General features: G+C 32.6%; 1 protein-coding gene, 1 long non-coding RNA gene and 1 pseudogene across 6 annotated transcripts in view; 1 reads left to right on the top strand and 2 right to left on the bottom strand.

Annotated features, from left to right (window-relative positions):
• Positions 1–7888: 7888 nt before the first annotated feature.
• Positions 7889–22235, top strand: LOC143228692 (uncharacterized). The gene is made up of 2 exons (XR_013015419.1): positions 7889–8083; positions 20696–22235. It is a non-coding gene; the product is annotated as an uncharacterized LOC143228692 (long non-coding RNA).
• Positions 22129–41863, bottom strand: LOC143228691 (uncharacterized). 4 transcript variants are annotated; one of them, XR_013015418.1, is made up of 7 exons: positions 40907–41466; positions 39575–39757; positions 32089–32209; positions 30741–30992; positions 28927–29065; positions 27900–27977; positions 22129–23352 (listed from the first exon to the last, which is right to left on the bottom strand). XR_013015418.1 is itself a non-coding variant. In XM_076459957.1 (7 exons), the coding sequence occupies exons 3-7, from the start codon at positions 39694–39696 to the stop codon at positions 23311–23313; spliced, it is 615 nt and encodes a 204-aa protein (XP_076316072.1). In that variant the 5' UTR covers positions 39697–39757; positions 40907–41225; positions 41478–41863; the 3' UTR covers positions 22129–23310. The 4 variants fall into 4 exon arrangements, 3 of the variants coding, with proteins under 3 accessions (XP_076316072.1, XP_076316073.1, XP_076316071.1); XM_076459957.1 differs by lacking the exon at positions 28927–29065 and adding an exon at positions 41478–41863 and having other exon boundaries at positions 40907–41225; XM_076459958.1 differs by lacking the exon at positions 28927–29065 and adding an exon at positions 41569–41863 and having other exon boundaries at positions 40907–41225.
• A 20212-nt stretch (positions 41864–62075) lies between these two features.
• Positions 62076–66028, bottom strand: part of LOC143227933 (anaphase-promoting complex subunit 10-like) — an 8918-nt pseudogene continuing 4965 nt past the window's right edge. The window contains exons 4-5 of the transcript XR_013015134.1: positions 64580–64742; positions 62076–62456 (exon numbers count right to left, since the gene is read on the bottom strand). The product of XR_013015134.1 is annotated as an anaphase-promoting complex subunit 10-like (transcript). The remainder of the gene's footprint in view (positions 62457–64579; positions 64743–66028) is intronic.

Here is a 66028-nt window from a genome sequence, read left to right as displayed (position 1 = left end):
TGTTGCCGACAACTATTTTACAAAGTGATCTGAAGTTTATTCAACAGTCATTCTGCAAGCCCAGATCAAGACTTGCAACTGGTTCAGGATAACCAAGACTTTCTCTGCAGAAAAGAACAAGAGAACAAATTTTGTGATTCTTGTAGTAGGAAAGATTGAGCAGTTTTAAAAATATTCACTTCTTAAAATTAATAACTTAAAAGTTATAAAATATTTAATTTATTAACGATATTTTAATGCCAAGTTTAGTCTTTACATTGATAATAAAGTAGTTTAATTAAATATTGTCTTTTAAAGAGATGCAATCTGAGTAACCCAAAACAAGATTATTTGCTGGTCAAAATGACATTGTCTAAATCTAACAGCCAACTAATACTTGAAAAGGTAAGGGTTATAAAGTGATAAGTTTGACTGGACAAAAAAAATGAGTTAAGTGTTAAATTGAGATGTGGCATCATGGATCTAAGTACTTCATTTAAACTAAGATTATACTGAATGACTGGCTATATATCAACTGAAAGCAAATTTATGGCTTAAAACTTCACTGATTTTTATATTTATAATATATTCTAGATTCTCTTCAAATTTACTGGATTTTTGATGCCAAACTTAAAAGGATGTAGGTAAAATAACTGGGAAAGCCTTTCAAAATCTTCTGCAAGTTCAGTCAACACCTCTTGTTTCACCTTGTTCCAGAACTTTGTTCTTGATACTTCCTACTGGTGTGTCACACTGAAACACACTGAAACTGTTGGATAAGGAAGCTACTAATGTTTGATAGTTATAACTCTCAGCTGGAAAGTTGTTTAAAAATTGGTTTGATAAGGAAGCTACTAATGTTTGATAGTTATAACTCTCAGCTGGAAAGTTGTTTAATATCATTAAAATTGGTTTGATAAGGAAGCTACTAATGTTTGATAGTTATAACTCTCAGCTGGAAAGTTGTTTAAAATTGGTTTGATAAGGAAGCTACTAATGTTTGATAGTTATAACCTCAGCTGGAAAGTTGTTTAATATCATTAAAATTGGTTTGGATAAGGAAGCTACTAATGTTTGATAGTTATAACTCTCAGCTGGAAAGTTGTTTAATATCATTAAAATTGGTTTGGATAAGGAAGCTACTAATGTTTGATAGTTATAACTCTCAGCTGGAAAAGTTGTTTAATATCATTAAAATTGGTTTGGATAAGGAAGCTACTAATGTTTGATAGTTATAACTCTCAGCTGGAAAGTTGTTTAAAATTGGTTTGGATAAGGAAGCTACTAATGTTTGATAGTTATAACTCTCAGCTGGAAAGTTGTTTAATATCATTAAAATTGGTTTGGATAAGGAAGCTACTAATGTTTGATAGTTATAACTCTCAGCTGGAAAGTTGTTTAAAATTGGTTTGGATAAGGAAGCTACTAATGTTTGATAGTTATAACTCTCAGCTGGAAAGTTGTTTCATATCATTAAAATTGGTTTGATAAGGAAGCTACTAATGTTTGATAGTTATAACTCTCAGCTGGAAAGTTGTTTAATATCATTAAAATTGGTTTGGATAAGGAAGCTACTAATGTTTGATAGTTATAACTCTCAGCTGGAAAGTTGTTTAATATCATTAAAATTGGTTTGGATAAGGAAGCTACTAATGTTTGATAGTTTATAACTCTCAGCTGGAAAGTTGGCTCAGCTGGAAATATCGACTTAAAATTGGTTTGGATAAGGAAGCTACTAATGTTTGATAGTTATAACTCTCAGCTGGAAAGTTGTTTAATATCATTAAAATTGGTTTGGATAAGGAAGCTACTAATGTTTGATAGTTATAACTCTCAGCTGGAAAGTTGTTTAATATCATTAAAATTGGTTTGGATAAGGAAGCTACTAATGTTTGATAGTTATAACTCTCAGCTGGAAAGTTGTTTAATATCATTAAAATTGGTTTGGATAAGGAAGCTACTAATGTTTGATAGTTATAACTCTCAGCTGGAAAGTTGTTTAATATCATTAAAATTGGTTTGGATAAGGAAGCTACTAATGTTTGATAGTTATAACTCTCAGCTGGAAAGTTGTTTAATATCATTAAAATTGGTTTGGATAAGGAAGCTACTAATGTTTATAGTTATAACTCTCAGCTGGAAAGTTGTTTAATATCATTAAAATTGGTTTGGATAAAAGCTACTAATGTTTGATAGTTATAACTCTCAGCTGGAAAGTTGTTTAAAATTGGTTTGGATAAGGAAGCTACTAATGTTTGATAGTTATAACTCTCAGCTGGAAAGTTGTTTAAAATTGGTTTGGATAAGGAAGCTACTAATGTTTGATAGTTATAACTCTCAGCTGGAAAGTTGTTTAATATCATTAAAATTGGTTTGGATAAGGAAGCTACTAATGTTTGATAGTTATAACTCTCAGCTGGAAAGTTGTTTAATATCATTAAAATTGGTTTGGATAAGGAAGCTACTAATGTTTGATAGTTATAACTCTCAGCTGGAAAGTTGTTTAATATCATTAAAATTGGTTTGGATAAGGAAGCTACTAATGTTTGATAGTTATAACTCTCAGCTGGAAAGTTGTTTTATCATTAAAATTGGTTTGGATAAGGAAGCTACTAATGTTTGATAGTTATAACTCTCAGCTGGAAAGTTGTTTAATAAAATTGGTTTGGATAAGGAAGCTACTAATGTTTGATAGTTATAACTCTCAGCTGGAAAGTTGTTTAATATAAAATTGGTTTGGATAAGGAAGCTACTAATGTTTGATAGTTATAACTCTCAGCTGGAAAGTTGTTTAATAAAATTGGTTTGGATAAGGAAGCTACTAATGTTTGATAGTTATAACTCTCAGCTGGAAAGTTGTTTAATATCATTAAAATTGGTTTGGATAAGGAAGCTACTAATGTTTGATAGTTATAACTCTCAGCTGGAAAGTTGTTTAAAATTGGTTTGGATAATTAAAATTGGTTTGGATAAGGAAGCTACTAATGTTTGATAGTTATAACTCTCAGCTGGAAAGTTGTTTAATAAAATTGGTTTGGATAAGGAAGCTACTAATGTTTGATAGTTATAACTCTCAGCTGGAAAGTTGTTTGATAGTTATAACTCTTTAAAATTGGTTTGGATAAGGAAGCTACTAATGTTTGATAGTTATAACTCTCAGCTGGAAAGTTGTTTAATAAAATTGGTTTGGATAAGGAAGCTACTAATGTTTGATAGTTATAACTCTCAGCTGGAAAGTTGTTTAATAAAATTGGTTTGGATAAGGAAGCTACTAATGTTTGATAGTTATAACTCTCAGCTGGAAAGTTGTTTAATATCATTAAAATTGGTTTGGATAAGGAAGCTACTAATGTTTGATAGTTATAACTCTCAGCTGGAAAGTTGTTTAATAAAATTGGTTTGGATAAGGAAGCTACTAATGTTTGATAGTTATAACTCTCAGCTGGAAAGTTGTTTAATAAAATTGGTTTGGATAAGGAAGCTACTAATGTTTGATAGTTATAACTCTCAGCTGGAAAGTTGTTTAATATCATTAAAATTGGTTTGGATAAGGAAGCTACTAATGTTTGATAGTTATAACTCTCAGCTGGAAAGTTGTTTAATATCATTAAAATTGGTTTGGATAAGGAAGCTACTAATGTTTGATAGTTATAACTCTCAGCTGGAAAGTTGTTTAATAAAATTGGTTTGGATAAGGAAGCTACTAATGTTTGATAGTTATAACTCTCAGCTGGAAAGTTGTCATTAAAATTGGTTTGGATAAGGAAGCTACTAATGTTTGATAGTTATAACTCTCAGCTGGAAAGTTGTTTAATATCATTAAAATTGGTTTGGATAAGGAAGCTACTAATGTTTGATAGTTATAACTCTCAGCTGGAAAGTTGTTTAAAATTGGTTTGGATAAGGAAGCTACTAATGTTTGATAGTTATAACTCTCAGCTGGAAAGTTGTTTAAAATTGGTTTGGATAAGGAAGCTACTAATGTTTGATAGTTATAACTCTCAGCTGGAAAGTTGTTTAATATCATTAAAATTGGTTTGGATAAGGAAGCTACTAATGTTTGATAGTTATAACTCTCAGCTGGAAAGTTGTTTAAAATTGGTTTGGATAAGGAAGCTACTAATGTTTGATAGTTATAACTCTCAGCTGGAAAGTTGTTTAATAAAATTGGTTTGGAGCTACTAATGTTTGATAGTTATAACTCTCAGCTGGAAAGTTGTTTATCATAAAATTGGTTTGGATAAGGAAGCTACTCATGTTTGATAGTTATAACTCTCAGTGGATATAAGGAAGCTACTAATGTTTGATAGTTATAACTCTCAGCTGGAAAGTTGTTTAATAAAATTGGTTTGGATAAGGAAGCTACTAATGTTTGATAGTTATAACTCTCAGCTGGAAAGTTGTTTAAAATTGGTTTGGATAAGGAAGCTACTAATGTTTGATAGTTATAACTCTCAGCTGGAAAGTTGTTTAATAAAATTGGTTTGGATAAGGAAGCTACTAATGTTTGATAGTTATAACTCTCAGCTGGAAAGTTGTTTAAAATTGGTTTGGATAAGGAAGCTACTAATGTTTGATAGTTATAACTCTCAGCTGGAAAGTTGTTTAAAATTGGTTTGGATAAGGAAGCTACTAATGTTTGATAGTTATAACTCTCAGCTGGAAAGTTGTTTAAAATTGGTTTGGATAAGGAAGCTACTAATGTTTGATAGTTATAACTCTCAGCTGGAAAGTTGTTTAATAAAATTGGTTTGGATAAGGAAGCTACTAATGTTTGATAGTTATAACTCTCAGCTGGAAAGTTGTTTAAAATTGGTTTGGATAAGGAAGCTACTAATGTTTGATAGTTATAACTCTCAGCTGGAAAGTTGTTTAAAATTGGTTTGGATAAGGAAGCTACTAATGTTTGATAGTTATAACTCTCAGCTGGAAAGTTGTTTAAAATTGGTTTGGATAAGGAAGCTACTAATGTTTGATAGTTATAACTCTCAGCTGGAAAGTTGTTTAAAATTGGTTTGGATAAGGAAGCTACTAATGTTTGATAGTTATAACTCTCAGCTGGAAAGTTGTTTAATAAAATTGGTTTGGATAAGGAAGCTACTAATGTTTGATAGTTATAACTCTCAGCTGGAAAGTTGTTTTAAAATTGGTTTGGATAAGGAAGCTACTAATGTTTGATAGTTATAACTCTCAGCTGGAAAGTTGTTTTAAAATTGGTTTGGATAAGGAAGCTACTAATGTTTGATAGTTATAACTCTCAGCTGGAAAGTTGTTTAAAATTGGTTTGGATAAGGAAGCTACTAATGTTTGATAGTTATAACTCTCAGCTGGAAAGTTGTTTAAAATTGGTTTGGATAAGGAAGCTACTAATGTTTGATAGTTATAACTCTCAGCTGGAAAGTTGTTTAAAATTGGTTTGGATAAGGAAGCTACTAATGTTTGATAGTTATAACTCTCAGCTGGAAAGTTGTTTAATAAAATTGGTTTGGATAAGGAAGCTACTAATGTTTGATAGTTATAACTCTCAGCTGGAAAGTTGTTTAATATCATTAAAATTGGTTTGGATAAGGAAGCTACTAATGTTTGATAGTTATAACTCTCAGCTGGAAAGTTGTTTAATAAAATTGGTTTGGATAAGGAAGCTACTAATGTTTGATAGTTATAACTCTCAGCTGGAAAGTTGTTTAATATCATTAAAATTGGTTTGGATAAGGAAGCTACTAATGTTTGATAGTTATAACTCTCAGCTGGAAAGTTGTTTTAAAATTGGTTTGGATAAGGAAGCTACTAATGTTTGATAGTTATAACTCTCAGCTGGAAAGTTGTTTAATATCATTAAAATTGGTTTGGATAAGGAAGCTACTAATGTTTGATAGTTATAACTCTCAGCTGGAAAGTTGTTTAATATCATTAAAATTGGTTTGGATAAGGAAGCTACTAATGTTTGATAGTTATAACTCTCAGCTGGAAAGTTGTTTAAAATTGGTTTGGATAAGGAAGCTACTAATGTTTGATAGTTATAACTCTCAGCTGGAAAGTTGTTTAAAATTGGTTTGGATAAGGAAGCTACTAATGTTTGATAGTTATAACTCTCAGCTGGAAAGTTGTTTAATAAAATTGGTTTGGATAAGGAAGCTACTAATGTTTGATAGTTATAACTCTCAGCTGGAAAGTTGTTTAATATCATTAAAATTGGTCCTTTCATATGAACAGCTCATTTTTCACTATTCCATCTGTTCACATTATTTTAAACTGAGTTTTATATACTTTTTATAGAACCTTTACATCACAGTCCATTTGGTTTCTCAACTGGGAAATGTTTTTATATTGGCCCATTGAATTCTGGGAATAATTCGACAATGACATGACTGGAGTAGTCCACGAAGGTTCTGCAGAAAACAAGGCAAAGAATTAGTGGTAATAAGCTCACTTATTCCACAGTTTGCAGTAGATAGTGTTTTAAGCTGGAATTATTGGGCAGATGCAGAAAGACGTGTTGCTGGTTTAATCAATTAACGATTCATTTTCCAAATGTTTTATTTTGTTTCTAATGTTCTAACACCATTTCTGCTTCCCTTTGAATTTCCCCATTAGCTTCATTAATATTGTCTTCAAACATATTTATTTTAACTTTTTTAATCCTTGAATTTCCATGTCTTACCTTTTCACCTTTCTATTTTCTATTTATTGTTCTTTTTTAAGCATTTAATTAATCATCTCTAGTAATGCTTCAATTCCACTTTTTACCTTGTAGTCAACATCTCAAAGCAATTGAAATGTAACTTGAAATGTTTGATGTTCTACTTTAATTTACCAAAATAATGCCGCTTCTTAAACTAGTTGTTGTAACCTTGATCTTTCATTAGGTGAGGTCTTTTTTTTTTTTTTTTTTAATAAGATCACGTCCAATTCAGTTAGTTCATTTTTCTTTAATATTTCGACAAACTGCCTTAATTTGTGTAGTGTTGCAACTTGTAAGCTTACATTTACAAATGACGCGTTACAATGGAAACAGCACATTAATTTTATAATTACTACTGTAAAACTAAACTTATTGCACAATTAAGCAGTTGGTAGATGAGGTATCTAAATATATGGAACAATCAATACAGATTCAAATATTTCACTAAAACTGAATTTCAAGTGAAAAATGTTAACTAAAAGCAAAACAAAACAAAAACATTTCCCTCAATGCTTCCGCGATTTTCGTTTTTATAATCTGTTTTACACACTCCATAATATTACCAGATTATTAACATCGAGTTTTGAACTTTCTGTCTTTTATAAGACGAATTTTATACGATTTTCGATCTTAACGTACTGCGCCCTCTAGCTAACACCTAACTTAAAGCATTGAAAGTATAGCTTATGGCAGTTTATTTATGGCCCAAAAAGAAGTTCGATGAACCTCTAAATCTTCACCTTAGCGACGCCTTTGTAAAAGTATAAAAGTTTGCTATAAAAAAAACTGAATGCAGTCAATCTAGCTGGCATGTTCATTTAAGATAACTATTTAAGCTTTTCCTCAGAAACACTGACTATATTTTAAAAAATCAGTTATTTTTCACTCCCAAAGATTTGCGAGAACACACAGTTTACTTCATTACAGAAGAAATCTGAGTGTGCAGTATAACAAATATAACACATCTAATTCACATGTTTTAAAAAAAGAATAAACGCGTGGCTGAATTTCTTTAAAAATTTAACAGACCAATATAACCCAAACAATAAAGTATCGAATGGCGTTTCGATGAAACTCTTGACGACGTATGCTCGTAATGCTGCCCTATAAAATTTTTTATATAAATTTAGATAGTATTATTCCGCTGATGTTTTTTTCCTAAAACCATTTACCCATTATCAAAATAGTGTAAATTTTATATTTATTTTCATTTGACGCTGTAATGTCTTAGTATATTTAATCAACAGTATCACCGAAGAATTATTTTATTTATTATTATTTGGTTAATTGTTTAAAGGCTATGCTGCATTAAAAAAAATATGAAATAACGTGATCATTTTTTGTTAATGTGACTTTTTTTTCAATTTTTGGATGTTGATGGACCAGTTTCTCGAAGTCGAATTGATGAACTGTGAAGTATTGGTAAAGTTAATACAGTTTTGTGTCTTTCTACAGTGTCAATCAAATCACTAGCTAAGCCTCATTTGACGGTAAAATACTGTACAGTTTTAGTTTCCTTACGTACTAGAGTACCGATTGAAGTTAACTGCATGAGAAAGGCTACTGGTGCTAATGATTCCGAAAAGAGAAAGTTTCTGTTATAGGGATAGGTTAAGATCTTTTCTTAAATTTTAAAAGAAGAATGAAATATGATCTAATAGTTTTGGAATTCTTAAATTGCAAGATTAACTTCGAAGGAATCGTTTAGTATATAAACTTACACAAACTTTTGATTTCTTTGCGCAATAGGCTTATTTTGAGGATCGTAGGATGACAGGATATAAATTTAAAATATTTATTTTTTAAGAGTATAACAGTAACAGCATTTCTCTAATCGCCAAGCATCTGAACATGGTCTGTTGACCTATCAAACATGAAAGAGAGAAAGTGTATGTCTAACATATATGATCTTTGGTCATCATGGAAATCAAGGGGTAAACATTTTTTTTGTAACCTGTGGATAACAAGGGAATATATGATTCTTCAAAACAGTACTTGCAATCCATCTGTAGAAACATTAAAACTTGTGTGTTAGTTTTTATGAAACCACGGATCTTCCACACCCCTAAACTGTTGTCACATGCTACCTTTCACTATTGTTGATGTCATTTACTTTGTTAGAAAGAAATTATTTTGGCTCAAGCAGGTTTTTTCCTAATCTTATGTCTTCACATTCAGTTATCGTTAGGATATATCACTTGGTAATCAAAGGACTTTATCTAAACTATCACCCAGATAATTGTGTAGAACTTAAATACTATCACACTGTAGATTTTATTTCCAAAGAGTCAATACAGATTTTAATAAGTTTGTGTTCTTGTGTTTGTCCCATAGGCTTTTCTCTAAACCATTTCCAATGAGTCATTATTCTATCAGTGAGAACTCTAAAACTCTACACAGTATTGTAAGCAAGAATTATCTAGTGGACTGTACAAAGTGAATTATACCTTGTAATCGTTGTATCTATAAACAGACTATTAAATTGTCTAGGGTTTACTAACAGTAACAGAACACGTTTCATGACTTGAGTGACTTATCCTTCACTTCTTTAGTTCGAACATGCTATTGAGTTGCTTCTTTCTGTATTAAATATGTAATCAAAGTCCCAGTAATGTATTGTGTTGCAAATGCTGTGACTAAAAGCCATTTACCAAACATCTATCTTATACAAGTTTATCATAGTCATTCTGTGACATTACATCATCAGTAGAGCTATAAATATCCAATATTTTAATTCCATCAGCAAGCCATATTAATTGTGGCCTTATCATTAATGTATGTAAAATAAAGAACAAAAGCTCACATAAGCTCTGACCCTTGAAGTGCTTCATTAATATCAACACCCCAGTTTCACTGGATTCTGTTAATTATTATTTTTGCTCAGCCACCTTACTAGACTGTACCAAAATATTTAGCGTGGTGCCTTATCTCAAGCTTTTTGAAAACTAAAGTAGACCACGTCTACATCTTTATCCAAGAGGATATAATGTGTACATGATTCAGGCCTGTCGATTCCAGTTTTTACATAAGATTTCTTATAATGTATACCATCCACAATTGTAATAACCTCTCTTTCTAATCTTCACAATAAATTTGAATTGTAGTATTTGTGGCAGAGTTAAAGAGTATAATGGAGTCAAGCATTCAATTCATTCTGGAATTTGAGGCTTTAATGTACCTGAGAAAGAATGTTATGCCCCCTGTCCTTTCGTAAAAGACACTGTGTATAATGTTTCGGATTGCTCCGTTATAATATATTCTGCTATAATATATTGTGTTAAAATATACTGTGTTATTATATATTGTGTTATAATATACTGTGTTATAATCAAGAATTATAATATTAAATTTCCCAAATAGTACGGTTTTCATTACAGTCATGTTTGTCCATGTGTATTGTTTCTACAAAGGATGTTGATTTTCATTAGTCATGTTTGTCCATGTGTATTGTTTCTATAAAGGATGTTGATTTTCATTACAGTCATGTTTGTCCATGTGTATTGTTTCTACAAAGGATGTTGATTTTCATTAGTCACGTTTGTCCATGTGTATTGTTTCTACAAAGGATGTTGATTTTCATTACAGTCATGTTTGTCCATGTGTATTGTTTCTATAAAGGATGTTGATTTTCATTACAGTCATGTTTGTCCATGTGTATTGTTTCTACAAAGGATGTTGATTTTCATTACAGTCATGTTTGTCCATGTGTATTGTTTCTACAAAGTATGTTGATTTTCATTACAGTCATGTTTGTCCATGTGTATTGTTTCTATAAAGGATGTTGATTTTCATTACAGTCATGTTTGTCGATGTGTATTGTTTCTACAAAGGATGTTGATTTTCATTAGTCATGTTTGTCCATGTGTATTGTTTCTACAAAGGATGTTGATTTTCATTACAGTCATGTTTGTCCATGTGTATTGTTTCTATAAAGGATGTTGATTTTCATTACAGTCATGTTTGTCGATGTGTATTGTTTCTACAAAGGATGTTGATTTTCATTAGTCATGTTTGTCCATGTGTATTGTTTCTACAAAGGATGTTGATTTTCATTACAGTCATGTTTGTCCATGTGTATTGTTTCTATAAAGGATGTTGATTTTCATTACAGTCATGTTTGTCCATGTGTATTGTTTCTACAAAGGATGTTGATTTTCATTACAGTCATGTTTGTCCATGTGTATTGTTTCTACAAAGTATGTTGATTTTCATTACAGTCATGTTTGTCCATGTGTATTGTTTCTATAAAGGATGTTGATTTTCATTACAGTCAAGTTTGTCGATGTGTATTGTTTCTACAAAGGATGTTGATTTTCATTAGTCATGTTTGTCCATGTGTATTGTTTCTACAAAGGATGTTGATTTTCATTACAGTCATGTTTGTCCATGTGTATTGTTTCTACAAAAGATGTTGATTTTCATTACAGTCATGTTTGTCCATGTGTATTGTTTCTACAAAGGATGTTGATTTTCATTACAGTCATGTTTGTCCATGTGTATTGTTTCTACAAAGGATGTTGATTTTCATTACAGTCATGTTTGTCCATGTGTATTGTTTCTACAAAGGATGTTGATTTTCATTAGTCACATTTGTCCATGTGTATTGTTTCTACAAAGGATGTTGATTTTCATTAGTCACGCTTTGTCCATGTGTATTGTTTCTACAAAGGATGTTGATTTTCATTAGTCACGTTTGTCCATGTGTATTGTTTCTACAAAGGATGTTGATTTTCATTAGTCACGTTTGTCCATGTGTATTGTTTCTACAAAGGATGTTGATTTTCATTAGTCACGTTTGTCCATGTGTATTGTTTCTACAAAGGATGTTGATTTTCATTACAGTCATGTTTGTCCATGTGTATTGTTTCTACAAAGGATGTTGATTTTCATTACAGTCATGTTTGTCCATGTGTATTGTTTCTATAAAGGATGTTGATTTTCATTACAGTCATGTTTGTCCATGTGTATTGTTTCTACAAAGGATGTTGATTTTCATTAGTCACGTTTGTCGATGTGTATTGTTTCTACAAAGGATGTTGATTTTCATTAGTCACGTTTGTCCATGTGTATTGTTTCTACAAAGGATGTTGATTTTCATTACAGTCATGTTTGTCCATGTGTATTGTTTCTACAAAGGATGTTGATTTTCATTAGTCATGTTTGTCGATGTGTATTGTTTCTACAAAGGATGTTGATTTTCATTAGTCATGTTTGTCCATGTGTATTGTTTTTACAAAGGATGTTGATTTTCATTAGTCACATTTGTCCATGTGTATTGTTTCTACAAAGGATGTTGATTTTCATTAGTCACGTTTGTCCATGTATATTGTTTCTACAAAGGATGTTGATTTTCATTACAGTCATGTTTGTCCATGTGTATTGTTTCTACAAAGGATGTTGATTTTCATTACAGTCATGTTTGTCCATGTGTATTGTTTCTACAAAGGATGTTGATTTTCATTACAGTCATGTTTGTCCATGTGTATTGTTTCTACAAAGGATGTTGATTTTCATTACAGTCATGTTTGTCCATGTGTATTGTTTCTACAAAGGATGTTGATTTTCATTAGAGTCATGTTTGTCCATGTGTATTGTTTCTACAAAGGATGTTGATTTTCATTACAGTCATGTTTGTCCATGTGTATTGTTTCTACAAAGTATGTTGATTTTCATTACAGTCATGTTTGTTCATGTGTATTGTTTCTACAAAGGATGTTGATTTTCATTAGTCACGTTTGTCCATGTGTATTGTTTCTACAAAGGATGTTGATTTTCATTAGTCATGTTTGTCCATGTGTATTGTTTCTACAAAGGATGTTGATTTTCATTAGTCATGTTTGTCCATGTGTATTGTTTCTACAAAGGATGTTGATTTTCATTACAGTCATGTTTGTCCATGTGTATTGTTTCTATAAAGGATGTTGATTTTCATTACAGTCATGTTTGTCGATGTGTATTGTTTCTACAAAGGATGTTGATTTTCATTAGTCATGTTTGTCCATGTGTATTGTTTCTACAAAGGATGTTGATTTTCATTAGTCACGTTTGTCCATGTGTATTGTTTCTACAAAGGATGTTGATTTTCATTAGTCACGTTTGTCCATGTGTATTGTTTCTACAAAGGATGTTGATTTTCATTAGTCACGTTTGTCCATGTGTATTGTTTCTACAAAGGATGTTGATTTTCATTACAGTCATGTTTGTCCATGTGTATTGTTTCTATAAAGGATGTTGATTTTCATTACAGTCATGTTTGTCCATGTGTATTGTTTCTACAAAGGATGTTGATTTTCATTAGTCACGTTTGTCCATGTGTATTGTTTCTACAAAGGATGTTGATTTTCATTACAGTCATGTTTGCCCATGTGTATTGTTTCTACAAAGGATGTTGATTTTCATTAGTCATGTTTGTCGATGTGTATTGTTTCTACAAAGGATGTTGATTTTCATTAGTCACGTTTGTCCATGTGTATTGTTTCTACAAAGGATGTTGATTTTCATTAGTCACGTTTGTCCATGTGTATTGTTTCTACAAAGGATGTTGATTTTCATTAGTCACGTTTGTCCATGTGTATTGTTTCTATAAAGGATGTTGATTTTCATTACAGTCACGTTTGTCCATGTGTATTGATTCTACAAATGATGTTGATTTTCATTACAGTCATGTTTGTCCATGTGTATTGTTTCTACAAAGGATGTTGATTTTCATTAGTCACGTTTGTCCATGTGTATTGATTCTACAAAGGATGTTGATTTTCATTACAGTCATGTTTGTCCATGTGTATTGTTTCTACAAAGGATGTTGATTTTCATTACAGTCATGTTTGTCCATGTGTATTGTTTCTACAAAGGATGTTGATTTTCATTAGTCACGTTTGTCCATGTGTATTGTTTCTACAAAGGATGTTGATTTTCATTACAGTCATGTTTGTCCATGTGTATTGTTTCTACAAAGGATGTTGATTTTCATTACAGTCAAGTTTGTCCATGTGTATTGTTTCTATAAAGTATGTTGATTTTCATTAGAGTCACGTTTGTCCATGTGTATTGTTTCTACAAAGGATGTTGATTTTCATTACAGTCATGTTTGTCCATGTGTATTGTTTCTACAAAGGATGTTGATTTTCATTAGAGTCATGTTTGTCCATGTGTATTGTTTCTACAAAGGATGTTGATTTTCATTACAGTCATGTTTGTCCATGTGTATTGTTTCTACAAAGTATGTTGATTTTCATTAGTCATGTTTGTCCATGTGTATTGTTTCTACAAAGGATGTTGATTTTCATTACAGTCATGTTTGTCCATGTGTATTGTTTCTATAAAGGATGTTGATTTTCATTACAGTCATGTTTGTTCATGTGTATTGTTTCTACAAAGGATGTTGATTTTCATTAGTCACGTTTGTCCATGTGTATTGTTTCTACAAAGGATGTTGATTTTCATTAGTCATGTTTGTCCATGTGTATTGTTTCTACAAAGGATGTTGATTTTCATTACAGTCATGTTTGTCCATGTGTATTGTTTCTACAAAGGATGTTGATTTTCATTAGTCATGTTTGTCCATGTGTATTGTTTCTATAAAGGATGTTGATTTTCATTAGTCACGTTTGTCCATGTGTATTGTTTCTATAAAGGATGTTGATTTTCATTAGTCATGTTTGTCCATGTGTATTGTTTCTATAAAGGATGTTGATTTTCATTAGTCATGTTTGTCCATGTGTATTGTTTCTACAAAGGATGTTGATTTTCATTAGTCATGTTTGTCCATGTGTATTGTTTCTACAAAGGATGTTGATTTTCATTAGTCATGTTTGTCCATGTGTATTGTTTCTATAAAGGATGTTGATACAAAATATTTTTCAACAAAATTCAAACACTTTTACTGTGTTTGAGAAAATACTGTTGTACACCAGGTTAATACTGGTACACACATCTGATCCCACTATATGTTGTGTTACTGGTACACACATCTGATCCCACTGTGTGTTGTGTTACTGGTACACACATCTGATCCCACTATATGTTGTGTTACTGGTACACACATCTGATCCCACTGTATGTTATAATACTAATACACACATCTGATCCCAGTATATGTTATCATACTGGTATATAAATCCAGTCTTAGTATGTGTTTTAATACTGGTACATACATCTGGTCTCAGTATATACTTTAATATTGGTACATATATCTGGTTCCAGTATATATTTTAATAGTGGAATATTAATAAGCCCTACATCTAGTCTTGGTATATGTTTTAATCATTAAAAGCCCACACATTGAGTTTCTATATGTTTTATTAGACCATACATCTTGTCTCAGTGTGTTTTAATACCAGTATATTAATAAGCCATATATACAGTCCTTGTATATAACATAACATTATGTTTAGGGATAATGTGGACCCTATTTATCCATTTGGGTTGTCCCATCCTCTAAACTATATTAAAACTACAGGGTGTTTGGAAAGTCACTGTGCACTTATATATTTATTAACTGACATGTTTCAATATAGAATACAGGAGGTAAATATGAATGACAATTATAAACAATGTTGAAAGTGACCCCCGTTGACATCAATACAGGCCTGGATCCTTCTTATTTTGTTTCTAAACATCGCTATCAGTTGCTGGCTTCAAATAAGATTGAATAAAATAAGATTACAAAACTGCACAGTGACTTTTCGAACACCTTGTATTATATATATGTATATAAAGTTAAAGCCAGATTTTACCATTTTTTAGACTTTATCAAGTGTTATGTTAAACTCACTTAAATTTTCTGCCACCATGACATTCAAAAGCCAACTACCTTGTTAGAAAAGTAAAACTGTCGTAGCTGAAGATCACTCCTTCCCTGCCAAAATTTATTTGTGTTCCTTATTCCTACTATTGTCACTGTTCAGTATGAAAAATGTGATAACATTATCAATTATTTTACAGTCTTAAATACTTCAAACAAATCCCCCCCCCCAACTGTTCATTTCTCAATTCATGAAATTTTTCTCTCTCGTCATATGACTATCCCTCCATCAAAGGCACCATTCTAGTAAACTTTTCCAATAATTCAATGTCTTTCCTAAGGTAAGGAACCGAAGACTGGACACAATATTCCAAACATAGCCTAACCAGTAACCTATACAATTATAATCTGTTTAGACTTGTGTTCGGTGTTTCTGTAGATACAACCTAAAATCATATTTGGCATACCAACAGCACAGATGAGACTGATCAACTATTACACCAAGATTAGTGACTCTGTTAGGGTTATTGATATCCTACTACTAACATTACAACAGTAACACTTAAGCCTATCCTTATAACTACTAACATTACAACAGTAACACTTAAGCCTATCCTTATAACTACTAACATTACAACAGTAACACTTAAGCCTATCCTTATAACTACTGAACATTACAACAGTAACACTTAAGCCTATCCTTATAACTACTAACATTACAACAGTAACACTTAAGCCTATCCTTATAACTACTAACATTACAACAGTAACACTTAAGCCTATCCTTATAACTACTAACATTACAACAGTAACACTTAAGCCTATCCTTATAACTACTAACATTACAACAGTAACACTTAAGCCTATCCTTATAACTACTAACATTACAACAGTAACAGCCTTAGGCCTATCCTTATAAGTACTAACATTACAACAGTAACACTTAAGCCTATCCTTATAACTACTAACATTACAACAGTAACACTTTAAGCCTATCCTTATAACTACTAACGTTACAACAGTAACACTTAAGCCTATCCTTATAACTACTAACATTACAACAGTAACACTTAAGCCTATCCTTATAACTACTAACATTACAACAGTAACACTTAAGCCTATCCTTATAACTACTAACATTACAACAGTAACACTTAAGCCTATCCTTATAACTACTAACATTACAACAGTAACACTTAAGCCTATCCTTATAACTACTAACATTACAACAGTAACATTTAAGCCTATCCTTATAACTACTAACATTACAACAGTAACACTTAAGCCTATCCTTATAACTACTTCCATACTGATTTCATGTGCTAAACTTTTCTATCTCTCTTATTCTTTTTACATTTAGTTTATCCTAACCCTCACTACCACTGTCTAGTCCCTGTTTAAAACTTCCTTTACAGGTGAGTTAATGATCATAACAAACAAGCCAACTCCTATCTTATCACATTAAACTGACCCAACCAGCTCATTCTTGGATATTAATCTAAGTCTCTAGCCATTTAATCCTAGTGACTGACTTATAACTTCATTCTCACAGTTAATTATAGGTAGTATTCTAAACAATATTAAGTTATGGCCTTTCATTTTAAATGTCTCTATCAACCCTTTGTACTTACTAATTACCTCTTCTGATCTACCTTTTTCATTTAATACTAGTATATTAATAGGTTATACATCCTTGTACAGATTGTACCTTGTTGTCTGTTTCAGTAAATGTTTTAATAGTGGTTCATTAATAGGTTATACATCCTTGTACAGCTTGTACCTTGTTGTCTGTTTCAGTAAATGTTTTAATAGTGGTTCATTAATGGGTCATACATCCTTGTACAGCTTGCACCTTGTTGTCTGTTTCAGTAAATGTTTTAATAGTGGTACATTAATGGGTCATACATCCTTGTACCTTATTGTCTGTTTCAGTAAATGTTTTAATACCAGTATATTAATAGGTCATACATCCTTGTAGAGCTTGCACCTTGTCTGTTTTAGTAAATGTTTTAATACCAGTATATTAATAGGTCATACATCCTTGTAGAGCTTGTACCTTGTTGTCTGTTTCAGTAAATGTTTTAATAGTGGTACAATAACAGGTCATACATCCTTGTAGAGCTTGTACCTTATTGTCTGTTTCAGTAAATGTTTTAATAGTGGTATATTAATAGGTCATACATCCTTGTAGAGCTTGTACCTTATTGTCTGTTTCAGTAAATGTTTTAATAGTGGTACAATAACAGGTCATACATCCTTGTAGAGCTTGTACCTTATTGTCTGTTTCAGTAAATGTTTTAATAGTGGTATATTAATAGGTCATACATCCTTGTACAGCTTGTACCTTATTGTCTGTTTCAGTAAATGTTTTAATACCAGTACATTAATAGGTCATACATCCTTGTACCTTGTTGTCTGTTTCAGTAAATGTTTTAATAGTGGTTCATTACAAGGTCATACATCCTTGTACCTTGTCTGTTTCAGTAAATGTTTTAATACTGGTACATTAATAGGCCATACATCCTTGTAGAGCTTGTACCTTGTCTGTTTCAGTAAATGTTTTAATAGTGGTTCATTAATAGGTTATACATCCTTGTACAGCTTGTACCTTGTTGTCTGTTTCAGTAAATGTTTTAATAGTGGTACAATAACAGGTCATACATCCTTGTAGAGCTTGTACCTTATTGTCTGTTTCAGTAAATGTTTTAATAGTGGTATATTAATAGGTCATACATCCTTGTAGAGCTTGTACCTTATTGTCTGTTTCAGTAAATGTTTTAATAGTGGTACAATAACAGGTCATACATCCTTGTAGAGCTTGTACCTTATTGTCTGTTTCAGTAAATGTTTTAATAGTGGTATATTAATAGGTCATACATCCTTGTACAGCTTGTACCTTATTGTCTGTTTCAGTAAATGTTTTAATAGTGGTACATTAATAGGTCATACATCCTTGTAGAGCTTGCACCTTGTCTGTTTTAGTAAATGTTTTAATACCAGTATATTAATAGGTCATACATCCTTGTAGAGCTTGTACCTTGTTGTCTGTTTCAGTAAATGTTTTAATAGTGGTACAATAATAGGTCATACATCCTTGTAGAGCTTGTACCTTATTGTCTGTTTCAGTAAATGTTTTAATAGTGGTATATTAATAGGTCATACATCCTTGTAGAGCTTGTACCTTATTGTCTGTTTCAGTAAATGTTTTAATACCAGTATATTAATAGGTCATACATCCTTGTAGAGCTTGTACCTTGTTGTCTGTTTCAGTAAATGTTTTAATACTAGTATATTAATAGGTTATACATCCTTGTACAGCTTGTACCTTGTTGTCTGTTTCAGTAAATGTTTTAATAGTGGTACATTAATAGGTCATACATCCTTGTAGAGCTTGTACCTTGTTGTCTGTTTCAGTAAATGTTTTAATAGTGGTACATTAATAGGTCATACATCCTTGTAGAGCTTGTACCTTGTTGTCTGTTTCAGTAAATGTTTTAATACCAGTACATTAATAGGTCATACATCCTTGTACCTTGTTGTCTGTTTCAGTAAATGTTTTAATACCAGTACATTAATAGGTCATACATCCTTGTACCTTGTTGTCTGTTTCAGTAAATGTTTTAATAGTGGTTCATTACAAGGTCATACATCCTTGTACCTTGTCTGTTTCAGTAAATGTTTTAATACTGGTACATTAATAGGCCATACATCCTTGTAGAGCTTGTACCTTGTCTGTTTCAGTAAATGTTTTAATAGTGGTTCATTAATAGGTTATACATCCTTGTACAGCTTGTACCTTGTTGTCTGTTTCAGTAAATGTTTTAATAGTGGTTCATTAATGGGTCATACATCCTTGTACAGCTTGCACCTTGTTGTCTGTTTCAGTAAATGTTTTAATAGTGGTACATTAATGGGTCATACATCCTTGTACAGCTTGTACCTTGTTGTCTGTTTCAGTAAATGTTTTGAATACCAGTACATTACAAGGTCATACATCCTTGTACCTTGTTGTCTGTTTCAGTAAATGTTTTGAATACCAGTACATTTATCCTAGCAGAGCTTGCATCATTCTGTTTCCGTTTGAAATGTTATATTTTGTTCCATGAGATTACAAAGTGTCTTTAAATATTTTAAATAAATGAATGTCATTCTAACTTTGTTAAAGATAATTAACGTTAATATGAAATGAAGTGCTTGTTATGAGATCTGATGTGTGTTTTCATGTAAAACTCCCTTTGTTCTTTCTTATGAGTATTAAATATTTTGATGAACAGTTTTATGAAGTTCCACTGCTGTTGTTTTTTTTCTTTTTGTTGCTGTCAAAACATATATGGCATGCAAATTATAATATAGATTGTTAAGGTGTTTAGATGCTGGAGTGATAATTTATACTGTACAGAAATGCATCATTTGTAATCTTTAAATATGAGTTTTACATCAAAAGTTACAAATTCTTTCAGTATATATGTATGCTTATACATTGGGAATATTTAAATTAATTTGGTTTGAAAAGAAAAATTTAATATTAAGTTCTTTACTGTTGGCTGATGTAAGCTTTTAAACATCTGTGTTTGCACAGAAAAGGATCATGTCCGAATGCTATGCCCGACTTCTGGGCCATGTTAGGTGACGTGAAAACTTTCCATTGATTCCACTTTGTTTAGTTATTTTGATATCCATTATTTTTCATTACCATATGAAGTGTTGTTAGCGTTGCAAGTGGGACTTCATTCTTGTATATGAAGCTTTGAGCTTTCTGTTTTTATATGTTGGTTTTTTTCCATCATCTTGTAAGATTACTATTTTATATTGGTATTAGCTTCAGGTAAATTATTTTACTGTTAATATTTGACAGAAAGTTAAACGGATTGTTTATTTTCATTCGTTTGTGTACTTACGACAAGTCTCAATTTGAAGATAGCTTCTTTCTCTTCTCTTGTTCTGATGCGCATTGGTCTGAATGAGTTTTTTTGTGGATACAACTATTACATATTTCTATTTTTGTGTAGTCACATGGTCATATAAATGCTTTTTAAAACTGACGGTCGTTTTTCTGAGAGAAATTTAATTAGGTTGTTGATTGAGGTTGCTGGGAAACATTTTGATGACTCTTCCACGAATGTGACAAGAGATTCTCCTATGAGTTGTGACGTGTTCTACTGCTCTGTTCAGGACTAGTTGGGAGTAACTTGACATTTTAACACTTAAAATCCATTTATTGTCAGCTTGCTTTTCTTGTTTCACTGAGTTGACATGCTAACACTGTTAAAATCTATTTGTTATTCATCTAGCTTCTCTTGTTCTATTGACATATTTATGAAGCACATTTCTCAAGGTTATCCCCTCACAAGTGATCTTATGAAACATGACATCTCTCGGACGACCGTGTGGACCTATGGATGAATGAGCATGGTCAACGTGGTGTACAGTGCAGATTTAATAGTTAAAGAATACCTGGTCAGGGACTATTTACTACAGAGACAATTGTCTGAGACAGGGGAAGCTTAAGGCTTGTGGCATGCATTAGTAAAATGTTTGCAGTTAGAGGGCAGCACCAAACAAGAACAGCTAATCTTGTGACAGTAGGTCATACCATATTGGAAGTGTGTGCCTGTGATGTATCAATATGTGTGTGGTGTTTTTCTGGATGTAAGTTTTTATATCATATAATATTTAAAATAGTAATAAGTATTGAAATTTAAACCCATTAATAATTATGTTTATTTAATGTATTTTTGTGTTTGAAGAAAACTACAAATTAACAGTCTAGCTTAATTAAAGGTTGTAAGAACAGCTTCTTATGGTCCTTAATCACTGACCACCAGCTGTTTGACTTAGAAAATGGAAATAATACTCCTAACATGAGCATTAGAAACATTATCCAGCAAGACAGTGTAATAACTCATCTAGATTCACAATGAAAGCTGTCGAACATTTCAACTCTAACATTCTCATAAAGTAATTTTTCTTTTCTCCTTAAGAAATAGAAATAAAAACTTACACCAAGCTATCCAAATACACACAAATTTTAATACATTACTAGTAATGCGTCAAGTGCATATAACATACTTGACTTTTACATCAAATATGTAGGCTTACATTTCCACTAGAACCAATAAGCTTGACTTTTACATCAAACATGTAGGCTTACATTTCCACTAGAACCAATAAGCTTGACTTTTACATCAAACATGTAGGCTTACATTTCCACCAATAAGCATTTAAACCTTAACTTTGGAATGAAAATTTAATTTCAAAACATTTGTTCCTATGTAAAAACAATTCACAGACGTAAGAAGATCTGTATAATAGGGAATTGAGGTTTCTGTACTTCTTAAATCATGGATTTAATGAAACATTTTAAAATGCTAGTATTATATTTCTATTTTAATCTCACTGGTAACTTCAAGACCAAATCAGTATACGTGACAGACACACGTTTAATCTTAGTGAATTCTGAAATATATTTGAAAGTCAGTTACTACAAGTATACATGAATTGTGTCTACACTGTATGTCAGTTAATTCATATAATCTAAGTTATTAGTTTTACACGCGTGTAAAATATATTAACTGTATTATTGTAGATAACATATAAAACAAACAAGTTCATGTTTATGTACGTTACCTGTAAGGAATTTGTGTGTGTTTTGGATAACATGTACATGGGGACATTTGTTGAAGCTGTCTTACATAAACAGGTCAAAATATTAATCCTAAAGTGAGTATGTTATACAGGGTAGTCCAAAAGTTGGTGTCTAGAACAGTGTATAATTTGTACGCATGCTTTGTGTTTGATTAAAGAAACTACTTGTATACTGACTATATTAAATTTTGTTTTCTGAGTGTTTGGTTCTAGGCCTAGGTATGTATATAAAACATGACCCAAGAAGGATTACGTGTGTGGCTGGTAAGTTCTGAACCACTGTTAAGTTACTTGATTTTAGTGAGAAAAATACAAACTAGAAATCCAAATTTACTTAAATCATTGAGGATGGAACAAATAAACCGACAATAAGAAACCAAGCTTAAGAATAAAACAGTCATATTAATATATAAGAGACAAAGGGATGGTATTCAGCAATGAGTTCTTTTGATGTATAAACATTGTAAGGAAATTCAAGTTGTATCTGAATATGGCTTTAAGGCTCAGTTGAAGTGATCATATATAACAACAGCTTGAAATGAAATTTTCCAAAAATAACAAGAAATATTGTACAGTCCTTGGCTTTTTTTAAACTAGAGTTTTATTGAATTATACAATTATGTTTGGCAAAGTGTTGTTTGGCACTATATATGCAACAACTAATTTAACATATCAATTACTAACTCTATAGTAAACTTAAATGGAGGACTTCTAGAATGAATTCATGAAGGAAAAACATGTTTTACCATTTAAAAAAAATACATACTTAGAAAACAATAAAACAGAAACTGTGATTCTACTATTAACAATTAGAAATATTTATTGACACAATACAGCTGATTGTTAACAAAGAATAAAACAGAAACTGTGATTTTACTATTAACAATTAGAAATATTTATTGACACAATACAGCTGATTGTTAACAAAGAATAAAACAGAAACTGTGATTCTACTATTAACAATTAGAAATATTTATTGACACAATACAGCTGATTGTTAACAAAGAATAAAACAGAAACTGTGATTTTACTATTAACAATTAGAAATATTTATTGACACAATACAGCTGATTGTTAACAAAGAATCAAAGATCGACAGAAAGTACAAACAAGAAACGATTCAGCAGTCTATGATGAAGGCAGTTCTAAACTATCAAATTAAATACAAAATAGGAGTTTATTAAGAACACAAACCACCATAACTGAACCAATAAGTATAATTAGAAGGTCATCAACAATAAGTCTGGAAATATTTCTTTGTTCATTTCTTACAAGTCATGTCTTCATGTCCAGAAGAAAGAAACTGTAAAAGTAATAATAATTTAGTTAATTATTATTAAATAGTGATCAGTTTCTACAGAAATTCACTCATCAGAATGTTTAACCTGCAGAAATTACAAGTGCCACTACATCTAGAGACACTGCAGAAATTACAAGTGCCACTACATTTAGACTGCAAATATTATAGTTATCACTACAGCTATGAACACTGCAAATATTGTAGGTGTCACTACAGCTATGAACACTGCAGATATTGTAGGTATCACTGCAGCAGTGAACACTGTAGATATTGTAGGTGCCACTATAGCTGTGAACACTGCATATATTGTAGGTGTCACTACAGCTATGAACACTGCAGATATTGTAGGTGCCACTATAGCTGTGAACACTGCAAATGTTATAGGTGTCACTACGGCTGTGAACACTGCATGTCTTGTAGGTGCCACTGCAGCAGTGAACACTGTAGATATTGTAGGTGCCACTATAGCTGTGAACACTGCAGATGTTATAGGTGTCACTACGGCTGTGAACACTGCATGTCTTGTAGGTGCCACTGCAGCAGTGAACACTGTAGATATTGTAGGTGCCACTACAGCTATGAACACTGCAGATATTATAGGTGTCACAACAGCTATGAACACTGCAGATATTATAGGTGTCACAACAGCTATGAACACTGTAGATGTTATAGGTGTCACCAACATTTTAATGTAAAAAAGAATTATTTGAATAGTTTTTTAGTTCTCACTTATATGTAATACATGTCTGTTCTTTGCTCTGAATGGCTTAAGTTAAATTTTTCTTCCAACCCACATATGAATTTCCAAGTTTTTGTCAAATTACATGCTTATATTATAAATATTCCCAGGCAGAGAAATATCCAGGAATTTAAAACGGGGGAAGGGACAAGTCTTAACGTTCATAGTTACATATTATTTTACTGATCATAGTTACATATTATTTTACTGATCATAGTTACATATTATTTTACTGATCATAGTTACATATTATTTTACTGATTATAGTTACATATTATTTTACTGATCATAGTTACATATTATTTTACTGATTATAGTTACATATTATGTTACTGATCATAGTTACATGTTATTTTACTGATCATAGTTACATATTATTTTACTGATCATAGTTACATATTTTACTGATTATAGTTGCATATTATTTTTCTCTACAAGTGGGTTTTCTTGTCATCACTGGTTATAGTTATATATTATTTTTCTCAGCACCAGTTTGTTACACATAATTTCTATTTCGTTTTTATAATTTTTAAACTTTATTTTTCTTTTATATTAGTTAAATGAGTGTTGCAAGAAGGTACAAACAGAATTTACCTTAAAAAAACACTGAAGATAAACCAACAAGTTTATTCAGAAAATAATCACAATTTATAGAGTTAGGTACTGAGTTTAGACAATTGTTGAATAATTTGATAGTAATGTATTAAGAATTCAGTGAAAGACAGGATATCCATTCCCAATTCAGACTTCAGTGGAAACCAGGTCTTCTGTTCTCAGTTCAGATTTCAGTGGAAGCCAGGGATTCTGTTCCCAATTCAGACTTCAGTGGAAGCCAGGGATTCTGTTCCCAATTCAGGCTTCAGTGGAAGCTAGGGCTTCTGTTCTCAGTTCAGATTTTAGTGGAAGCCAGGGCTTCTGTTCTCAGTTCAGACTTCAGTGGAAGCCAAGGCTTCTGTTCCCACATAAGAACTCATCTACAACTAAGAATGAAATGACGGTGGACATAAAGCAGCACCAGTTTGATTAATCTATAACTAAGAGTGAAATGAGGGTGGACATAAAGCAGTACCGATTTGATTAATCTACAACTAAGAGTGAAATGAGGGTGGACATAAAGCAGCACCAGTTTGATTAATCTATAACTAAGAGTGAAATGAGGGTGGACATAAAGCAGCACCAGTTTGATTAATCTATAACTAAGAGAGAAATGAGGGTGGACATAAAGCAGCACCAGTTTGATTAATCTACAACTAAGAGTGAAATGAGGGTGGACATAAAGCAGCACCAGTTTGATTAATCTATAACTAAGAGAGAAATGAGGGTGGACATAAAGCAGCACCAGTTTGATTAATCTACAACTAAGAGTGAAATGAGGGTGGACATAAAGCAGCACCAGTTTGATTAATCTATAACTAAGAGAGAAATGAGGGTGGACATAAAGCAGCACCAGTTTGATTAATCTATAACTAAGAGAGAAATGAGGGTGGACATAAAGCAGCACCAGTTTGATTAATCTATAACTAAGAGAGAAATGAGGGTGGACATAAAGCAGTACCGATTTGATTAATCTACAACTAAGAGTGAAATGAGGGTGGACATAAAGCAGCACCAGTTTGATTAATCTATAACTAAGAGTGAAATGAGGGTGGACATAAAGCAGCACCAGTTTGATTAATCTACAACTAAGAGTGAAATGAGGGTGGACATAAAGCAGCACCAGTTTGATTAATCTACAACTAAGAGTGAAATGAGGGTGGACATAAAGCAGCACCAGTTTGATTAATCTACAACTAAGAGTGAAATGAGGGTGGACATAAAGCAGCACCAGTTTGATTAATCTATAACTAAGAGAAAAATGAGGGTGGACATAAAGCAGTACCAGTTTGATTAATCTACAACTAAGAGAGAAATGAGGGTGGACATAAAGCAGCACCAGTTTGATTAATCTACAACTAAGAGTGAAATGAGGGTGGACATAAAGCAGTACCGATTTGATTAATCTACAACTAAGAGAGAAATGAGGGTGGACATAAAGCAGTACCGATTTGATTAATCTACAACTAAGAGAGAAATGAGGGTGGACATAAAGCAGTACCGATTTGATTAATCTACAACTAAGAGAGAAATGAGGGTGGACATAAAGCAAAACCAGTTTGATTAATCTACAACTAAGAGAGAAATGAGGGTGGACATAAAGCAGCACCAGTTTGATTAATCTACAACTAAGAGCGAAATGAGGGTGGACATAAAGCAGCACCAGTTTGATTAATCTACAACTAAGAGTGAAATGAGGGTGGACATAAAGCAGCACCAGTTTGATTAATCTTCAACTAAGAGCGAAATGAGGGTGGACATAAAGCAGCACCAGTGTGATTAATCTACAACTAAGAGAGAAATGAGGGTGGACATAAAGCAGTACCAGTTTGATTAATCTACAACTAAGAGAGAAATGAGGGTGGACATAAAGCAGTACCGATTTGATTAATCTACAACTAAGAGAAATGAGGGTGGACATAAAGCAGTACCGATTTGATTAATCTACAACTAAGAGAGAAATGAGGGTGGACATAAAGCAATACCAGTTTGATTAATCTGCAACTAAGAGAGAAATGAGGGTGGACATAAAGCAATACCAGTTTGATTAATCTACAACTTAGAGTGAAATGACGGTGGACATAAAGCAGCACCAGTTTGATTAATCTACAATTGAGAGAGAAATGACGGTGGACATAAAGCAGCACCAGTTTGATTAATCTACAACTAAGAGAGAAATGAGGGTGGACATAAAGCAGTACCGATTTGATTAATCTACAACTAAGAGAGAAATGAGGGTGGACATAAAGCAGTACCGATTTGATTAATCTACAACTAAGAGAGAAATGAGGGTGGACATAAAGCAGTACCAGTTTGATTAATCTACAACTAGAGAGAAATGAGGGTGGACATAAAGCAATACCAGTTTGATTAATCTACAACTTAGAGTGAAATGACGGTGGACATAAAGCAGCACCAGTTTGATTAATCTTCAACTAAGAGCGAAATGACGGTGGACATAAAGCAGCACCAGTTTGATTAATCTACAATTGAGAGAGAAATGACGGTGGACATAAAGCAGCACCAGTTTGATTAATCTACAACTAAGAGTGAAATGAGGTGGACATAAAGCAGCACCAGTTTGATTAATCTCTCTTTATTCACATTGCTACTCAAGTGTGACTTGAAGTACATCAGAACATGTTCATTCAGTTAGTTCTGGAGGTTATGCCAGTAAAGAGTGAACAAGATATTTTTTCTTAACATGAATGTCACCTTGCACTGAGACTAGCCAGAGTCAATAACTTTAACAAAAAAACAACAATTTTGTTAAGTTCTGATTTTTTTATGTACAACATATGTGTATTTACTAACACACGTGTGATAACATCAGTTCTCCAGTGTGCTTTTGGTCTAATGGACCCACCCCATTCATGTAAGACATGATTGGGGCTTAAAAAATTGAACACAAGGTGTTACTTAAATCAACTCTTATATGTACTTACTAGAAAATATGGCATTTCTACTGAAGTATCTCAGGCACAATAACGTAGCACAATGTGGCAAGGAAGGTTTCTTATTCTTGTAACATATTTTAACCTTTCATGACAGATAATTAATCTTACCTGACTACAAGTGGGCTTCAGGAAATGTCTGATGGGTTTCCTGTTTTATACAGCTTAAACTAGTACCTGCTGGGTCAAGTGACTAATGATTTGAGACATACACACACACTTAACTGTTAGATGTCTACATTAAAGAGGAAACACTTGCTGACCTTTGGTAACGTTAATTTATTGTCTTTCACAAATTGGCGATATGCTTGAGAAATGTGCATCGACTTTAACTCAGGGTCCTGAAATATAATTGTAATTAATTAATTACCTGAAATACTGAAAAATCAGTTATACTATAAAAAAAACAAGTCGTTTCATAACTGATACTCAGTTAAACAAAACTCACTGTAGCAGAAATGTGAAATTACAGTTTTAAAGTGGTATAACATTCTTCTAAAGTACAACATGTAACAACATAAACAGAAGAATATAGTGCCTTAAAACAGTAGGTAACTGTAATAGATTAAAACAACAGGTAACTGTAATACCTTAAAACAATGGGTAACTGTTACAACTTAAAACAATGGGTAACTGTTACAACTTAAAACAGTAGGTAACTGTAATACCTTTAAACAACAGGTAACTGTTACAACTTAAAACAGTAGGTAACTGTTACAGCTTTAAACAACGGGTAACTGTTACAGCTTTAAACAACGGGTAACTGTTACAGCTTTAAACAACGGGTAACTGTTACAACTTAGAACAACGAGTAACTGTTACAACTTAGAACAACGAGTAACTGTTACAACTTAGAACAACGGGTAACTGTTACAGCTTTAAACAACGAGTAACTGTTACAACTTAGAACAACGAGTAACTGTTACAACTTAGAACAACGAGTAACTGTTACAACTTAGAACAACGAGTAACTGTTACAACTTAGAACAACGAAGTAACTGTTACAACTTAGAACAACGGTAACTGTTACAACTTAGAACAACGGTAACTGTTACAACTTAGAACAACGGTAACTGTTACAACTTAGAACAACGAGTAACTGTTACAACTTAGAACAACGGGTAACTGTTACAACTTAGAACAACGGGTAACTGTTACAACTTAGAACAACGGGTAACTGTTACAACTTAGAACAACGAGTAACTGTTACAACTTAGAACAACGAGTAACTGTTACAACTTAGAACAATGAGTAACTGTTACAACTTAACAAGTAACTGTAATAACCTACCAAGCCCATTGAAGTTGTTGAGTTTTCTTTTTGTTAGTCAAAGTGTCTTTTCATCCATAATTTGGGAATTTTGAAACCACAAAGTTGGTTTTAAATACCAAACAATTCTCTGGTTCTTACCAGTTGCTTTTTTATTTTCCTAAAGTTAAAAATTATACATGTTAAACTGATGTTCACTAATGAGGTTTATGTTAATATAAAACAAAGAATTTTCAAAATAAAATACAACCTTTCTTGAAAATAGTGCCTCAAATATAAAGACAAATATATATTTTTAATGTGTGATTTATGATACTGTATTATTAGGAAACAATAAGAATAATTATGACAAGTTAATCAGAATGCTATAAAAGTATATTAAATGAAAACATGAAAATTTACTGACAGTTTGGTTTGTAAGAAATATTTTAACTTTCACCTTAACAGGAACAACTGACACACACATTATAAAACAATAAAGTGTTAATATTAGTAAGACAACTCTGGCACATAAAGGTTTCACGTTAACTTTATGAAAGGTCAAAATCTATTACATATTGAATTTGCAAAGATTTATCTCTAATTGTTAAATACAAACTATATCATCCCAGAAATCAGAATCTAAGAGTGTCTTGATTAATGAACTTCAATCCAATGGGGCACAATTACACTACTTTTGTCATTGGAGTTGTATAACTTTCTGATCCTCATCTCTACACTGTTTTTGGTATTTGTCCACTTTCTCTTGTTTGCCAGTTTCTCACTTGATGTCTGTTTCTGTGCCACATGACCTGCCCAATTCCTTCTTTGTTCTTTAATATCAGTGAGAGGTCATTTACTCAATTTCCTTTCTGATCCATTCATTTATTTTAGATGTCTTGTCTGGTGATACCAAGATCCATGGTATGTTGTTGCAGTTTGACCCGGTGATACCAAGATACATGGTATGTTGTTGTAGTTTGACCTGGTGATACCAAGATCCATGGTATGTTGTTGTAGTTTGACCTGGTGATACCAAGGTCCATGGTATGTTGTTGTAGTTTGACCTGGTGATACCAAGATCCATGGTATGTTGTTGTAGTTTGACCTGGTGATACCAAGATCCATGGTATGTTGTTGTAGTTTGACCTGGTAATACCAAGATCCATGATATGTTTTTGTAGTTTGACCTGGTGATACCAAGATCCATGGTATGTTGTTGTAGTTTGACCTGGTGATACCAAGATCCATGGTATGTTGTTGTAGTTTGACCTGGTGATACCAAGATCCATGGTATGTTGTTGTAGTTTGACCTGGTGATACCAAGATCCATGGTATGTTGTTGTAGTTTGACCTGGTGATACCAAGATCCATGGTATGTTGTTGTAGTTTGACCTCGTGATACCAAGATCCATGGTATGTTGTTGTAGTTTGACCTGGTGATACCAAGATCCATGGTATGTTGTTGTAGTTTGACCTGGTGATACCAAGATCCATGGTATGTTGTTGTAGTTTGACCTCGTGATACCAAGATCCATGGTATGTTGTTGTAGTTTGACCTGGTGATACCAAGATCCATGATATGTTGTTGTAGTTTGACCTGGTCATACCATGGTATGTTGTTGTAGTTTGTCTTCCTTTCTTTTTGTAAAGGACAAGTATCACTACAATCCATAATTAACGTAAACTTAACATGGAACTCATTTTCTAATGAAGATTGACGTAAGGGTTTGACAGTGTAGTAGCTAATACATTAGTACTGTTTATACAAGTTTTATTGTTTTACTATTACTTTATTTTTATAAATCATAAAACACCATTTCAGTATGAACAGAACCATTCAATGTAATACTTACATATTTCTTCAGAAGTTTCTCTAACTTTTCTCCTTTTGATGGATATTGCTGTAGATGTCGTATTTCCCGTGGGATTACGGTAAGATCTTGTATTGAAATAGGTATGAACATGTCTGGAGTCAGTTGGTCATCTCCTGAAATAAACATTTTACGAAGCTCCGTGCTTGTTAAGGGCTGTGTGTTATTTGTACTTTGACTAAGTTTTGTTGCCCAGTCACAGAATCCTTTGGTGACATTTTCAATGTGATTTTCCTGAAGATTAATATTATTATGAAACAAGACACAAGTAAGGCTTAGTGAAATATAAATATTCAACCTCAGAAATGAAACACCCAAATTAATTTATATTGGTTTTTGAACTGGAAAACCAAACATTTCAGTCTCAAAAACCTTTAAAGAATGATTTATAAATGAAGATGTCAGTAATTCTATTAGAATAAATACTTTTAATATAGAAGTAGAACCAAGGTGTTTCATAATAAACACATACACACATTTAGAACCAAGGTGTTTCATTATAAACATGTACACACATTTAGAACCAAGGTGTTTCATAATAAACATACACACACATTTAGAACCAAGGTGTTTCATAATAAACATATACACACATTTAGAACCAAGGTGTTTCATAATAAACATGTACACACATTTAGAACCAAGGTGTTACATTATAAACATATACACACATTTAGAACCAAAGTGTTTCATAATAAACATATACACACATTTAGAACCAAGGTGTTTCATAATAAACATACACACACATTTAGAACCAAGGTGTTTCATAATAAACATATACACCCATTTAGAACCAAGGTGTTTCATAATAAACATATACACACATTTAGAACCAAGGTGTTTCATAATAAACATACACACACATTTAGAACCAAGGTGTTTCATAATAAACATACACACACATTTAGAACCAAGGTGTTTCATTATAAACATGTATACACATTTAGAACCAAGGTGTTTCATAATAAACATACACACACATTTAGAACCAAGGTGTTTCATAATAAACATACACACACATTTAGAACCAAGGTGTTTCATAATAAACATATACACACATTTAGAACCAAGGTGTTTCATAATAAACATACACACACATTTAGAACCAAGGTGTTTCATTATAAACATACACACACATTTAGAACCAAGGTGTTTCATAATAAACATATACACACATTTAGGTTTACATTAATAAGAAAATACTGCACAGGGTAAAACATGAATTCAGGTATCATGCATTAAACAAATGTACTTTAAATTTCAATAATTATAAATTGTGTTTTGTAAGAGATCTATATGTACAAAGCTTGTTTATCTGATGACTTACTAATTCTTTTGACATCTCTGTCTGCTCATGGAGATATGTATCTTCATCTTTAGTATACTGTAATGTTTTAAGAAGGGACTTGTAGGGGCTTTTCGTGGTGACAGAACCTAAACTCCTTATCCTGAAAATGAATCATGTATCAAGTTAAATTACAAAAGTTTCTAATACAACAGTAAGACCATAACCCAAGAGGGTGTGACATAAACTGATTCCACTATTTGAATATATAAGTGTATTGTGTACTGGAAATATTGTGTTTTCTCAGTGTTGTAATATATATTTAGTGTTGTAATATATTTAGTGTTGTAATATATATTCAGTGTTGTAATATATATTTAGTGTTGTAATATATTTAGTGTTGTAATATATATTTAGTGTTGTAATATATATTTAGTGTTGTAATATATATTCACTCTCTTCTTCAAACGTTTTAATTTCTAACTTTGTTCTCTTCTAAGTTCAATTATAATTTACCAATACTATAAAAAATACATGATTAAAGTATGTACTACTAAAAACACATGATTAAAGTATGTACTACTAAAAATACATGATTAAAGTATGTACTACTAAAAATACAGGATTAAAGTACATACTACTAAAAATACAGGATTAAAGTAGTACTACTAAAAATACATGACTAAAGTACGTACTACTTTAATCATGTGTTTTTAGTATGTACTACTAAAAACACATGATTAAAGTACGTACTACTAAAAATACACGACTAAAGTACGTACTACTAAAAACACATGATTAAAGTATGTACTACTAAAAACACACGACTAAAGTATGTACTACTAAAAATACATGATTAAAGTATGTACTACTAAAAATACATGATTAAAGTATGTACTACTAAAAATACAGGATTAAAGTACATACTACTAAAAAATACAGGATTAAAGTAGTACTACTAAAAATACATGACTAAAGTGCATACTACTTTAATCATGTGTTTTAGTATGTACTACTAAAAACACATGATTAAAGTCACGTTACTACTAAAAATACACGACTAAAAGTGCGTACTACTAAAAACACATGATTAAAGTATGTACTACTAAAAACACACGACTAAAGTACGTACTACTAAAAATACATGATTAAAGTATGTACTACTAAAAATACAGGATTAAAGTACATACTACTAAAAATACAGGATTAAAGTACATACTACTAAAAATACAGGATTAAAGTAGTACTACTAAAAATACATGACTAAAGTACGTACTACTTTAATCATGTGTTTTTAGTATGTACTACTAAAAACACATGATTAAAGTACGTACTACTAAAAATACACGACTAAAGTACGTACTACTAAAAACACATGATTAAAGTATGTACTACTAAAAACACACGACTAAAGTACGTACTACTAAAAATACATGATTAAAGTATGTACTACTAAAATACATGATTAAAGTATGTACTACTAAAAATACAGGATTAAAGTACATACTACTAAAAAATACAGGATTAAAGTAGTACTACTAAAATACATGACTAAAGTGCATTACTACTTTAATCATGTGTTTTTAGTATGTACTACTAAAAACACATGATTAAAGTACGTACTACTAAAAATACACGACTAAAGTACGTACTACTAAAAACACATGATTAAAGTATGTACTACTAAAAACACACGACTAAAGTACGTACTACTAAAAATACATGATTAAAGTATGTACTACTAAAAATACAGGATTAAAGTACATACTACTAAAAATACAGGATTAAAGTACATACTACTAAAAATACAGGATTAAAGTAGTACTACTAAAATACATGACTAAAGTATCGTTACTACTTTAATCATGTGTTTTAGTATGTACTACTAAAAACACATGATTAAAGTACGTACTACTAAAAATACACGACTAAAGTACGTACTACTAAAAATACACGACTAAAGTACGTACTACTAAAAACACATGATTAAAGTATGTACTACTAAAAACACACGACTAAAGTACGTACTACTAAAAATACATGATCAAAGTACGTACTACTAAAAATACATGATCAAAGTACATACTACTAAAAATACATGATTAAAGTATGTACTACTAAAAATATATGATTAAAGTATGTACTACTAAAAATACATGATTAAAGTACATAATACTAAAAATACATGACTAAAGTACATACTACTAAAAACACATGACTAAAGTATGTACTACTAAAAATACATGATTAAAGTATGTACTACTAAAAATACATGACTAGAGTACATACTACTAAAAACACATGATTAAAGTACGTACTACTAAAAACACATGATTAAAGTAACGTTACTACTAAAATACTACGACTAAAGTACGTTACTACTAAAAAACACATGATTAAAGTACGTACTACTAAAAATATACGACTAAAGTACGTACTACTAAAAACACGTGATTAAAGTACGTACTACTAAAAACACGTGATTAAAGTACGTACTACTAAAAATACGTGATTAAGTACGTACTACTAAAAATACGTGATTAAGTACGTACTACTAAAAATACGTGATTAAAGTACGTACTACTAAAAATACGTGATTAAAGTACGTACTACTAAAAATACGTGATTAAAGTACGTACTACTAAAAACACGTGATTAAAGTACGTACTACTAAAAACACGTGATTAAAGTACGTACTACTAAAAATACGTGATTAAAGTACGTACTACTAAAAATACATGATTAAAGTACGTACTACTAAAAATACATGATTAAAGTACGTACCACTAAAACTACATTTCTAAAGTATGTGCTACTAACAAAAGAACTATTACATAATAAGAATATTGAATCATAATTACATGGACTCAATATACTTGATATTAACCTACATTATATTGATGAAAAATACTCCATAATTGAAGCATATTTGATGAATTTCATAAAATTTTACAAAGATAAATCGGATGTCCTTTCCAACTCCCAACTGTAACATCCGTTACTACAACTGTTTTTATCCAATTTTTTTTTAACTCTGTTAAATTTACTATTTCTACCACCATGAAGGAAGTCCATACTAAAATCCAACCACTCTGTTGAAAAGTAATACTGTCTAAATTACAGACAACTCCAACATTGCCAAAATTTGAATTTATGCCCCTTTGTCCTATTGTTTTTACTGCTAAACAGTAAAAAGTTTGATGGACCATAAATATCCTTAATAATATTAAACCCTGTAACTATGTCTTGTGTGGTCCTTCTCTTCTTGTGAGAAAACTAGTTCAGAGATTGTAGTCTCGCCTCAATGGACAATCTCACCATCCTAGGTATAGTTCTAGTGGGTTTTCTATGAACCTTCTTCAATGTCCTACTTAAGGAATAGAGCTCAAACCTGTACACCTAAATGAGGTCTTACAAATAATCTATACAGTGAAACAAATAATATCCCCTGTTTTCTACTCAATATTTCTACATGATTCCCCAAACCCTATTAGGCTTATTGCTAGCTATAATACACTGTTTTAATAATCTGAGTAACAATACCAAGACACAACCACAGAATTTAAAGTATACCCAATTCAACTATAATAATTATTTGAATTGTGGATAGTTTAACATGATGTGCACATATTGGCCTAATGCATCAAATATAAATCACAAACAGTAGAGAAGCCAGCACAGAGCCCTGAGACACACAACTTGTAACTATGATCCAATAAAGAAGTCAGCACAGAGCCCTGAGACACACAACTTGTAACTATGATACAGTAGAGAAGTCAGCACAGAGCCCTGAGACACACCACTTGTAACTATGATCCAGTAGAGAAGTCAGCACAGAGCCCTGAGACACACCACTTGTAACTATGATCCAGTAGAGAAGTCAGCACAGAGCCCTGAGACACACCACTTGTAACTATGATCCATTAGAGAAGTCAGCACAGAGCCCTGAGACACACCACTTGTAACTATGATCCAGTAGAGAAGTCAGCACAGAGCCCCGAGACACACCACTTGTAACTATGATCCAATGAAGAAGCCAGCACAGAGCCCTGAGACACACAACTTGTAACTATGATCCAGTAGAGAAGCCAGCAGAGAGCCCTGAGACACACCACTTGTAACTATGATCCAGTAGAGAAGTCAGCACAGAGCCCTGAGACACACAACTTGTAACTATGATCCAGTAAAGAAGTCAGTACAGAGCCCTGAGACACACAACTTGTAACTATGATCCAGTAGAGAAGTCAGCACAAAGCCCTGAGACACACCACTTGTAACTATGATCCAGTAGAGAAGTCAGCACAGAGCCCCGAGACACACCACTTGTAACTATGATCCAATGAAGAAGCCAGCACAGAGCCCTGAGACACTCCACTTGTAACTATGATCCAGTAGAGAAGCCAGCAGAGAGCCCTGAGACACACCACTTGTAACTATGATCCAGTAGAGAAGTCAGCACAGAGCCCTGAGACACACAACTTGTAACTATGATCCAGTAAAGAAGTCAGTACAGAGCCCTGAGACACACAACTTGTAACTATGATCCAGTAGAGAAGTCAGCACAAAGCCCTGAGACACACCACTTGTAACTATGATCCAATAAAGAAGTCAGCACAGAGCCCTGAGATACACCACTTGTAACTATGATCCATTAGAGAAGTCAGCACAGAGCCCTGAGACACACCACTTGTAACTATGATCCAATAAAGAAGTCAGCACAGAGCCCTGAGATACACCACTTGTAACTATGATCCAGTAGAGAAGTCAGCACAGAGCCCTGAGACACACAACTTGTAACTATGATACAGTAGAGAAGTCAGCACAGAGCCCTGAGACACACCACTTGTAACTATGATCCAGTAGAGAAGTCAGCACAGAGCCCTGAGACACACCACTTGTAACTATGATCCAGTAGAGAAGTCAGCACAGAGCCCTGAGACACACCACTTGTAACTATGATCCAGTAGAGAAGTCAGCACAGAGCCCTGAGACATTCCACTTGTAACTATGATCCAGTAGAGAAGTCAGCACAGAGCCCCGAGACACACCACTTGTAACTATGATCCAATGAAGAAGCCAGCACAGAGCCCTGAGACACACAACTTGTAACTATGATCCAGTAGAGAAGCCAGCAGAGAGCCTTGAGACACACCACTTGTAACTATGATCCAGTAGAGAAGTCAGCACAGAGCCCTGAGACACACCACTTGTAACTATGATCCAGTAGAGAAGCCAGCACAGAGCCCTGAGACACTCCACTTGTAACTATGACCCAGTAAAGAAGTCAGCACAGAGCCCTGAGACACGCCACTTGTAACTGTGATCCATTTATTACTAATCTCTGCTTTTTACTTTCCAACAAATTTTATATCCAATTTAACATTTCCCTAACATGCACAGATTTATCTCTTGTGAGGCATCTTATCGAACACTTTCTGAAAATCAATGTAACACAAACGCACAGTGTTTCCTTTGCTAACTCCTGTAGTAACATTCTTAAAGAATGTCAGAAGATATATTAAACAAGACTTTCCCTTAGTGAACTCATGCTGGATCTTTGACACTACATCAAACTGCTTCAAGTGACTCTACAATATATCTTTTAATCACATTCTCCAAAACCTTCACAACTACTGATGGGTGGTGATGACTAGCTGCCTGCCCCTTAGTCTCTCATTGCTAAATTAGGGACAGCTAGTGCATACAGCCCTCATGTGGCTTTGCAAGAAATTAAAAAAAAAACACTTAATTTCCAAAATCTATGCCCCTCACTGCCAGACTCAAATGTTCCCAATGAATACCCCACATATTAAAATATCCCATAATAACACATTTTACAGCTACCATCCTGATCTAATTATACAGTTTCTCATTATCTTCTATTTTCTAAACTGGTAGTCTATAAGAAATCCAAATTACAACTTTTCCCTTTATATTCACTGACACTAACCCAAACTGACTGATGTATCTCAGAATGGCTTGTTCACCTGAAGATGATGGAAACATTGTTCTTTGCTTATAAATAAAAGTGTTAATACCCTACCAGCCGTTCTGAGATACATTTTATTTCAAGCAGGTTTTGTCACCAAACTGAATCAGTCTCACTGCTATTGTCTCCAATATGCCCCAACTCAACAGGATGTAACTCACTCCTCACACATAAAGCTATCCGGTTTTCCTTTGTTCAAGACTTTGTCTCTAGTAAATAATCTGGTCTGATATTTCAAAAAATAACATTCCTTCATGAAGACTGTTCAAATTCGTCCAAGTCTGTTTGTAACTTGTTATGATTGAAAGTTTGTCAGGTGAACTTTAGGTTGTTTGTATTCACACGAATGATATGGATTGAGGCAAAATTGGTAAATCAGCAGTCTGCCAATTGAAATTCTTGGGTATTTCTGGCTGTACTGAAAAGGTTGAGGTAATAGAGTAAAACTTGGTTTGACAGTTGAACAAATATTGAAATAATCTTTAATTAGAGTAAGTGCAAGATACTATGTTTCAATTACCATAAATTGAACTACATATTAGTATAGACAGCAACCAACTCAATAGTATGACTGAACAACAGTATTTCCACACAGCATTGGATAAGTTAGTTACTAAATTAATCAGAGTAATACTCTGTCACTAGTATCAAATCCAATAGAAATTTAAGGTGTATTTACAGATATTATGATTTAAAGTTAAAAGAAATAATTCTCTCTCTATTAGGCCTCACTTAGAATACTGTGCATAGTTTAGTTCTGTCCACTTATTTAAGAACAGATATCGAATTATTGGTGAGTTCAGTGAAAAACTATTAAGATGATTCTGGAGATGGAGAGATTAACATATAGTGATAGGTTTAACCTTTGTTAACGTATGTACTCTTCAGAACAATAGAGTAAACATTCTTGATGACGAGAAACCCACTTGAAATACAAATGTATCTCAGAACGGCTGGTATTGGTATTAACACTTTTACTGATAAGCAGAGAACAACATTTTGGCCTTCCTAGGTCATCTTCAAGTTAACCTTAGGAAGATCGAAATGTTGTTCTCTGCTTATCAATAAAAGTGTTAATACCCATACCAGCCGTTCTGAGATACAATAGGTTAAAATGTAATCTCATAGAAGTTTACAATGGTAAAACAATAAGATAAAGGTCCACAGCTTTATGTGCAATATTCTGAATGTAACAAGATAAAAATTCAAGGTTTGGAAAATACAGACTATGTTCTGTTTAAGATTTTATTTTTCTAATAAGGAAATTGACATGTTAAATGACTTGTGATCAGAAATAATGGGAGACCAGAACTTTAAGGAAAATGACATTTAAATTTTGACTTTTATCAAAGGTAAATGTGCAGAGACAACTATAAAGGGACAAATTGTTCCTTGTTGTCCATACATTATGAATAATATGGTTACTTAGGACAAATTGTCCCTTGTTGTCCATACATTATGAATAGTGTAGTTACTATATACATTATCCATTAACATCTTTACAAGCTAGAAGTTTCAAAATAGCTTCTTGATGTTCACCATGCTATAGACCAGTCACTTGATAACCATACTAAACTTAAGTCTGACAAGAGGTTGGAAAATGTACCGACTGGATTCTTCGTCACTGACAGAATTTTTTGTTCCACTTTCATCTCTGGCATTCACGTGATCATCTGTTTCTGGAAGTTCCAATTGGAGAATATCTTTCACAAAATGAAGTATCTAATACAAACAAAAACCAAACTGTTGTCAGTTTGATTCTGTAAATAGCATAATACAGGGTGGCCTGTAAGTTCCTACCCATCCATATGTTATTATAAACAACGTTATAATACTAATGAGTTGAAGGCAGCTGTTACCACGGCATTTGGAACAATAACCCCTGCTATGTTGAGGAAAATGTCTCACAGAACATGATGTCGCATAATATTATGCAGCGAGAATGAGGGACAGCACACAGATACACTGGATACATAAGATATGTGGATGGGTAGGGGCTTACGGGCCACTCTGTAGATATATATATTTATATATATAACAAAGTTTTTATTTGCTCAGTGGTTTGTTTTTATAACTTCTTCAGGTGTGATTTACTACAATAATTGGCAAACTTACGATGGAATTGAAAACTTAAAAGTTGTTCCATGCAAACGGTGACACAGCGACCACAAATAACACACCATAGCTATAGTGTATCATAACAATGTCTAAAAACTGTTTGAGTAAAGAATTTAACCATAATACATGTTGTTATAAAATACATCTAACCAGTGTTAGAACCACATCAGATTTTTAAAGAATACATTTCACATGCAGTCTAAAACCAACACAAATTATGAAATCTGCCCAAAGTGTCTGTTAAATTTATTATTTGTACGTGTATCAAAATGTTCAATAATAGTGACAGATATGATCATAAATAAATATGTTTGTGTATCAATCTTCTATTAACTAGATATGTCTACACTTAACTGTCACAGGTATGGGTTATCATTCAGATTTCTTATGAAATATTTAGAAATTGTTGCTCCATTAGTAATAAAAACAAATATTGACCAAATTAGCAATTAGGACCTTAATTTGTATTGAAAATTCTTACTAGTTCTTAAAACATAGGGTTTGTCTGTCCACCACCTTACTTTATACTCAATGCTACTAAATTAATAGATAATATTTAGTTAAAATGGCTGTTATTGTTTAAACAAATCTTATTACATGGAATATTACAACTAGAAAAACCCTTGTAAGCAGTACATATCTATATAAAACAAGGCTTCTTAATAGATTCACTAATTAGTGTTAAGTATAGCTTAAAACATGTATAACTACTCATTATTTTAAAGACGTTGAAAAAATCTAACTTCTACCTACAGATGGGTCCAATTGTGCTTGTAAACTTTCACAAAGTATTTGTTTTGATATTTCAACATTAGTTCATCAAAATCTTTCAGTCTTTTGTCTTGATCTTGATGCTTTGGCATTCTTTTACTGTATTTGTTAAATTTATCTTCAGGAATAACACTCTTCTTGACATTACTTGTTTTTGTATTTTCTGATAATTCACTGTTAGTATTACTCAAAGGTCGAAATGAGGAGCTTTCTGAACGTTCCATATCTTTGAACTTCCAGGATGAGACATCTAAGCTTTTGGAAAATTTCCAAGGATTGTTGTTTCCATAACAATACATGTCTGTTTTATAACATAAAATTTAAATATAAAATACGTATTATTATTTAAATAATTTAATATTCAATAACATTCATTATTATTAAAAATTAAAAGAAAGAAATATGTGGCATCCGTGCCACATTATAGATGTTACTTAAATCGCATATTAATAACAATATGGCTTCACTCTGGTAAGAACAGGGCAAATCCGAACAGCATATATGTAAATAATGGTTGAATTACAATTCAATTATTACTCATAATAGTAGTAACGCCAATTATCCAAATTTAAAGCGATAATATTCTGTTGTTTTTTAACATGTGATATAATTTATAAGTATTTCCTAATATTAAGCGTAATTACTGATTGCCGAAGCATAAATCTATAATTCCAGTCATAAGTTTCTACTTTTAAAAATACATATAATTTTTGCACTTAAATTAGGCCTACTTTTAACTCAATAAACTCTTATGCCTGAATGGACACGATTTAAACATAACTTTTATGATACTTCGTGTTGCCATAGCAACAGCCACGAGAAAGTGTGTTTTACTCTGGCATTTTGTTAATTGTTAAACCCAAAACTATACAATTATGTATTCGAAACCCTATTTTTAAGTTATAATCCGTCATAATTCGCCCCGAGCTACTTGCAGCCTTTAATATTAGTAAAAAATGTTGTTTTGCAAAATTTGAAATGATTTAGTAACAACGCCCATTTTTTGTATTAAAGATATATATATATATATCGTATTACTTTTGATAAAAATAAATAACATAGGATTTTAGATTACTCATCGTGGGAGCTAGAGAAAAGGCAACCGCTCTTTTTTAAAGATTCAGTTTGTTCAAGATTTTTCAGATAGAACTAGTTTCTTTGTTTGTAATTAAGTTACACAAGGGGCTACCTGTGCTCTGCCTACAACGAGCATCGAAACCCAGTTTCTAGCATCGTAAGTCCGCCGTGCTACTGGGGCGGCGAAAAAAACGAGAAAAATGTTTTTATCTTACCAAGCCCTATATTCATTTTTTATCCATTAAAAACTATATATGTGCTTTATACCTAGAGTAGAAAGGTCAAACAGCTAGGACAGAAATCTTCAAACGTTAATAACCTAAGGGTATTTGTAATTAAAAAATTTTCTCTGCTCCCAAACCTGTCATTGATTTAAAAAATAAATATTTGCGTACATGGAAAATTGTATTTCAAAATTAAATGTTTAGATTGATATAAATATATTTTACGAAAGATATTTTTATGAAACTTCGAATATGATTTGTGGACTCCAGCTTGAGAAACGCTGCATAAGCTAGTTTAAGAAATTACAAACCTTTTTTGATTAAACTATTTACATGATTACTGGGTTAGTGTTACAATACTAATATCAAAATATTTCACGAAAAGCCGTTGTTACAATCCGCATGAACTAAAATGATTTTAGTATATTTAACCTCAAGCCATAGTATGATTAGAAATTGGCGGGTAATTTCTGCACCTTTACCTTTGAAATTAAACAAAGTTAAGGAGACGAGCTTCATCGCTAAATCTTTACAATATCATCATCTTAGTGATTTCTAAAATTTCATTCTTTTACATATTTATTTTACTTTTTTTTCGTTTTAATATAGTTTATTGGTCACTCTCTTATGGTGCTGAAAGCATAGCACAGATAATCCATCGTCTATCTTTGGTTAACACGAAACACTAATTCGTCAACCCCACTATTTGTTGGTAGATAATTAGTTAAAGGGTTTACTAGCTGCCTTCTAATCTATCATTGATATATTAAGAAATGTTGCACAAAAAACAAATCACACCACTATTTCGAGTATTTCTTATTAGGTGGTTAATTAATTTGAACAATAATTCAGGATATCAGTTTTTCATATAATAATTATTTTATAATTAAAAAAAACAAAAAAAAAAAATTAACTTTATCCTAAGTTCCTTGAAAATTTAATATTTGTTTTGTTGAATTTTCGCTCAAAGACACTAGAGGGCCATATACACTAGCCATCCATATTTTTGCTAGTGACAGGATGGAGTAAAGTTTTGTGAGAAATAATTTTGGAGTAATCTGGCGTTGACATTTCTGGATAAGGCTGGTGGTATGCTCCTACCAAAAACATTTTAAAAATATAATGCTACTAGATTGAATCTTAAACCACCATTTGAACTACAAATACTTACACACACTATTAAAATCAAATTTTAATAATTTGTATCTTCAATACCGATTCCTGCGGCTTTGGAGAGTCAACACCACACCATTAATTTTTAATAACGAGGAGTGGGTTGACAACTACATCATCAGACCACCACGGCGAAAACGACAAACATGATCGAAGATGTGTTTCAACCTCGTGGTTCGTGAATGAAGAACCGAGCACCCGAGCCACAAAGCCCGTTTAGTCAGTAAAAGTTATTGCAAATCGAGTACACCTTAAAGCTTTTACACTAAAATATTGTTTACTACCTCCAAATAATTTTCGTCTGTGCAATAACTCTTTTCTCACTAATTTTAAATTATCTCTTGCTATTTGTTAAAATTGAACGTGAAAAACGCAAAACGGACGACTTTAGTAACGTTATTAAAATGTGTAGCTGGCGAGATAACAACTGAGTTATCACGACACATTTCCTAGTATTTATATACGACTTACTGTTGAACTCAAATGCGTTGTATATGCTCTTCTCAGCACGGCTATCGAAACTAGAATTTTAGCGTTATAAGCCCTCACACTTGTCACAGAAGGTAATAAGTATTCACAAAAAAACAAAAATGCAGTTTAACGAAATATCACGGTTTACTTTTGTAGTTTCACAAAAACCAAGAATTACCACACGAACTTCCTGTCATTCGTTCCTCCTGAAACAATTTTGTGAATTTGTTAAAGTCAAGCAGACTAGTTCATCTATTATAAACACACAATTAACCATCTTTTCTCACTAGAAGTTAAAGCGATTCGTTCACCTTACCCTTTTCGTATAAACTGATCTAAACTTTAATTTATTAGGATCAAACTGTTTTCCTTTATTTATAAAAACGTTAGTTTATCGTATCTTTATTAACTAATGTTTTTTTTGTTTTTTTTTGGTTAAAGGGAAAGTTTAAACACTGCACACATGATGAAGCCAGCAAATATTTTCTGTGTCGTAAATAGAAAATCATAATTACAAATTGTTGTTGCTTTGTGTTCCAACACAGCATCTTCTGTATGTTCTACTTCAACTAAAGGTTTTAAAATTAAAAATACAGAAACAAACATGAACCATTATATTAATTTACTATCGATTAGTTTTTTGAAGATTTATACTATTAATTAGAAAAACAAAATTTGTGATTAAATTAAACTGTATCAAATACCTTTTCCTTATAGAAGCTTTTTTATATATTTACATCGCTGCATTACAGAACTAATGATTAATTACACTATGTAACAAAATTTTTACTGTTTCTTGTTCCTGGACAGAAAGTGTTATTTCCCAGTTGCTTATGCTTAAAGTAAATGGAAAAGATCTATTCAAACTTTGCTTTTGTGACTTGGGATCGTATAACAAAAACATGATGAGAGACTATATTTGGGAGCTGATACGTGAAAGTGATTTACATTACAGTCACAAATCTCGAAAAATTATTCACTTCTAAACATTTTTGTATAACTTTAGTATAAATACATGTAAATCTTGATCCATATGTTGTTTTATTCAGACCTTTGTGTAAATGAAAATGTGCAAATTTGTCCGTTTTTACATAGAAAATAGGTTAATTTCTAAATTTCATTATCCGGGTCACAGAAGCAAAGTTTGAAGGGAATAATGGTCATTTTCTGTACTTTTACAAAATAAGCAAATAACACATACTATCCAGGAACAAAATTTGGGTAACATAGTGTTATTAATAATTTATGTCAAGCACAACTCTTCTGTAATATAACAAAACCAAGACTTAACTCTGACAATATTAACAAAGCTTTGATTTCGAATTTTAAATAAATGCAATACATTTGGAGTCCCCAAGTTACATATGTTGTTTTTAATTATGTTCTGTTTAATGTCGCGAACGTGTCTACATAATTCAAGTATTATTGTTATTTATCTGTAACACCATAAATAATGACAACATTATGAGTGTTGTAAAATTACTTTTACATATTTAGTAACAGTCCAAAGAATGAACATAGAGATTATTAATTAATATGTTAGGTATACCTTAGAAGTAATACAAATAGATTAATTAATATGTTAGGTATACCTTAGAAGAGAAGTAATACAAATAGATTAATTAATATGTTAGGTATACGTTACAAGAGAAGTAATACAAATAGATTAATTAATATGTTAGGTATACCTTACAAGAGAAGTAATACAAATAGATTAATTAATATGTTAGGTATACGTCACAAGAGAAGTAATACAAATAGATTAATTAATATGTTAGGTATACGTCACAAGAGAAGTAATACAAATAGATTAATTAATATGTTAGGTATACCTTACAAGAGAAGTAATACAAATAGATTAATTAATATGTTAGGTATACGTCACAAGAGAAGTAATACATTATCAGATGCCTGAACCGCTTTCTGAAAATGTATTCATCATTATCTGAAAGTGTTTATTTTCAAAAAGGTCTATATTTCTCCAGTAGGTGATGCAAACTCTTAGGCTGAATAGGAGAACTAGCAAGATAAACAGATGTTATAACCAAATTCAGATAATTCTCAAGTACCAGCAAAAAGGTTAGTACACAGATAAATGTTCATCCATCCTGCTACAAAACAAGTTCATGTTAAACTAGCAAGATAAACAGATGTTATAACCAAATTCAGATAATACCAGCAAAAAGGTTAGTACACAGATAAACCAGCCATATTCATCTATCCTGCTACAAAACAAGTTCATGTTAAACTAGCAAGACAAACAGATGTTACAACCAAATTCAGATAATACCAGCAAAATGGTTAGTACACAGATAAACCAGCCATGTTCATCTATCCTGTCACAAAACAAGTTCATATTAAACTAGCAAAACAAAGATGTTATAACCAAATTTAGATAATACTCAAGTACCAGCAAAATGGTTAGTACACAGATAAACCAGCCATGTTCATCTATCCTGCCACAAAACAAGTTCATGTTAAATTAGCAAAACAAAGAGATGTTATAACCAAATTCAGATAATACCAGCAAAATGGTTAGTACATAGATAAACCAGCCATGTTCATCCATCGTGCTACAAAACAAGTTCATGTTAAACTAGCAAGACAAACACGTTATAACCAAATTCAGATAATACTCAAGTACCAGCAAAATGGTTAGTACACAGATAAACCAGCCATGTTCATCTATCCTGTCACAAAACAAGTTCATATTAAACTAGCAAGATAAACACGTTATAACCAAATTCAGATAATACCAGCAAAATGGTTAGTACACAGATAAACCAGCCATGTTCATCCATCCTGTCACAAAACAAGTTCATGTTAAACTAGCAAAACAACAAACAGATGCTACAACCAAATTCAGATAATACTCAAGTACCAGCAAAAAGGTTAGTACACAGATAAACCAGCCATGTTCATCTATCCTGTCACAAAACAAGTTCATATTAAACTAGCAAAACAAAGATGTTATAACCAAATTCAGATAATACCAGCAAAATGGTTAATACATAAATAAACCAGCCATGTTCATCTATCCTGCTACAAAACAAGTTCATGTTAAACTAGCAAGATAAACAGATGTTATAACCAAATTCAGATAATACCAGCAAAAAGGTTAGTACACAGATAAACCAGCCATGTTCATCCATCCTGCTACAAAACAAGTTCATGTTAAACTAGCAAGATAAACAGATGTTATAACCAAATTCAGATAATACCAGCAAAATGGTTAGTACATAGATAAACCAGCCGTGTTCATCTATCCTGCTACAAAACAAGTTCATGTTAAACTAGCAAGACAAACAGATGTTACAACCAAATTCAGATAATACCAGCAAAAAGGTTAGTACATAGATAAACCAGCCATGTTCATCCATCCTGCTACAAAACAAGTTCATGTTAAACTAGCAAAACAAACACGTTATAACCAAATTCAGATAATACTCAAGTACCAGCAAAATGGTTAGTACACAGATAAACCAGCCATGTTCATCTATCCTGTCACAAAACAAGTTCATATTAAACTAGCAAGACAAACACGTTATAACCAAATTCAGATAATACTCAAGTACCAGCAAAATGGTTAGTACACAGATAAACCAGCCATGTTCATCTATCCTGTCACAAAACAAGTTCATATTAAACTAGCAAGATAAACAGATGTTATAACCAAATTCAGATAATACCAGCAAAATGGTTAGTACACAGATAAACCAGCCATGTTCATCCATCCTGCTACAAAACAAGTTCATGTTAAACTAGCAAGATAAACAGATGTTATAACCAAATTCAGATAATACCAGCAAAATGGTTAGTACACAGATAAACCAGCCATGTTCATCCATCCTGCTACAAAACAAGTTCATGTTAAACTAGCAAGATAAACAGATGTTATAACCAAATTCAGATAATACCAGCAAAATGGTTAGTACATAGATAAACCAGCCATGTTCATCTATCCTGTCACAAAACAAGTTCATATTAAACTAGCAAGACAAACACGTTATAACCAAATTCAGATAATACTCAAGTACCAGCAAAATGGTTAGTACACAGATAAACCAGCCATGTTCATCTATCCTGTCACAAAACAAGTTCATATTAAACTAGCAAGATAAACAGATGTTATAACCAAATTCAGATAATACCAGCAAAATGGTTAGTACACAGATAAACCAGCCATGTTCATCCATCGTGCTACAAAACAAGTTCATATTAAACTAGCAAGACAAACACATTATAACCAAATTCAGATAATACCAGCAAAATGGTTAGTACACAGATAAACCAGCCATGTTCATCCATCGTGCTACAAAACAAGTTCATGTTAAACTAGCAAGATAAACAGATGTTATAACCAAATTCAGATAATACCAGCAAAATGGTTAGTACATAGATAAACCAGCCATGTTCATCTATCCTGCTACAAAACAAGTTCATGTTAAACTAGCAAGATAAACACGTTATAACCAAATTCAGATAATACTCAAGTACCAGCAAAAAGGTTAGTACACAGATAAACCAGCCATGTTCATCTATCCTGCTACAAAACAAGTTCATGTTAAACTAGCAAGATAAACAGATGTTATAACCAAATTCAGATAATACCAGCAAAAAGGTTAATACACAGATAAACCAGCCATGTTCATCCATCCTGCTACAAAACAAGTTCATGTTAAACTAGCAAAACAAACACGTTATAACCAAATTCAGATAATACTCAAGTACCAGCAAAATGGTTAGTACACAGATAAAACAGCCATGCTCATCTATCCTGTCACAAAACAAGTTCATATTAAACTAGCAAGACAAACACGTTATAACCAAATTCAGATAATACTCAAGTACCAGCAAAATGGTTAGTACACAGATAAACCAGCCATGTTCATCTATCCTGCCACAAAACAAGTTCATATTAAACTAGTAAGACAAACACGTTATAACCAAATTCAGATAATACTCAAGTACCAGCAAAATGGTTAGAACACAGATAAACCAGTCATGTTCATCTATCCTGCTACAAAACAAGTTCATGTTAAACTAGCAAGATAAACAGATGTTATAACCAAATTCAGATAATACCAGCAAAAAAGGTTAGTACACAGATAAACCAGCCATTTTCATCCATCCTGCTACAAAACAAGTTCATATTAAACTAGCAAGATAAACAGATGTTATAACCAAATTCAGATAATACCAGCAAAATGGTTAGTACACAGATAAACCAGCCATGTTCATCCATCGTGCTACAAAACAAGTTCATGTTAAACTAGCAAGATAAACAGATGTTATAACCAAATTCAGATAATACCAGCAAAATGGTTAGTACATAGATAAACCAGCCATGTTCATCTATCCTGCTACAAAACAAGTTCATGTTAAACTAGCAAGATAAACACGTTATAACCAAATTCAGATAATACCAGCAAAATGGTCAGTACACAGATAAACCAGCCATGTTCATCTATCCTGTCACAAAACAAGTTCATATTAAACTAGCAAGACAAACACGTTATAACCAAATTCAGATAATACTCAAGTACCAGCAAAATGGTTAGTACACAGATAAACCAGCCATGTTCATCTATCCTGCCACAAAACAAGTTCATATTAAACTAGCAAGACAAACACGTTATAACAAATTCAGATAATACTCAAGTACCAGCAAAATGGTTAGTACATAGATAAACCAGCCATGTTCATCTATCCTGCTACAAAACAAGTTCATGTTAAACTAGCAAGAGAAACACGTTATAACCAAATTCAGATAATACTCAAGTACCAGCAAAATGGTTAGTACACAGATAAACCAGCCATGTTCATCCATCCTGCTATAAAACAAGTTCATGTTAAACTAGCAAGATAAACAGATGTTATAACCAAATTCAGATAATACTCAAGTACCAGCAAAATGGTTAGTACACAGATAAACCAGCCATGTTCATCTATCCTGCCACAAAACAAGTTCATATTAAACTAGCAAGACAAACACGTTATAACAAATTCAGATAATAGTCAAGTACCAGCAAAATGGTTAGTACATAGATAAACCAGCCATGTTCATCTATCCTGCTACAAAACAAGTTCATGTTAAACTAGCAAGAGAAACACGTTATAACCAAATTCAGATAATACTCAAGTACCAGCAAAATGGTTAGTACACAGATAAACCAGCCATGTTCATCCATCCTGCTATAAAACAAGTTCATGTTAAACTAGCAAGATAAACAGATGTTATAACCAAATTCAGATAATACTCAAGTACCAGCAAAAAGGTTAGTACACAGATAAACCAGCCATGTTCATCTATCCTGCTACAAAACAAGTTCATGTTAAACTAGCAAGATAAACAGATGTTATAACCAAATTCAGATAATACCAGCAAAAAGGTTAGTACACAGATAAACCAGCCATGTTCATCCATCCTGCTACAAAACAAGTTCATGTTAAACTAGCAAGATAAACAGATGTTATAACCAAATTCAGATAATACCAGCAAAATGGTTAGTACATAGATAAACCAGCCGTGTTCATCTATCCTGCTACAAAACAAGTTCATGTTAAACTAGCAAGACAAACAGATGTTACAACCAAATTCAGATAATACCAGCAAAAAGGTTAGTACACAGATAAACCAGCCATTTTCATCCATCCTGCTACAAAACAAGTTCATATTAAACTAGCAAGATAAACAGATGTTATAACCAAATTCAGATAATACCAGCAAAATGGTTAGTACACAGATAAACCAGCCATGTTCATCCATCGTGCTACAAAACAAGTTCATGTTAAACTAGCAAGATAAACAGATGTTATAACCAAATTCAGATAATACCAGCAAAATGGTTAGTACATAGATAAACCAGCCATGTTCATCTATCCTGCTACAAAACAAGTTCATGTTAAACTAGCAAGATAAACACGTTATAACCAAATTCAGATAATACCAGCAAAATGGTCAGTACACAGATAAACCAGCCATGTTCATCTATCCTGTCACAAAACAAGTTCATATTAAACTAGCAAGACAAACACGTTATAACCAAATTCAGATAATACTCAAGTACCAGCAAAATGGTTAGTACACAGATAAACCAGCCATGTTCATATATCCTGCCACAAAACAAGTTCATATTAAACTAGCAAGACAAACACGTTATAACAAATTCAGATAATACTCAAGTACCAGCAAAATGGTTAGTACATAGATAAACCAGCCATGTTCATCTATCCTGCTACAAAACAAGTTCATGTTAAACTAGCAAGAGAAACACGTTATAACCAAATTCAGATAATACTCAAGTACCAGCAAAATGGTTAGTACACAGATAAACCAGCCATGTTCATCCATCCTGCTATAAAACAAGTTCATGTTAAACTAGCAAGATAAACAGATGTTATAACCAAATTCAGATAATACTCAAGTACCAGCAAAATGGTTAGTACACAGATAAACCAGCCATGTTCATCTATCCTGCCACAAAACAAGTTCATATTAAACTAGCAAGACAAACACGTTATAACAAATTCAGATAATACTCAAGTACCAGCAAAATGGTTAGTACATAGATAAACCAGCCATGTTCATCTATCCTGCTACAAAACAAGTTCATGTTAAACTAGCAAGAGAAACACGTTATAACCAAATTCAGATAATACTCAAGTACCAGCAAAATGGTTAGTACACAGATAAACCAGCCATGTTCATCCATCCTGCTATAAAAAACAAGTTCATGTTAAACTAGCAAGATAAACAGATGTTATAACCAAATTCAGATAATACCAGCAAAATGGTTAGTACATAGATAAACCAGCCATGTTCATCTATCCTGCTACAAAACAAGTTCATGTTAAACTAGCAAGACAAACAGATGTTACAACCAAATTCAGATAATACCAGCAAAAAGGTTAGTACATAGATAAACCAGCCATGTTCATCCATCCTGCTACAAAACAAGTTCATGTTAAACTAGCAAAACAAACACGTTATAACCAAATTCAGATAATACTCAAGTACCAGCAAAATGGTTAGTACACAGATAAACCAGACATGTTCATCTATCCTGTCACAAAACAAGTTCATATTAAACTAGCAAGACAAACACGTTATAACCAAATTCAGATAATACTCAAGTACCAGCAAAATGGTTAGTACACAGATAAACCAGCCATGTTCATCTATCCTGTCACAAAACAAGTTCATATTAAACTAGCAAGATAAACAGATGTTATAACCAAATTCAGATAATACCAGCAAAATGGTTAGTACACAGATAAACCAGCCATGTTCATCCATCGTGCTACAAAACAAGTTCATATTAAACTAGCAAGACAAACACATTATAACCAAATTCAGATAATACCAGCAAAATGGTTAGTACACAGATAAACCAGCCATGTTCATCTATCCTGCTACAAAACAAGTTCATGTTAAACTAGCAAGATAAACACGTTATAACCAAATTCAGATAATACTCAAGTACCAGCAAAAAGGTTAGTACACAGATAAACCAGCCATGTTCATCTATCCTGCTACAAAACAAGTTCATGTTAAACTAGCAAGATAAACAGATGTTATAACCAAATTCAGATAATACCAGCAAAATGGTTAATACACAGATAAACCAGCCATGTTCATCCATCCTGCTACAAAACAAGTTCATGTTAAACTAGCAAAACAAACACGTTATAACCAAATTCAGATAATACTCAAGTACCAGCAAAATGGTTAGTACACAGATAAACCAGCCATGTTCATCTATCCTGTCACAAAACAAGTTCATATTAAACTAGCAAGATAAAACACGTTATAACCAAATTCAGATAATACTCAAGTACCAGCAAAATGGTTAGTACACAGATAAACCAGCCATGTTCATCTATCCTGCCACAAAACAAGTTCATATTAAACTAGCAAGACAAACACGTTATAACCAAATTCAGATACTCAAGTACCAGCAAAATGGTTAGTACACAGATAAACCAGCCATGTTCATCTATCCTGCTACAAAACAAGTTCATGTTAAACTAGCAAGATAAACAGATGTTATAACCAAATTCAGATAATACCAGCAAAATGGTTAGTACACAGATAAACCAGCCATGTTCATCCATCCTGCTACAAAACAAGTTCATGTTAAACTAGCAAGATAAACAGATGTTATAACCAAATTCAGATAATACCAGCAAAATGGTTAGTACACAGATAAACCAGCCATGTTCATCTATCCTGCTACAAAACAAGTTCATATTAAACTAGCAAGACAAACAGATGTTATAACCAAATTCAGATAATACTCAATACCAGCAAAATGGTTAGTACACAGATAAACCAGCCATGTTCATCTATCCTGTCACAAAACAAGTTCATATTAAACTAGCAAGACAAACACGTTATAACCAAATTCAGATAATACTCAAGTACCAGCAAAATGGTTAGTACACAGATAAACCAGCCATGTTCATCTATCCTGTCACAAAACAAGTTCATATTAAACTAGCAAGACAAACACGTTATAACCAAATTAAGATAATACCAGCAAAATGGTTAGTACACAGATAAACCAGCCATGTTCATCCATCCTGCTACAAAACAAGTTCATATTAAACTAGCAAGATAAACAGATGTTATAACCAAATTCAGATAATACCAGCAAAATGGTTAGTACACAGATAAACCAGCCATGTTCATCCATCGTGCTACAAAACAAGTTCATATTAAACTAGCAAGATAAACAGATGTTATAACCAAATTCAGATAATACCAGCAAAATGGTTAGTACATAGATAAACCAGCCATGTTCATCTATCCTGCTACAAAACAAGTTCATGTTAAACTAGCAAGATAAACACGTTATAACCAAATTCAGATAATACCAGCAAAATGGTTAGTACATAGATAAACCAGCCATGTTCATCCATCCTGCTACAAAACAAGTTCATGTTAAACTAGCAAAACAAACACGTTATAACCAAATTCAGATAATACCAGCAAAATGGTTAGTACACAGATAAACCAGCCATGTTCATCTATCCTGTCACAAAACAAGTTCATATTAAACTAGCAAGACAAACACGTTATAACCAAATTCAGATAATACTCAAGTACCAGCAAAATGGTTAGTACACAGATAAACCAGCCATGTTCATCCATCCTGCTACAAAACAAGTTCATATTAAACTAGCAAGACAAACACATTATAACCAAATTCAGATAATACCAGCAAAATGGTTAGTACACAGATAAACCAGCCATGTTCATCCATCGTGCTACAAAACAAGTTCATGTTAAACTAGCAAGATAAACAGATGTTATAACCAAATTCAGATAATACCAGCAAAATGGTTAGTACACAGATAAACCAGCCATGTTCATCTATCCTGCTACAAAACAAGTTCATGTTAAACTAGCAAGATAAACACGTTATAACCAAATTCAGATAATACTCAAGTACCAGCAAAAAGGTTAGTACACAGATAAACCAGCCATGTTCATCTATCCTGCTACAAAACAAGTTCATGTTAAACTAGCAAGATAAACAGATGTTATAACCAAATTCAGATAATACCAGCAAAAGGTTAATACACAGATAAACCAGCCATGTTCATCCATCCTGCTACAAAACAAGTTCATGTTAAACTAGCAAAACAAACACGTTATAACCAAATTCAGATAATACTCAAGTACCAGCAAAATGGTTAGTACACAGATAAACCAGCCATGTTCATCTATCCTGTCACAAAACAAGTTCATATTAAACTAGCAAGACAAACACGTTATAACCAAATTCAGATAATACTCAAGTACCAGCAAAATGGTTAGTACACAGATAAACCAGCCATGTTCATCTATCCTGCCACAAAACAAGTTCATATTAAACTAGCAAGACAAACACGTTATAACCAAATTCAGATAATACTCAAGTACCAGCAAAATGGTTAGAACACAGATAAACCAGCCATGTTCATCTATCCTGCTACAAAACAAGTTCATGTTAAACTAGCAAGATAAACAGATGTTATAACCAAATTCAGATAATACCAGCAAAATGGTTAGTACACAGATAAACCAGCCATGTTCATCCATCCTGCTACAAAACAAGTTCATGTTAAACTAGCAAGACAAACACGTTATAACCAAATTCAGATAATACCAGCAAAATGGTTAGTACACAGATAAACCAGCCATGTTCATCCATCCTGCTACAAAACAAGTTCATATTAAACTAGCAAGACAAACACGTTATAACCAAATTCAGATAATACCAGCAAAATGGTTAGTACACAGATAAACCAGCCATGTTCATCCATCCTGCTACAAAACAAGTTCATGTTAAACTAGCAAGATAAACAGATGTTATAACCAAATTCAGATAATACCAGCAAAATGGTTAGTACATAGATAAACCAGCCATGTTCATCTATCCTGCTACAAAACAAGTTCATGTTAAACTAGCAAGATAAACACGTTATAACCAAATTCAGATAATACCAGCAAAATGGTTAGTACACAGATAAACCAGCCATGTTCATCTATCCTGTCACAAAACAAGTTCATATTAAACTAGCAAGACAAACACGTTATAACCAAATTCAGATAATACCTCAAGTACCAGCAAAATGGTTAGTACACAGATAAACCAGCCATGTTCATCTATCCTGCCACAAAACAAGTTCATATTAAACTAGCAAGACAAACACGTTATAACCAAATTCAGATAATACTCAAGTACCAGCAAAATGGTTAGTACACAGATAAACCAGCCATGTTCATCTATCCTGTCACAAAACAAGTTCATATTAAACTAGCAAGATAAACAGATGTTATAACCAAATTCAGATAATACCAGCAAAATGGTTAGTACACAGATAAACCAGCCATGTTCATCCATCGTGCTACAAAACAAGTTCATATTAAACTAGCAAGACAAACAGATGTTATAACCAAATTCAGATAATACCAGCAAAATGGTTAGTACATAGATAAACCAGCCATGTTCATCTATCCTGCTACAAAACAAGTTCATGTTAAACTAGCAAGACAAACAGATGTTACAACCAAATTCAGATAATACCAGCAAAAAGGTTAGTACATAGATAAACCAGCCATGTTCATCCATCCTGCTACAAAACAAGTTCATGTTAAACTAGCAAAACAAACACGTTATAACCAAATTCAGATAATACTCAAGTACCAGCAAAATGGTTAGTACACAGATAAACCAGCCATGTTCATCTATCCTGTCACAAAACAAGTTCATATTAAACTAGCAAGACAAACACGTTATAACCAAATTCAGATAATACTCAAGTACCAGCAAAATGGTTAGTACACAGATAAACCAGCCATGTTCATCCATCGTGCTACAAAACAAGTTCATATTAAACTAGCAAGACAAACACATTATAACCAAATTCAGATAATACCAGCAAAATGGTTAGTACACAGATAAACCAGCCATGTTCATCCATCGTGCTACAAAACAAGTTCATGTTAAACTAGTAAGATAAACAGATGTTATAACCAAATTCAGATAATACCAGCAAAATGGTTAGTACATAGATAAACCAGCCATGTTCATCTATCCTGCTACAAAACAAGTTCATGTTAAACTAGCAAGATAAACACGTTATAACCAAATTCAGATAATACTCAAGTACCAGCAAAAAGGTTAGTACACAGATAAACCAGCCATGTTCATCTATCCTGCTACAAAACAAGTTCATGTTAAACTAGCAAGATAAACAGATGTTATAACCAAATTCAGATAATACCAGCAAAAGGTTAATACACAGATAAACCAGCCATGTTCATCCATCCTGCTACAAAATAAGTTCATGTTAAACTAGCAAAACAAACACGTTATAACCAAATTCAGATAATACCAGCAAAATGGTTAGTACAGAGATAAACCAGCCATGTTCATCCATCGTGCTACAAAACAAGTTCATATTAAACTAGCAAGACAAACACGTTATAACCAAATTCAGATAATACTCAAGTACCAGCAAAATGGTTAGTACACAGATAAACCAGCCATGTTCATCTATCCTGCCACAAAACAAGTTCATATTAAACTAGCAAGACAAACACGTTATAACCAAATTCAGATAATACTCAAGTACCAGCAAAATGGTTAGTACACAGATAAACCAGTCATGTTCATCTATCCTGCTACAAAACAAGTTCATGTTAAACTAGCAAGATAAACAGATGTTATAACCAAATTCAGATAATACCAGCAAAATGGTTAGTACACAGATAAACCAGCCATGTTCATCCATCCTGCTACAAAACAAGTTCATATTAAACTAGCAAGATAAACAGATGTTATAACCAAATTCAGATAATACCAGCAAAATGGTTAGTACACAGATAAACCAGCCATGTTCATCCATCGTGCTAAAAAACAAGTTCATATTAAACTAGCATGACAAACACGTTATAACCAAATTCAGATAATACCAGCAAAATGGTTAGTACACAGATAAACCAGCCATGTTCATCTATCCTGCCACAAAACAAGTTCATATTAAACTAGCAAGAGAAACACGTTATAACCAAATTCAGAGAATACTCAAGTACCAGCAAAATGGTTAGTACACAGATAAACCAGCCATGTTCATCTATCCTGCTACAAAACAAGTTCATGTTAAACTAGCAAGATAAACACGTTATAACCAAATTCAGATAATACTCAAGTACCAGCAAAATGGTTAGTACACAGATAAACCAGCCATGTTCATCCATCCTGCTACAAAACAAGTTCATGTTAAACTAGCAAGATAAACAGATGTTATAACCAAATTCAGATAACACTCAAGTACCAGCAAAATGGTTAGTACATAGATAAACCAGCCATGTTCATCTATCCTGCTACAAAACAAGTTCATGTTAAACTAGCAAGACAAACAGATGTTACAACCAAATTCAGATAATACCAGCAAAAAGGTTAGTACATAGATAAACCAGCCATGTTCATCCATCCTGCTACAAAACAAGTTCATGTTAAACTAGCAAAACAAACACGTTATAACCAAATTCAGATAATACTCAAGTACCAGCAAAATGGTTAGTACACAGATAAACCAGCCATGTTCATCTATCCTGCTACAAAACAAGTTCATGTTAAACTAGCAAGATAAACACGTTATAACCAAATTCAGATAATACTCAAGTACCAGCAAAATGGTTAGTACACAGATAAACCAGCCATGTTCATCCATCCTGCTACAAAACAAGTTCATGTAAACTAGCAAGATAAACAGATGTTATAACCAAATTCAGATAATACCAGCAAAAAGGTTAGTACACAGATAAACCAGCCATGTTCATCCATCATGCTACAAAACAAGTTCATGTTAAACTAGCAAGATAAACAGATGTTATAACCAAATTCAGATAATACCAGCAAAATGGTTAGTACATAGATAAACCAGCCATGTTCATCTATCCTGCTACAAAACAAGTTCATGTTAAACTAGCAAGATAAACACGTTATAACCAAATTCAGATAATACTCAAGTACCAGCAAAATGGTTAGTACACAGATAAACCAGCCATGTTCATCCATCCTGCTACAAAACAAGTTCATGTTAAAGTAGCAAGATAAACAGATGTTATAACCAAATTCAGATAATACTCAAGTACCAGCAAAAAGGTTAGTACAAAGATAAACCAGCCATGTTCATCTATCCTGCTACAAAACAAGTTCATGTTAAACTAGCAAGATAAACAGATGTTATAACCAAATTCAGATAATACCAGCAAAATGGTTAGTACATAGATAAACCAGCCATGTTCATCTATCCTGCTACAAAACAAGTTCATGTTAAACTAGCAAAACAAACAGATGTTACAACCAAATTCAGATAATACCAGCAAAAAGGTTAGTACATAGGTAAACCAGCCATGTTCATCCATCCTGCTGCAAAACAAGTTCATGTTAAACTAGCAAAACAAACACGTTATAACCAAATTCAGATAATACTCAAGTACCAGCAAAATGGTTAGTACACAGATAAACCAGCCATGTTCATCTATCCTGTCACAAAACAAGTTCATATTAAACTAGCAAGACAAACACGTTATAACCAAATTCATATAATACTCAAGTATCAGCAAAATGGTTAGTACACAGATAAACCAGCCATGTTCATCTATCCTGTCACAAAACAAGTTCATATTAAACTAGCAAGATAAACAGATGTTATAACCAAATTCAGATAATACCAGCAAAAAGGTTAGTACACAGATAAACCAGCCATATTCATCTATTCTGCCACAAAACAAGTTCATATTAAACTAGCAAAACAAATGAGTAATATATCTAAACTGTATTATTATCTAGTTTACCCACTTGGCTAGCACAGTAAGTTAACAACCAAGTTTTGTATATTTTCAGATAACAAAATCAAAGTTTGTGTCACCTCTGATATGACTTTACACCTTTTTAGAATCTTTGAAGGTTGTATTAATTCAGCCTTACATATGTAACAGTTATGTGAATCTGGCTTGTAGTTCAAATTAAGCTACATAATACAGTAACATTGGTCATGTCACATTCTGCATCTCAGTTATTTAACAATTAAAATCAGATTGTAGGTTTCCCCCATAAAGAGCATGGACACTGAAACAAACTGTTAAAATATATATTTTTTTTAAATATAGTTTGAGAAATATGTACAATTCAAAAGCTAACCATAGTTTTGGAAGTTAAGGGAAGTACAAAACTTTACAAGAGACAAGATGTATCAGTACATTCTTACAGAAAGGTAAGAGAAATAACTGAGTAATATTGGTATATTTCCTATGTGTGTGTGTACACAAAAATTAACTACATATCTTGGTAAGTTCAGTTAATATGCAGAAAGAATAATCATTACTTGTTATTTATATACAGAAAAGCTTACTGGTAAACTTAGCTAACACAAAACATGTTCAACCACTTGAAAGTTTTGTTTCTTTGTTTGAATATAATACAGCACCTCAAGATCCAACTTTCTAATAGTTCACTTTAAAAGTGTTGTTTCTTTGTTTGAATATAATACAGCACCTCAAGATCCAACTTTCTAATAGTTCACTTTAAAAGTGTTGTTTCTTTGTTTGAATATAATACAGCACCTCAAGATCCAACTTTCTAACAGTTTACTTTAAAAGTGTTGTTTCTTTGTTTGAATATAATACAGCACCTCAAGATCCAACTTTCTAACAGTTTACTTTAAAAGTGTTGTTTCTTTGTTTGAATATAATACAGCACCTCAAGATCCAACTTTCTAACAGTTTACTTTAAAAGTGTTGTTTCTTTGTTTGAATATAATACAGCACCTCAAGATCCAACTTTCTAACAGTTCACTTTAAAAGTGTTGTTTCTTTGTTTGAATATAATACAGCACCTCAAGATCCAACTTTCTAACAGTTTACTTTAAAAGTGTTGTTTCTTTGTTTGAATATAATACAGCACCTCAAGATCCAACTTTCTAACAGTTTACTTTAAAAGTATTGTTTCTTTGTTTGAATATAATACAGCACCTCAAGATCCAACTTTCTAACAGTTTACTTTAAAAGTATTGTTTCTTTGTTTGAATATAATACAGCACCTCAAGATCCAACTTTCTAACAGTTCACTTTAAAAGTGTTGTTTCTTTGTTTGAATATAATACAGCACCTCAAGATCCAACTTTCTAACAGTTTACTTTAAAAGTGTTGTTTCTTTGTTTGAATATAATACAGCACCTCAAGATCCAACTTTCTAACAGTTTACTTTAAAAGTGTTGTTTCTTTGTTTGAATATAATACAGCACCTCAAGATCCAACTTTCTAACAGTTTACTTTAAAAGTGTTGTTTCTTTGTTTGAATACAATACAGCACCTCAAGATCCAACTTTCTAACAGTTTACTTTAAAAGTGTTGTTTCTTTGTTTGAATATAATACAGCACCTCAAGATCCAACTTTCTAACAGTTTACTTTAAAGTGTTGTTTCTTTGTTTGAATATAATACAGCACCTCAAGATCCAACTTTCTAACAGTTTACTTTAAAAGTGTTGTTTCTTTGTTTGAATATAATACAGCACCTCAAGATCCAACTTTCTAACAGTTTTCTTTAAAAGTGTTGTTTCTTTGTTTGAATATAATACAGCACCTCAAGATCCAACTTTCTAACAGTTCACTTTAAAAGTGTTGTTTCTTTGTTTGAATATAATACAGCACCTCAAGATCCAACTTTCTAACAGTTTACTTTAAAAGTGTTGTTTCTTTGTTTGAATATAATACAGCACCTCAAGATCCAACTTTCTAACAGTTTACTTTAAAAGTGTTGTTTCTTTGTTTGAATATAATACAGCACCTCAAGATCCAACTTTCTAACAGTTTACTTTAAAAGTGTTGTTTCTTTGTTTGAATACAATACAGCACCTCAAGATCCAACTTTCTAACAGTTTACTTTAAAAGTGTTGTTTCTTTGTTTGAATATAATACAGCACCTCAAGATCCAACTTTCTAACAGTTTACTTTAAAGTGTTGTTTCTTTGTTTGAATATAATACAGCACCTCAAGATCCAACTTTCTAACAGTTTACTTTAAAAGTGTTGTTTCTTTGTTTGAATATAATACAGCACCTCAAGATCCAACTTTCTAACAGTTCACTTTAAAAGTGTTGTTTCTTTGTTTGAATATAATACAGCACCTCAAGATCCAACTTTCTAACAGTTTACTTTAAAAGTGTTGTTTCTTTGTTTGAATATAATACAGCACCTCAAGATCCAACTTTCTAACAGTTCACTTTAAAAGTGTTGTTTCTTTGTTTGAATATAATACAGCACCTCAAGATCCAACTTTCTAACAGTTCACTTTAAAAGTGTTGTTTCTTTGTTTGAATATAATACAGCACCTCAAGATCCAACTTTCTAACAGTTCACTTTACTGTATTTCAAGCAGATTGTAAGAAACGACGTAATGGCCTTTTCCAAGTGGAATGTTCATATCATTATCCTAATGTCTATACAATAATTTAGTCTCATATTTACTTGTACTGATTTCCAGTAGTTGTGGTTAATTTAATTTGTAATAATTAATATACAAAGAAAATGTTTGAAAATAAAAAGTCCAATATGGAAAACTCAACATCAACTTAAAAAAAGGAAACAAAAATACAGAAATTACACAACTGTACTGTTCTGGTTATAAACTGGGAATACACAAAGATTACCCAATACAACTGTATTGTCATAGCTGTACACTTGAGAAAGGTTAACAGTTGATATGGTTTCTATAGTAATGTTTGATGTTTCAGGATACTTCTACCTAATACAACTGTACTGTCCTAACTGTACACTTGAGAAAGGAGGAAGGTTCAGAGCTGATGTGATAGAGGTTTCTACAGGAGAATGGATTTTTATCTGTCTCATGTGAGTGTCCCGCCATTCTGATGATTGGACAATACAGCTACTTGGACAAGAAAGGTACGGATAGGACGTTCGTTGCTGTCTTTGAGTGGAATAACCACCCATCCACTTGGTTCATTCAGCTCCACCATCTCCACCTCTTGAAGGTCCTGAAAGTGACTTCCCACTCCGCACAGATATTCTACAGAGACAGTACACCCAATCACTGGTTATATCATTTCACAAGTAAAATGTTTTAATATAAAGAAAGATAATAAAGTGATATAAATTTTACTGTCTAAACGAACACTGGCTAAATTAAAGCTTTGTTATACAAAATACATTTATTTAATAAAAAACAAACTTGTAAACATCACAATTGTATGTAATAATTATTTGGAAAATCATACCATCAGAGAATTGGGTGAAAAGATCACAAATTTTTAAACCACTAACAAATTCAATAGTTTTCTAACAGAGATTTGCCAGGCTTTCTTATCAGTTAGCCATTAGAGTTGTTTAGCATTGTGTTTTCATTCCTTCCACAGTTGTTCATGGTCTGAGGCTCTATTGTAACTCACCATCCAGGATGTTGTCTTGCTGATGGAGACAATGACCAAGACTATATCAATAAGTTTCTTACTGCCAACTCTATCTAGTGACAAATGAGTTACGATGTCATGCAGATGGTGTTTTTCCTGACAAATGAGTTACGATGTCATGCAGATGGTGTTTTTTCCTGACAAATGAGTTACGATGTCATGCAGATGGTGTTTTTCCTGACAAATGAGTTACAATGTCATGCAGATGGTGTTTTTCCTGACAAATGAGTTACGATGTCATGCAGATGGTGTTTTTCCTGACAAATGAGTTACGATGTCATGCAGATGGTATTTTTCCTGACAAATGAGTTACGATGTCATGCAGATGGTATTTTTCCTGACAAATGAGTTACGATGTCATGAAGATGGTGTTTTTCCTGACAAATGAGTTACGATGTCATGCAGATGGTGTTTTTCCTGACAAATGAGTTACGATGTCATGCAGATGGTGTTTTTCCTGACAAATGAGTTACGATGTCATGCAGATGCTGTTTTTCCTGACAAATGAGTTACGATGTCATGCAGATGGTGTTTTTCCTGACAAATGAGTTACGATGTCATGCAGATGGTATTTTTCCCAGATCTTTTCTGTACTATGTTTATATCTGATACTGATGAAACACTGCCCGATAAAGATTAGTTTCTAATGTATCCCACAGTTATGCTTTCTGGCATTTAAAGTAAACTGCTTGTCTTCTGTAGCACACTTTCACTTCCTGGTCAGTTAGGGTGGTTTCATGTAGGATTCCTCTGAAGTAGATGAAGTCAATGACAATGTTTTAAGTTTGTTCATGAGAATACTGATGGTTGAGCCATATTTGTCTGTTGCTTCAGAGAACCTTGTTGTTATAATGATTTTCTATCTGTGCAGTGTCCTACAAGAAACAGTTCCTGTATTACTTCCTTCATATAGTTTCTGGACGTCTCAACTCTCTTCAAGTTGAAAAGCTACTTAGATGTTCTGTATTTGATGCTGGTTTCTGTGGCTGGAACTGTACAGACATCTTGAAAGTATTTTAAGAAAAAAATAAACCAATAATCCCAAACAACCTTAGTGCCAGAACACAACCCTGCTAATCACCATTTGAGATTGAAAAAGAAACTAGAACTTACCACCAGTACAAACCCTTTCTAGAATGCACCATAGCTGGATATTCAAACTTAGAATATAGATGGCAGGTTCTGTTCCTGTTGATGGCTTTCAATTGGACAACATACATTGCATAAAAATACACATTTTTATAAGTAGACTTCTCTTGGATCTGTGTTTCAGGTAAAATGTTTTATGATGGACTATTACTGTTTCTAAAGGTTTCAGCTTGGCCAACAAATGTTGCCAGATCCTGTTGCTGCTTCAAGTATCCAGTCTGAGTGATTAAAGTACACGTGATCACCAGAAAACCCCACTCACATCACCATAGCACTTGAGATGAAAGTAGCCAAGTCGACCTACATGAGAGAACATTTCTAGTGACAGTAGCTAACATAGCACTGACCACTTAGATTCTCTTGGCCAGATTCCAGTGACAGTTAGACATGATACATTCCTCAACCACTTCCAATGTCTAAGTAACCTATGCTTCATAATTTTTTATATCAGTCTCTGAAAGCAGGTTAAGGCATGTTTCAATTGGAATTTTTATGAGTATTTTCATTCTGAATCGAGCATATAAAATTTACATGTCTGAAACACTTCAAGTCTACATAAAGCAGCTGTACTCACCTATTTGGTGTGTAACTTTCATCAAGTTTGTAATCAGCGTAGATACAGACATCCTGAATTGTGGTTTTTCTTCGAAACTGGATGTTAACTAAATGAGGTTGAGGTCCATCAGATTGCCAGTAGGTCTCTAAACTGTTATCTCGTATCTGATCCACACCAAACCCTGTAATATTTTCAAGAAAGAAATAGTGAGTTAAAGTATCAGTTAAGTGTTCTTGACATTTGAACACAGAATCACATTAATTCTTACTCAAATCCCATCATGTAAAATTAATAACAATTACACTTCACCATCTTCATCCAGTTCACATCATAATGGCTGTTGTTCAGGATAATAGGTTATATCATTAGCATCTACACTTACGACAGAAAGTGATCGTACCCCTGCGTCGTGAGTAGTTTTTATCTCATAACTTAAAAAGTATCATGATTAGGATAATGAAAGTACAGTATGTTATAAATATTATACTAACACACATCTACATAAAGTTTTATGTAAACTGAATGACAAATAAACTGTTTATAAACAAATAACCAAACAGAGGAGGGCAGAAAGTGTTGGCGTCTACTTTAATGGTCAGTTGTGTAGCCTTTCGGGTGAATTACTTGGCACAATCTCTCCTCATAGCTCTCCATGATCGTTTGACAGTACTTGACTGGTATTTTCTTCCAATCTTCTTTACAGAAGGCCTCCAACTCTTGCAAGTTTTTTGGATGACACTGATGAACCCTAGTCTTCAACTCAAGCCAAATGTTTTCAACTGGGTTGAGATCAGGTGACTGCGACGGCCACTCCAGAATGCTTATATGGTTCCTCTGCAACTAGGATTGCACATATTTTGATGTGTGCTTAGAGTCATTGTGGTGCTGGAAGATCAATGGCCCAAGTCCATAAATTCTGAGCATCATTCTTGATATAAGTGCCTAATATATCAACGTACTCTTCTTTTTTCATGATTCTGTTGATGCGGTGAAGTCTGCCTATACCAGAAGAGCTGAAGAAGCCCCACAGCATGATCGAGCCACCTCCGTGTTTAGCTGTAGAGACGGTATTCTTTGAAAGATTTTGTTCTTTCTTACAAAAATATTGCAAACATTATTGTGGCGAAAAGCTTCGATTTTAGTCTCGTCTGACCAAAGAATACTCTTCCAATAGGTAAAGGGTTTATTATTATGCATTCTTGCTTACCTCAATCATGCTTGAAATGAATAGGCCTTAAATATGGAGTTCTCTGAGGGCGGCATGCTTTGAGCATGAAGAGCATAATATGTTAGTAACTGTAGAGGTGCTTACTTCAACCCCAGTTTCCCTTACCAGTTTCTGTATTAAGCATTATTGATTAAGCGATATCATTACGTATAAACAAGGGTTCCTACTAACTTCTCGAGAACCTTCCTCTTGGTTTCCCCTGGAATTTTGGTGGGGCATCTGGAATGATGGAGGTTAGC

The sequence above is a fragment of the Tachypleus tridentatus genome, chromosome 10 (assembly GCF_004210375.1).
Source record: "Tachypleus tridentatus isolate NWPU-2018 chromosome 10, ASM421037v1, whole genome shotgun sequence".
NCBI classification, from domain to species: domain Eukaryota; kingdom Metazoa; phylum Arthropoda; class Merostomata; order Xiphosura; family Limulidae; genus Tachypleus; species Tachypleus tridentatus.
This window is presented reverse-complemented; position numbering and strand designations above follow the sequence as displayed.

What these genes read in the sequence shown, in the direction of transcription:
- LOC143228691 (XM_076459957.1), bottom strand. Translation starts at nt 39,696, where the DNA reads ATGCCAGAGATGAAAGTGGAACAAAAAATTCTGTCAGTGACGAAGAAT. An exon ending in AGTGACTGGTCTATAGCATG is followed by an intron (nt 32,210 to 39,574) that starts GTGAACATCAAG and finishes ATTCATTTTCAG; the next exon opens with GATAAGGAGTTTAGGTTCTG. An exon ending in CAGAGATGTCAAAAGAATTA is followed by an intron (nt 30,993 to 32,088) that starts GTAAGTCATCAG and finishes ATTAATCTTCAG; the next exon opens with GAAAATCACATTGAAAATGT.